Source organism: Nannobrachium achirus (genome assembly GCF_963921795.1).
Source record: "Nannobrachium achirus genome assembly, chromosome: 19".
Taxonomy (NCBI): Eukaryota; Metazoa; Chordata; class Actinopteri; order Myctophiformes; family Myctophidae; genus Nannobrachium; species Nannobrachium achirus.
The window spans coordinates 22,618,876-22,690,964 of record NC_137826.1 but is presented as its reverse complement, the minus strand read 5'-3'; the positions used below and the strand labels follow the sequence as shown (position 1 = coordinate 22,690,964).

Here is a 72,089-nt window from a genome sequence, read left to right as displayed (position 1 = left end):
TTTGACGCATTTGTAAAGCTTCTTGCTAAGTTTCTTTGACGCCAGCGGACTGGCTATGAGGTTGACGTTGGCTACGAGCTCACTGTAGGACTTCTCACTCTTCTCAGCGCCGCCTGGGGTGTTGGGAGCACTGGGGGCCTCCTCGCTCTCCACGTCGTTCTCCTTCTTAGTTTTAGTCATTTTCTAATCGGGCGGTCTGATCAACTTGATCGATTATAGGTTATTATGGTCGTTAGGTTTCTATGTCCAACTAGTCGCTATGCAGCAAACACACGTGCCCCAGTTCAGAATCTCCAGCTACCGCCTACCGGATGCTTCCTCTTCTACTAGGAAATGGCTGATCTCAATTCTCAAACAAACATTAGAAAGGACACAGCGCCCCTACTGCACTGAATGTGTAGCTGAAAAATAGGTTCTCAATTTTTTTCATGCCAGGGACCCCTAAATGAATGGGTGGTATTTGACCGCGGACCCCATCTGAAAAGATTGTGCCAGGGACCCCATACCAGATTTGTGGTGTTAAAAATGCCACAAATATTCAAACATTTCAAAGGAATAATTTGATTGATTGATTGATTGAATACTTTATTAGAAGTTTGCATAGGACAACTAAAAGGATACCTCGACACCTCAAGAAAGCTATTGGGCTTGTTTCAATTGGTGTCCTTTTTTTATAACTCATATAACATTGAATGATAGACACAAACACAGTGCTATGCAGAATATGTTAAAAAGAAGAAAAAATAAATGGTATTTACAATAGAAAAGGTCCGGGGGGGGGGGCTTTGTTTTCTTTTACCAGTTTCGAGTTGCAACCGCCTGTAAGTGGCTTTTCAGGGTGGTTTTAAAGGAAGGTAGGGAGTTGAAAATGGCTGATGTAGCCTATAAGGGTCCATATGGTCACTCTCAGAGTTACAGCAACATAAGGGTCCATTTGGTTCCTAACCCTAACCCTAACCCGGACCCATGGACACCCTGAGTTATACAGTATGGATCTATTTTGGAACCCTCTCAAGCAGGGATCATCACCTTGGTGGACATTTTTTCCTCATGTACAAAATGAGCGGACAACAATAACCAGAAACACATTAAGGCTGGCCCCTGAATGACCATGACAGGTCTGTAAATGAGTGTGCTGTGTTGTGTGTTTGGTTCCATTTATGGCCTATGCTCTCAGAGTTATGGGGGTCCTTTGCAAATGAAACGTGTAGACTCCTTTGTGCCATAATGGTGTCATAGTATTCTGAAGAAAGTAATTGGGTCTTATGATGAAAATAAGAACATTATAATGTAAAAAAAAAAAAAAAACTAACATTTGCCATGGACAAGGCCAAGTCTTTGCCACAGACACGTTTGCAAAAAAGGCACGGTGACTCTGATTTATAACATTATTATTTTAACATTTTCATATTTTTCATTTTTTTCTTGGGAAACATATGTTTTTCTCTAAAGAGAAACTTAGATGCAGCCAACGCTTTACAGCTCGGGAGTGTGTCGCTGTTACTAAACGTCATCTTTTTGACAGCCGACTCTAAAAGCCGACATCATAGTCACCTGGGCGGTGGAAGGCTTTACACCGCGGTGTAGTCTTTTCGAGTCTTTTTGAGTCATGAAACTACAACGTTACATCATTCCTCGCGGTGGAGAGCTTTACACCGCAAGTCCCAACACATCTCTCTGTTTTTACTATCAGTCTGATAGTATCAGACAGACAGGCTCTACACCCCGTTCACTGATTGGTCGATCTAGACCAGTCAGTCACGGTGTACAGGACTCCACCGTGAGTGACTATGATGTCCTACACTTATTTTCTGACTGGAAAGCTCTCCACCGGTGGATAGCTCTCCACCGTACACTCTGATACGGGCTTAACCCTCACCTCCGTGGAGTGAGTCGCTAACCCTCCGGTCGAAATGATGGTCGTTCGAAAGAGCGCGATTTCCCCTTACAGCTCTGCAAAACATATGATTACTGCCTTATGCTATTGTTATTGGATCTATTAATAACCATCAATTCGCTGAGTTGTAGATTGCAAATTGGAAATTGTATGAATATTTATTATTTCTATAATAAGTCTATCGCCTATCTACCATTTCATCCTTTAGGCAGATATTATGTACAAATATGTTTATGCATGTGTATTTTGTCAATAAAGATGTCAATATGGACATGATTCTGAGAATAGGGGAAACGTATAAAGTGTTGTAAGTGTGTCATCTAGTGGCTGAATGCAGCAGCAGCAGCAAAGGGCAAATCCCAATACCCTGCCTTTGCCCTATACCCCTGCTTTTGCAGTGGTGGCAACAAAGTGACCAATTACAGTAATGCACAATTTTGAGGGATCTTTTGAAAAACAAGATTACTTATAGACTACTTGGCACTCCTTTTGTACTTTTACTCAAGTAAAAATTGAATACAGGACTTTTACTTGTAACAGTACTTTTAGATTGTTGTATTTATACTTTTATTTAAGTAAAATATATATATATAAAAAAGGAAAAAATAAATAGTTCCAATACTGTACATTCATTGTAGTGCCCTCAAGGAGGTAATGGCTCTACGGAACAAAGAGATTCTGCTATTAAGGCTGACAAGACTTAATTCTATCAGAAATAGTTTTATTTTTATTATCTCAAAGCCTCACTTTCAAATTTGAAACAATTATACAAAACATGATAAATATTTACACTCACAATGCGTTACATCTGCCATTTTTGTCATAAACTACCCCCAAAACTTAGGGAAAGTAACTTCGGACCATTATATCTCCCCTTTAATGAAACCAATTAGTATTGTGTTTTATATAATTTATAACTGCTTATAAGCATCATGCATTAATGGAATGAGCAGCAGGTTAAACGTGTGGGTAATGCAACCCAAAAATGTGCCAAAATGGTCTGCAATACTGTTCTGCTGGCATTCACTTTTGTTTTGCGCTTCCCTGACACTCAGTGTCGACAATATGAGGTCATTCAGAGGTTCGGTGGATGGGTGGGGGCTGTTTGGTGCTAGCCTGGCTTGGCCAGACTATATACTAATGCAGCTAACTAACTGCAGTAGTATCCCCACCTTGTTTTAACATGGGTGGATTGTTTAGCTGTATAGGCTAGTTTGGTACCACCGCGATTTTGTGAATCCCCGAACGAACCGAAATAGATTTGCCTCGAAAAGTGGAGCATGAATCGGCCCTAATCAACGATAAAACAGATATAAAACACATTAACAATTGGTATTATTGAAAGGGGAGATATAATGGACCGAAGTTAAGTTTCCTAACTTTTTGTGGGTAGTTTAGAAAACAGAAAAATTAAATAGAAATGTGTCCTTTGTCCATATAAATGTATATGTCCCGTTTATCAGAGGGCATAGAAATGTAACCAAATGGACACTATAATACTAATAATAATAATCCATCCATAACGTAGTGATCATTCATTAATATCCATTCATAAAGAAGTGACCATTCATTATCTATAGACAATATCCCCAAGCGTAACTGGGATTGTCCTATGCTTCATTTCCCTGGACATTTGGCACCAGACACAGGGCATGCAGAACTTGGAAACCAAACAGTCATGACACATGGTACCCTGGAGAGAGACATACAGCATTGTTTAAGGGACGTTACACCAAATGCATGTTATATTATTAGGTCAAATGATAATTTTATATATTAAATCCATCAAATATTAATTTGGTATTCCTGCTATTTCGCTTCATTCCAGTAGGCTATTCCAGAGATGGAAACTAAGAATCATGCCTTAGTATAGTGGCTAAGAGTGTATCCCAACGATAATTTAAGGTTTCTTGTCATTGGGTTAAAGGGATATTCCACTTTCAAAAAAACTTTTGGTCACTTTATCATCTAATCAGGCTTTTATGAACACCCTGAACAGTTTTTAATTTACTTCATTCAATATTTAAATAGTTGATGTAAATGTTATCTGTCCCCCCAGGCTCAGGGCCTCTCCACATACACACCCATTGTAACTTTAAACTCCATTTTAACCATGATAGATTCATTAAAAACACCCATTATCTTTTCTGGTTAAAATGAAGTTTGAAGTTACAGTGGGTGTGTATGTGGAGAGGCCCTGAGCCTGGGGAGGCAGACTCATGCAAGGCAGAGTTTTTTTTAAAGTGGAATATCCCTTTAAACTACAAGCTCACGATGTGTTAACACGCGGTGAGCTTTTAGATAGAAAATGGAGCGGCCTGGGCCAAGGGCAGAACAAAGTCAAGTTTACTAAGTATAGAGATTTTAAGTGGTTGACTGTTAACAATTTTGAAGGAATAACAACACAAACAACAATTGAGTATCATGATAGTAACAGGAATTAGTTATGATTGTGAGACAGAGCCATCCAAAAAATGTATATAAATAACTGAATAGAATATTGTGTAAAAAAGCATGCAGATGCCATAGCACCCAAAATCATCACTGACTGTGGACACTTCACACTGGACTTCAAGCAACTATGACTTCAGAAGTTTGGTATTTCTGTAGGCCTATATTGTAAATCCTTGTTTTGAGTGGTCTTTTGTAATATTCTGACATATTTGTGAAATTTCACTGCATTCGCAATGTATCTAGAATATATTAAAGGACCAGGTCACCTCTGGGACAACCAGATCTTATTTTATTGTTGTTGATCAACACAATCCTGAATACAAGGCGGTGCTGTGTGTTGCTTCACTGAAACAGGTTATAGATAGAGCTCCTAGATGGCGGTTTAACACCACACTGCTGCGCGATGCGGCATTTGTAGCTCAGTTTCAAACTGGTTTGCGCGAATTTATAAATATCAATACAGGCTCAGTTGAGGATCCCAGAATTCTTTGGGATGCAATTAAAGGCTTTATCAGGAGTAATACAACCCTCTATGCGTCCACTCAGAGAAAATTAAGGTCAGCCAAACTGGTGGAATTGGAATCTCGGTTTTCTACTTTGGATAATTCTCTCCAAAATAACTTTGATGTTAGTACAGCAACCCAGAGAGAGCTAGTTAAGAAAGAAATTAACTCCATTCTCAAGCGCCGCTCAGAATTTCAAATGAAACGCACAAGGCAAAACTACTATTTTAATAGTGCAAGACCCAGTCACTTACTGGCTTTACGTCTTAGATCCAATGAGCATTTTGCTGATATTGTTAGTGTCAAATCAACAACGGGAGCCATGGTTACAGAACCCAAAGAGGTCAATGCCACGTTTCGTGCTTTTTATGATGAGCTCTACACCTCCGAGGTCATTCACGATGATGCAGTATGCAATGATTTTTTATCCAACATACAGTTACCAACCCTTAGCGAGGCGGATGCGGAAGCCTTAGATAGACCGCTCCATCTGGCGGAATTACAGGAAGCTGTGCTCGCAATGCGTAGGGGCAAGTCGCCTGGTTTGGATGGGATACCCCCTGAACTTTATGCCATCTTTTGGGAAGATCTAGGTCAGCTGATGCTAGACATGTTTCGATATGCAATTGAAAGTGGCTCTTTCTCCAGGGATGTGAATGTAGCTATTATATCATTATTGTTGAAGAAGAACAAGGATCCCACAGATTGCGCAAGCTATAGACCGCTTTCACTTTTGAATTCTGATCTAAAAGTTTTTGCTAAGGTGCTTGCGCGTCGCTTGCAGGGTTTTATGACCACCTTAGTACACTGTGATCAGACAGGTTTCATAGGAACTAGACTAGCCTCTGATAATGCTAGACGACTATTGCATATCATCGATAGGGCTAAGGAGCTGAGGACCCCCGCCGCAGTGTTGTCGCTCGATGCGTTGAAAGCATTTGATCGTCTGGAATGGTCTTACCTGTGGGCTGTACTAGATAAAATGGGATTTGGTGCTTCATTCATACATTTTGTTAAAGTACTTTATTCTAATCCGTCAGCGATGGTCCTAACCGGTAAGATCTGTTCGCCGCTATTCACGATTGGCAGATCTTCAAGGCAGGGTTGTCCCCTTAGTCCTCTCCTTTTCGCACTTTCACTCGAACCCTTGGCTCAGACAGTGCGTCAGTCTGCAGATATTACTCCTGTTTCGATTAACAACACACAGCATCGCATTTCCCTATATGCTGATGATATTCTACTGTTCATTGAGAATGCACCACAGTCAATTACTCACGTCCTTCAAATTTTTGATCAGTTCAGTTCCATTTCCGGCTACAAAATTAATTGGACGAAGTCAGCCCTTCTACCTCTAAATGATCAGATGAGATCTGCTATCCTGCCGCCCATAATCCCAGTAGTAAGCCAATTCAAATATCTTGGCATAGATATTTTCCCCTCTCTTCAGGCTATTGTTAAGAACAACTATGGTGACACTCTAAATAAGATTTGTCTTGATTTAGATAGATGGTCATCTTTGCCCAACTCTCTCCAAGCTCGAGTTTCAATCATAAAGATGAATGTTCTTCCTAGGGTTAACTTTGTAAGCTCTATGCTCCCTTTGCCACCACCGCCGCAATACTGGAATAAGCTTCACTCTTCGATATCTAAGTTTGTGTGGAAAGGGAAACGCCCTCGTCTTAAACTTTCTCTATTACAACGTGCTAGAGATGATGGCGGCCTTTCATTGCCCAACTTTAAATTTTATTATTGGGCCTTCACGCTCCGCCCCCTTTTAAATTGGTTTAACCCAGCAAATAAGGTTTCTTGGAGAGAGCTTGAGGAGAGTTTAGTGCAGCCTGTTGAATTGAGAGATCTTATCTATTCAAACATAACTACACATCAATGCAAAGTTCGCTTTGGACCTATCATTTCTCATTTAGTGGCAGTATGGAGGGCAGCTGAAAAGATGTGTAAGATTGATTGTAAATGGAACTTATTTTCCCCAGTGTTCAATAATCAAAGACTTTTAATCGAGGATCGCCCCATTCGCTTTCCAAGGTGGAGGGCTAAGGGGATTCGTACATTAGGGGACTTATTTGATAGAAATGGTTTACGACCTTTTCGAGATTTGTGTGACATCTTCAATCTGCCTGGAAATACCCTTTTTTTCTACTTCCAACTGAGAACGTCCATGAGGACCTACGGGGTCCCATGGCAAGCTCCCCTTAGATTGCACCCCTTCCATGAGTTTATCTGTGATGGTAACAGAACAAGAGGTTTGGTTTCCACCCTCTATGGTTTTTTATTAGACTGTAGTTATGGGCCCCTATCTGTTGATACTGTTTGGAGGAATGATGTACCAAATTTGGACCCTGACTTTTGTTGGGACACAGTATGGTCTAACATTAGGCTATCTTCTAGAAATCCAGACCATCAACAAATTCATTTAAATTTTGTTCATCGGACTTATTTAACTCCCCGCAGACTATGTGCTATGAGGATTTTGAATAATCCCAACTGCACTCTCTGCGCCTCAAATAGTATTGGTACCTTCCTTCACATGGTTTGGGAATGCCCAAATGTGTCGTCATTCTGGAATATGGTTGCCTCCAAACTTTCAACTATTTTTAGTATTAATATCATATCTTCTCCTTCTTTATTTTTATTAAATGACGTCTCACAGTTGCAACTAAACAATATACGCAAGCGCATCTTCTTTGCTGGTTTAACGGCGGCGAAGAAGATGGTAGCTACGCGGTGGAAACCTCCTCATACGTTAACGTTCCGCCAGTGGGCCTTGACCTTTCTAGATATAGTATATTTAGAGCAGTCGATAGCAAGGTTACACGGAGCAAAAGAAGAAAACATTAATATGTGGTCGGACATTGCAGATAAGCTTAAGGCTATGATTCAAGAAATCACTATATAGTGGTAACAGCCTAGCACAGGCATGCACTATTGTACATCCCGTGTTGGTCCGGGGAAAGGGGGTGGGTGGGTTTTCTTTTCCTTTTCTTGTTTTGCTATTGTTTGTGTTGTTTGTCTGTTAATTGCATTTTTCTTTTGATCAATGTTTTACTTTTTCTTGTTCTATTCATATGTATGTCTCTAATTTCATGTTTTGGAAAATAAAAATAATTGATAACAAAAAAAAAAAACACAATCCTGAATAATGTTTTGTGTTCAATCTGTGTTTTTAGATATGATAGTATTTCAGCATGCTACAACTGGTCATATGATGCATTTTGCATTATATGACCAGTTGTAGCATGCTGAAATCGGCTGAAATACTAAAATATCTAAAAACACAGATTGAACACAAAAAATAACTCAGGATTGTGTTGATCGTGTCCCACACAACAATAAAATAAGATCTGGTTGTCCCAGAGGTGACCTGGTCCTTTAAAGTTAAAAAATATATTACAGAAGAAAATGAACTTTTACACAATATATCTTTTTTTTTAGAAGGCTCTGTATACACATCCAAATGAAACTCGGAGTATGTACAAATTAAGGATTTTACTGTGTGAGTAGTTGAAAACCACTGTTGTGCAAAGTAGAAGTGTGTCAGGGCTTACTTTGATGCGGTAACGTTCACGCATGGAGGCCCTGATTGACATGGTGATGGGTGGGATACACCCGAACACCTCCAGCAGGGGGAGACAGAGACACTCTCCGTAGTTGAGTGTGGTTATACACATATAGCAGGGAAAGCACCAGAATGCCAAACAGCCTGGCAACAAGGAAAGAAACAAAACAATGATGTAAGAACAAAGAAATTAATTCCTCTGACTTCCTCTATGCTTACAGTTACTGGGTTGTTTTAATTAGCTAGATGTTCCGGGCTCTATGCAGTCCTCACACCTATGTCTCTGAGCTGCATATATGGAGCGGACCAATTTATTTGTGCCTGCGATTCCTCTGACTAACCAATATGCCCATATCTCCATATACAGTACATGGAACTCCATATATGGGTATTAGGGATCCTCATATCCCATATATATAACTGGTCCTATATATATATTAATAAAGGATAAAATAAAAGTCCATATATGGGTATTCCCAGATGATGCCCTGTTAGGGGAACGGGGAAATCTCGCTCTTTCGAACGACCGTCATTTTGACAAAGGAGCGTGGGGAGGGTTAGCGAATCACCCCACAGAGGTTAGGGTTAGGGTAAGGGTTGGGTGTCGAAAAGATGACACGTAGTAACAGCGAAACGCTCCCTAGGGGAACCACACTAACAGAATCCATATTTGGCCAAGACAGATGGTGCGACCAGGGCGAGGTCGCTTTTCGCCCTTAGGCGTCTTACTGGTATATATATGGATTATATTACCTTCAAATGCATTGTTAGTTTTCCCATTGTTTAAACTAATTTAACCAAAAAACTTAAACAGAGATGGGTGCCATTTGGCTCTAATAACTATTGCTTAAAACCTAATAGGACAGTATGATACAAATGCATAATCGGATTGATCTCTGCCATGTGAATATGGTCAATTTATCTTTATCTCTTTTAACTTACAGTCAGGCACATCATCACAGCAGTCACACATTGCTGATGACCATTCATCTGATGCCAGAGACGACACAGGCTGAGAGATCACCAAGGTCATTGTGAGGTGTTATTCTGCGGATGGAATGCACTGGACCAGTTAAAACATACATAGGAAATATAAAATGACAGGTTATTCCCTCTTTTAAATGCATCATTGTCTGCGAGTGCGACCCTGTCAGAGCGTCTCTCTAACCACTGACAGACATTGTAACACAGTAATGTATTGTGGATAAATGTGGATATTTATTGGGATAGACAGTAAGTACGCAGATCGCAAACCTGTTCATCGTACTGTACTATGGTTAGATAATACCCATGCCTTGAAAAAAAAGTGTAGGTATTCTGCCATTCCTCATTCTTACTCCATATTTCCCATAGCTTTTGAAACAGCATTTAGAACAAAATACACTAAACGCTCATGAAATCAATGCAGTTGTGATTCTGCAGAACAGCAATATGCCCAGACAGATCAAATCCAGTCTCTGCGAAGGCTACAAATCAGAATCAAGCTGTGAGCTTGACCCCCCATTTTAAAACCTAGCCTAGAAACAGACAGGCCACATACATGCCACTAAGCAAGACTACACATGACAAATACAAAAGTTTGCATCCATCATGGGACATTAATGGAATGTAAAATAAATACATTGCGCTTCATAAAATAACCCCATAACAGTCATGATGTTGTGCTCATCAGGTAGGCAAGGTACAGTACGTATAGAAATGAGGATGTTATTGCATAGGCAACAGATTAGTAATCCTACTAGCCTGTAACAGAGTACCAATTCATAATCCTAGTATAAAATCATAATCTTACCTGCGTGTGAGAGGGAGCTTTGCGTGTCTGCGACAGATGTCTGGTATACTCAGTAACTGAAAGAGGAAACTTGTAATTTTCTTATTGTGAAGTCATAGACCGAAAGCCTTGAACTAGCCAAACCTGTCAGTCGGGGACTATGACTGGTCACCTGTCGGACAAAAAAAAAGTACAGTAGCAAGAAAAAGATGTGAGTCAGTCACATTGGAAGCATTCTAAGAATTATAAGTGTCATTGTCATCATGTATGGATGTTTTAATTTAAATAGCCTAATTACTGTCCATTACCACAGCCTCAAATTAGGGAAGGTTTAGGGTAATTAGAGAAACCCTGTCACGGTTATTTTGGGGATACTTTCAACTTCAATGCAACAAAAATTAACAGGTAACATTGGGAAGTACTGTAAATTGTCATGCCCTGAAGCGTTTTTAGAGGCGACAGTGAATGGTTCAAAACAATACAATCATTTGTGTGAAAGAAAAAAATGTATGACGTGCCAAGTCAAACTAAGATGACTCACGTCCAAACAAAGGCTCATACAGTACGTTTAAAAATGCTTTACTCCAGTGTCATCAAATATTGCAATACAAGTCTAATAAATATTATGTAATAAATATGTTAAAAGAATAGGTTAAACAGTGAGTGAAATGCAAAATGCAGTCAACAAAATATACCTCTCCCCAGCTCACCCTACCCCCAACGATCAAACCAGCCTTAAACAGGTGAGGACCATTACTTGTAGCCGCAGGAGGCCACCCACAGAGACACTCCGACCAATGAACTGCCTACATCTATCACTAATCAATGATCCAATCCAGTGCACAAATAAAACCCTGTTAGGCTCCTACACCAAGTATTGAAGGTTTAAGTGGTTAAATACCTTGAGACCAGACTGAAAATGTGTTTAAAGTGAAAAGTAAAAACTCAAATTAATTTAAGAGACACTTTTGCTAATGTAAAGCGTCCCTGGGTTTTTGAAAGGTGCTATATAAATTCAAGTTATTAATCTTGAATAGTGAATAAACTCCAGAATTGGTTGCGATGTGTAAGCTGCTGCATTGAGTGAACTTTTTAGACTTTTGAACATCTAATGATGCAAATAAAATAAGTTCATCAAAATATTTGTTAGTGAAGATCTTCCTGGTTCTACCTTTGGGGCAGGGGAATCTGTTGACCAGAGGAAAACAAACCTTATACAGTAGGACAAGTTGTTGAAGAACTATTTAATAAACCAACTTCAAAATGTGTTCAGTACAAATGAACTGGACGTCAAGTCAATAAGACAGTAGAAATGTACCTAATGCTTCAATTAGGTACAAGTATTTTTCCACTGAACATACAGTATATGCCAGTTGCACATAAACCATTAGCAGGTTGTGACCAGACTAAAACATGAGTATCCACCACTAAAGCAATCTGTCATTTGAGAATAAATCCAATTAGTGAATAATCTAAGCTAAAAATCAATGTACACAGTGAAGCATGACTTTCTTTGCAGTAATATACTACTTCTATTAACAATAGTTTCCTTTGTGTTTTTCTTTTTTGCTGTGTACAGTACATGAAAAGGAAGAGTTTATGAATTTAGAGATTCAGTCTGGAGCATGTTCCTAGATATACAGGTAGTAGTCTTGAAAATAATGCACAAATCTGTACATTTGATGAGTATAGATATACAGTGAATAATGAGCATTTACAATGTTAAATGTCTGGACATGAATAAGTGGTTGCCAAAAAACAAATAAAATGTCTGGGGCCTCCGAGTAGGATGCATGCAATAGGGACAGAGTATGTGGAACTGATATGAGACCAGCTCTACCAATGGGCTTGAGCAACAACCAACTAAAAACAAGAGAGGTTATATACTAAGGTAAGTCAAAAGTGCATGACATGGACCTAAACATTCAACAGAATCACAACAGCTAAGGCAATTTGGCAGTCATAGTGCACAGCAAATACTAATGTATGTACGCAACAAAATCCTGAGTGTTCAATCTCTTTTACATTTTGGTATGTAGTCTAATATATGTTACAGGATTTTGCTGTGTAGTCTGTGTAGGGGTTTTCTGGTGGTAAACGTTGGTCTCCAATTCAACATCTATGGAATACCTCATCACAATTAATTGTAATGGTTCTCTAGGTGTTGGCTTTAGAGTAAAAAGCTGTTCATTTTCGAAATAATTAACAGATCATTGGACAGATGTAAGTGAACTCTGACTTCTCCTGTCAAAATAAAGTGCCAGCTCTATCAAATATTGTGAATCAAATGAGTGGGCTTTATAACATTTTTTAAAACTGGGGCTGAAAACCATTTCCCGAAATAAAGAAAATACAGTATACAGTATGTTTACTACATGTATGCTGTCTAGGAAAACTAAAGCACGTTTAATTTGAGGGAAAATGTTTTTAGCACCATTGCTAGCCAATACTGTACTTTTGCATTGTCTTGAACTGCAAACGGTATAGATCCCCAGTAACTGAAGCATACACCTGCAGGTGGAAGACTGGGGACATTGCATGGCATAAAAATATAACTGCAGAACCTATGCAAAGTTGTACAACACTCATGCAGAGGCAAGGAGAGAGAGCAACATTGAGAGAGAGAAAAAGCAGTTTCTGAACTTAATAATTTGGCATGTGAAAGCCTGTTTAAACTAGCATATTAGATTAGAAAAATATCCTGACATTTCCAAATCCAATTGTCTTTCACGTTGCAATAGTGAAGGACAGTTGCCTAGACTAGAGCACTACACCCTCCTCTCCTTTTGCTAACCTTTCTTTAAAAGGAGCCCTGGCTAGTAAAGCCTTATATGCCTTAATAATACATTATAATTGCCCTATATACGGTAACAAACAAAAAAACGTAAATATTTTATCTATTTTAGAAATAGTTTTTCTTTCACTCAATAAGGACCACTCCCATCGCAAGTTGATGATATCTTCCTAAGGTTAATATGAGCATCAAAGCAATATTTTAAATACCTTTTAGCACATGCTTTCCATAGGGCTGGACCACACATGGACAAATGACATCATCTACATGCGACGGGAGTTGTCTCTATCGAGTGAAAGATCAACTATTTCTAAAATAAATACGATATTTAAGGTGTTTTTAATTTAAAACATGGCGTTATCGAGGGCAATTATAATGTATTAAGGCATATAAGGCTTATGAGCCTGGATCCTTTTTACAATTAAAAAGGTTCTCATTTCACAGTACGGAACTTAGCTGCGTTGAAAGACTGCAGTAACATTTAAATCATTGCACTGAAACTTGTGTATGTCACGTTCTACATAAAAATAAACCAATCGTTATCAACTTTCCCCTCGAAGGAAATAATAAATAAGAATTAAATAAACTCTAATTTCACTCAAAGACAAACACACACAAAAGGTGAAAACAAGTTGAGGTAAACCACATAATCTGAAAACTTAAACTGTGTATCCGTGAACACATACAGCCACCATATCCTCTTGTCGTGCAAACCCCAAATCCTTAATATAAGAAAGTATTAAGGATCTCGTACCTCACAGAACACTGCCGCAACAGAGTCTACGCTCTATGTTTATATTTCAACATAATGGACATGGCAGCTTCACATACAATTCTTTTCACATATTTCCACAAGGAGAGAAGGCACATTGATTCCACCAGCTCTGTCTGCCATATACGACTTTTCTTTTATAAAGTGGCCAGATTGGATAAATTAAACAGCAGGATATACTGGAAGCATAGTTTCATGTCCAAAGATACTCCTGGAAGAAATGCATCCTTTCTCCTCTCCGCTTGCTCTTCATTCGCCTTTCGCTCGGCCAATGAAGCGCTGGAGCTTTTCACAGTTGTCCAACCTCATCGACTCTGCCTTCTGCTTCAACCTCTCGTCTCGGTAGAGCGTTCCTAGGTTTGCCAAGTCAGACTCTGATGACGTAGGATAGGAAGACAGGACAGAGGAGAAAGCTTAGAAGCTTGATAATGTACTAAAACCTATGTAAGTGATGGTGATCAAACGGACACTGCCAGCCAAGTGGTGTTTAGCACTTCCAATTTGTTAGGACTTGGTGAGGACAAGATGTGGTTTAGTAACTAAAATGTAAATCCAGGGGTGCACTGGAAGCTGAACCGACAGTGTGTCGACCACATAATCAATCGCTATGTTCCCGGATAGATTTCCGCTGTGTTGTGTCCTTCCCCATTTCAGTTTCTTGCCTCTTTATAATCAAAATAAAATAAACTCACTAAAAACATGAATATAAAAGTCAGGGTCTAACAATGGTGTGGCATCATATTGACTTCCAAATATAGAGTTATTTTACTAAACAAGATGTTCACTCACTCTGTTGTTTTTCTTTCCAGCAGCTGCTTTGCAGATGTTCTATGTAGTCACTTTCAACGGTCTTCTCCAGCTCATCCAGATCTTCTCCCCGATACTCCTTCTGGAAAGCTTTATCCACGTAGTACGGAACCCCCATGTTCTGTGTCTCCCTTGACACCACTAGCCCCATGGCCCTGAACATAGACCAGGTTAATGACAACAGACTGTAACGACTGCAGTGAAGAGCAACAAGGTCTCTACCGTAAGGTAGTCACATTGCAATTCAAGTCATTTTCCTTTTTGAAATCATCATTCATATTGTACATGTGAAGAAGTCTGATTGCAGTAAATAAAGACACTGTAAGGAGGTATAGAAAATCTGACATCATCAACACAGATTGATGATTTTCTAGTTTCAGGTTATCTAACATATCATTTTCGGAATGTCTGAGTGAGTGTCTGTCTGTCCGAGTGTCTGAGTGTCTGTCTGTCACAGCGTTTCTCCTCAATGGCTGGAGCAATTGATCTGAAATCGCATCACCATAAGCATATGAACACACCTGACATAACTGTGAAGCCCGTTTGTCACTTTCACAAATCATATGCTGTATATTAGCATTTTTATGGTGTATCTACTATCTATTCTGCATCTAGCATGAGCAGTGATGTTAATAGGTTTTTAATGTAATGAGTCCCGGGACCCCAGAAGAGTTTTTCGGATGAGTCCCAGGGATATTTTATGGGTCCCAAAAAAATTCAACGCCGCGGAGATGGGTATCGTTCACCTCTGAATCGATACGATACCTTTTTCGATACCTGGGAATCGATACGATACCTTTTTCGATACCGTTTTCGATACTTTTTTATGTATTATTATTATTATTACTACCCTTATTATTACCATTATTATTATTATTATTAACTTTTTTCTATAGGCTATTTTACACACCACAATAGGTTATTAAGGCCGTCTAAAGACTGAGCTTGTAGATCGGCTATTTTCAAAATGTTTGCCTATTTCTTATATTTATTTTACAATTTGGCTAATGTTTGAACTTAGAACTAGGATTTCTAAATACACTAGGCTACAGACACGCATTTAATTATATTTATATCACTGGGACCCCAATTTATATTACATTTTAAAAAAACTAGAGTAGGCCTACAAATGGAACAGGTCCATTTGGTTCCATTTGTTCACCGAGTAACAGACCCATTAAGTTTCCAAAAGATTCCCTTTTACTTTGCTATTAGCAATATAAAACGTTTTTATATTCAGCAAAATGTCAGTAATGGTATTGTCTGCCTCTCATTATTGTCAAGGAAGAAAGTACCGCATGTCGCTGCCTTGCTTAAGTTTCATCAAGGCAAAAAAAGCACCCTAAGACACACACCAAAAGTTGTGTGTGCGGGGGAAAGAGGAGGGGCAGCCACCGTTGCACAGAAATCACTTTCACTTTCAGCTTATGACAAACGGCAGCTTTTAATCAATGCACAAGGATTTAAGGACATTATATTTATAATGATTACAAGAACATTCACTACCTGTAGCTATGGAGTAGGCCTACTCCGTTGGAACCTACTCTGTTGGAACGGAAATAAACTTGTACGTGCTGTTAGACAGACAGTTGGCTCCTCTCCTCTCCGCAGGTTTAATAGGAAGCAAAGACAGACACCACGGTTTGATTTGATCATTGCGTAGTCAATTATGAAGGGATTTCAAAAATTTAAACGTCTCCATATTGCTTGGGAAGTCTACTTAGCAGAACATCGCGGCCTTTGCGATTCGCTAATCGCTAATGTTTTTCTTTTACCGCGATGCGGTAAATTATGGATTAATAATGGAGGCGCGTCCCCGGGACCCCAGAAACAAGACGTGAATGCGTCTCTGGGCGACATGAACGCGTATTTGACGCGGGACGCGCACGTAATGACATCACTGCATGAGGCATATCTATTCTGCATCTAGCATGGGGCAACATGTTTACACGTGTGTGTGCGTGCGTGTGTGTGTGTGTGTGTGTGTGTGTGTGTGTGTGTGTGTGTGTGTGTGTGTGTGTGTGTGTGTGTGTGTGTGTGTGTGTAGGCGGGTGGGGGGGGGGGGGGGGGGGGTACACAGTATCTCTGTAGCCTTTAAACGAAACGGGTATTTCTTACATTGATGCTCCTACATATTATCATGCAAGCACCAGAAAGTGACTTTCCATCCATCATATACTGTGTGCACAGTGCACACCCCATAACCCACACACTGCACATCATTTCGGAGCTCATATCTTTGAACGGGTAAGGACTAGTTTAATATAACCCAGCAGTTTTTTCAAAGTGTTGATGTCACAGTCACAGACTGAAGAAATAAACGTGCCAAAGAAGCCATGTTTAAGGACAGTTTATACCTCATTGCACGGTAACATCTTTTTTTTTTTACATTACTTTTTTTGAGCAACATGGCTACGTAACGAAGCACAAACCTGATGTGACTTAATAGAAACACTATTCATATTTCTGGAGCAAGTGGATGTAGAACAAGGCCTGTACGTAGTACCTGCTTGATGGGCAAGTGCTTCTGAGACCTTAGTGTCAACCCCTGAATAACACATTCTGTATCATCTGATGTCATGCATTATTTCATCTTACCCTTTTCAGCTTCTATAAAAGAACTGAAAAACTAAACAAAAACTGACAAAAATGTACGTTTAGCTTGCCCTTTATAGGGCATGTGCTAAATGCCTGAATTGTACAGGTCTGAAATGGAATTGTGTGAGGGACTCACGGTTTGTAGAAGAGACTGTAGGGAGGGTTGCTGGCCATCATCTGAGTGAATACTGATATAAAGATCAAAACGAGCACAGGCAGGAGCTGCAGGAGTGCAGTGAAGGTGTTCTGTAGGTAGATGAAAATGACAAGAGAATCATTTTAAGTAAAAGCCCTGGGTGTGTGGCTGATAGGTTAAGAGCCCCCTGGACATGATGCTAGCATGTCACATATTGTCTTACCCCTAATCCAACCCTTGATGCTGAGTGCCAAGCAGGGATGCATTGGGTAAATAAGTTAAGTCTTTGGGCAGGGATTGAACTCTGATCTCCCAGTTTCAGGGTGGACACTCTAACCACAAGGCCACTGAAGTTGATAGGCATCTAAAGTACATTACCTAAATAAAGAAATATATGGGCAGTTATTTTCTTTTTGAATAACTATATTGTTTGACAGAGACTAGATAAAAAAGTTAAAAAACCAAGAGCTAGACAGAGTAGAGGGCCTTCCACACCAAGCAATATAACTATAAAGATATAATTTAGTTTAAAAATGTGTTCTAAGTCAAGTGGGCAGCAGAGTCTACAGTACACCACAACTATACGACAACAGTGAACAGATACAGATGCAACCCAACATCATGAAGGCTCCATCAGAACTTGATGCTAGCAAGGTTATGTGAGGGTATTGATGGACAGAAACAGTACAAGTACATGACTATGTTCTTATAAAGCAAACAAGTCCAAATAGCTGCTCTGAATAAAGTGCTCCTGAATCCATTTTAAAATCTATTATTTAGCAGCAGGGGCCACTGACCTGACTCTGGTTTTCCTCTACCTCTTCCTCGCGCCTTTCGTAACCACGTCGACGGCGGGGCTGATAATACTGAGAGTAGGCGGCTCCTCTGTTGGTGTAGACGTGGATGTTACCTGAGGACAGACATCACATCTTCATGGCATGTGTGTTTGTGGCCGTTAAGACTGATACTTGCATCAAGAAATGTCTTCGTTCACCATTAAGCACACACACAAATCCACTTACCTGTGGGAAACCTTCCTCCAAAGAAGATGTTGAATAGCTCCTCAGGGGAAATGTCTGCCTCAAAGTCTCTCTGGAAGTTCCGGTAGTGGCGTGGATGGGCACCAGTTTGGTGGGATGGCGCGCTTGTCGAGGCTGTACTCTGCTCTCCGTACTGGTCATATTGCTGACGCTTCTCTGGGTTACTAAGCACTGCATACGCGTTGCCTATTGCTGGAAAAAGGAAAAAATAAGCATTTATGCCCTGGTATTCATCCGTTGGAATCTTGGCATGTTTAGAGTCCTTGTCGCTAGCGGGGCTAAAAATAAAACGCCACTTGATCTCTTGCCCGCAACATCACCACCAGGTGTTACCATTGAGTCTCAATGAAAATAAACATAATGTGGTTTATACCTTTGAATGCATCCGTCGCTCCCGGCGCACAGTTCTTGTCAGGGTGGAACTTCAGTGCCAACTTCCTGTATGCCTTCTTTAGATCTTCATCACAGGCATCCTTGTTAACTCCAAGGATCTCATAGAAGTTTCTGCAGTTCTTTATCCTGCAAGATCACAGCACAAATTACACACACAATACAAGTTCCAACTGCAACGTAATTTGCACAGCACATCGGTTGATTACAAATGACGCAACATATTACACCGCTCACCTCAAAACTCCCTGACGCTGATCTTCTGTGTAACTCTTCTTGTCTTCACTACTTCCTCTAGGCTTGTCATCATGATTTGCCATGTCTTCATCTCTCCAGCCAGATGGTGGAGGTACATGGTTTGCTTCTGGGGCAGCAGAGCTTCCATTCCTCAATATGGCATCAATAAGCACTTTTAGGAAAAACAGAGCGAGTTCACAAGTTCACAACACATAAGCTGTTAATACATTTGTGATTACATAGTTACCCTGCTTATTAGAACAACCAACTTAATAAGAGTATTTTTCTTATCAAAACAGGGTTACTAAAGATTAGTGGTTACTCCTAGTCCATCATCCTTTTCTATTGTGAAGAAGTGCACTAAAGATTATTATGACCTAGCAGAGCGGGGTAATTAAGTGCACTGATGGTGTGGGCCTTGGGTCCACATTGTAGCTGTCCCAGCAATGGGGGGCCTAGGTGAATATTTAATTTATTGTTGGATTTGTTGGTTTTGGGGGAAATGTGTAAATGGTCAATATATTTCTAGTTTGGTGACATATGGTGTCTCATATGGTGTCAACGAAAATAAAAGCTTTGTGAGCATCAGTTGGAGCGTAGTCCATTTGCTGAACCAGAAGAAGCCTTTGGGAGCGGTTACACACATAATAAATAAATGATAAGAAACAAAGTGTGCATTTGCTTTCAAGTTTGTTGTGAAACAAATGATAAAATAGTGACATCTACTGGAGATCTTTTTTAGGACTGGACTGAAACACTGCCCAGTCAGTGCCCACTACCCAACCATTGCCTATCCCAGTGCCATGTGTTTCTACATCAAATATTTGATTATTATTAAAGCATGCAGGCTTTGATGCTTAAAACGACTCCTTACAAAAACAAGCTACCAATTCATTCGACAAATAAAAACAATTCAACAATTGTGTTTAATTGAGTCTTACCAATGACATTGTATAAACGTTTTTAACCCATCCCCTTCCAAATTAGCCCTGGCCCAGTTGGTGATCCATGAAACACAGGACTAAAGGTTTCGGTTTTAAATGGCATGCAGTTAAATTGATCAGCCTAACAGCCGAAACAACAGGTGAGAAGATATATGAACGCTAATGTCATGGGTCAATGAGCATAATGGGCAATATAGAATTTCAATGAGTCAGTGCTATTCGGAGAGAGGGCAGTCGCACACGGTCACTCGGTCTGGTCTGGGAACCAAAACACACACTATTTAACTTCATTTGAGTGTAAAAACGTGCACAATAAACTAAACTACAGATTGTTATCTGACTAAAATGTCTTTTAGGTCAACAGTTCGTTCAATAAGCTAACCAATACGTTAGCCACCAGCACCACCACACTCGGTGACAATGCCATCTGCCATTGCCCAATGTTTTTGTATGTCAGCTGCTTTTCAATACCTCTGGCCCTGGTGCTGGGGAAGACGTTCTGGGCTTCATACAGCAGCTGCAGTGCCTTCTCTTTCCGTCCGGAACGCAAACACAGCTTTGCTTTCTCTATGAGCCGGTCGGACTCTTCTTTATCCATTCTATCCATTTGTTTTGATGGTCCAAAAAGGCCCGGCCGGGGGGTCCCTGACTGTCGGCTGGCTGCTCTGGTCCGCCCCTCTCTGCACCGTTCGCCGCCGACAAGACAAGACAAGACAGCCGTCTGCCCGTTCAGGCTGTCACTGTCAGTAACATGAATTAGTTCGAAACCGGTTATTTACACGGAACCGCCGGGAGCATTGCAACGAGACGGTGTAACGTTAGCATCAGAGAGCTAACAGCTAACGGGCTGCTTTCACGACAAGCAGCAACGTACAGTAGGTCAGCTAAAAAAAGCACTTCCGTTCGGTGGACTTCAAAATAAAACGTGGTTAGGTAATCATTGGGACCAGAGAGTGTATGACACTGGTTGGGACTGTGCAAAACTGGATCCTTTAAACCAGTGGTTCCCAAGCTTTTTAGCCTGAACCCCCTCAAGGACCCCTTCAGTTGCCCGGACCCCACTTTGAGAAACAGTGGTGGTTTGTGGTTGTAATAGCCTGATACTGTAGATTAGAGCCTGCTTTGTTTGCATCATCAAATCTCCCCAAAGAGCCCTTCTGGGCCCCCAGTCCTCACACTGAGAATAACAAACAGATGCATCATGTTGTAGAGGAATCCTGATTACCTTCATTCCTCTGGCTGTCAGTCTATTTCCAGGAAGATCATTCATGTGACACATGGGAGGCCAATGGGTGTGTCATGATTTTTGCTTTATTGCGAACATCAGGTCGCAGTTAGTTACTATCAAAACCTCCACTGTCTGTCAGTCAGTCGGTCTGTCCGTCACACACGTCATGTCACACTTTTGCCCCGAGTCCCCGACTCATATCTCCGCCACCGTTGCCCCTATCCATGCCAAACTTTGCAGTTTGCACACACCTTGGATGGCAAATCCACCAGCTTTGACTGCTCTCTTCGCATTCAATCGGACTTTTTCACCATTTATCAGACGTTTGAATCCACAGGGTATCCTGTTTCCGTGCACTTTGATGTACGCATGCGCCGATATCTGTCGCCTCGAATATTATATTCCCCTCACGGGAATCGAACCCAAGCCGTGGGTTTGTTGCATCTGTGCTCTACTGACTGAGCTAATGAACGGATGATGTGACACCTTTTTTGTGCATTTATCTTTGACGTGGATAGTGCTGGAGACGTGCAGTGGGGTAGACGTGGATAGTGAGGGACTGAATATTTACTATTCTGTCCATAACGGCACATATCTCGGTAACGCGGCTGAGTGGGATTGGGCGCCGTTCCCACCGCTCGTCGCGGCAACTCGGCTAGCGCTCGCCTCGGTGGCGACTCACGGGGGTCATCGGCGCCCAATACCGCGCCGCTCCGTCGGGGTCTGTGGCGTGGAGCGTTACACCGGGGAACAGAGAATCCATGGCATCTAGTTCGATGCTGGAATTCAGCTCAGTTTTTGTTATTGTGTACCTCTGAGGTTGACCACTAGATGTCGACATTTCACTACTAATCAAGCCACTGTTTCATTGTTTTGATCAACCGTCCACTGTGAGATACCGGGATACCCAGAATTGAGTATCCGAGATACCAGACCATTCAAACACTTGAAAACACTTGATAATTTCTCATTCAATGCACTGAAATCATTCGAAACAGGTGGGCAAATCACAACCTCCACCCCTGATTTCTCACATGGCCCTCTTCTAGCGCCACCATCAGGCCGATTTTTGCACAAAAAAAAATTGGACACTGCTCCTACAGATTTTGGCCGCCCTAAAATCAGGCAAAGCGGTACACAGTATCTCTAAAGTCATGTCATCAACATGGATCTGTCCCATTTCCCATATTCCCTCCTGATTGGCTACGATTGCCTTCTAAAGTTTGTGTATGCGACCTGACAGTCACTTATCTCCCGATTAGGGAGTATTACTGGTTAGAAAGTTGTGGTGTTGTCGTGCTCTCTGGCGATGATGAGACTGTACATGGAAGTCAAGGGAGGACCATCCAGGAACAGTTACGGTATGTCACCACTTACCACAATCCACTTCTCCCTGAATGTCATTGTGGAGTGGATTAAGAAGTACAGTAGCTACTTGGGGGTAAACATACAGGAAATAGAGTGGCCACACAACCGCAGCCATCACAAAAGCACAAGCGCTCCTGAGACAGCTAAAGAAATGTGGCCTTAAGGCCTCATATCATCAGGGACTTCTGCCGAGGGACAATAGGTTACTATAGGCCCTTAGTAACAAGCAGCTTCACCACTTGGTATGGAAGTTGCACCAACAGAGACAACAAGACACACATCGATCATCATCCTTCAAGTTCCCTTGAGATCTGGGACACAAGCTGCTTCCACTTGTCTCTGTTGCTCATTACCACACTGGATCTGATCAGAACATAAGGCTTAGACCCTGTGTGAATGTAGGCCCTAGATTCAGGACTGGAAAATTGCAAGCTCCCTGGGTTTACAGTGGCACTCAAAGCTGATACATCTTTCTTGATTGACATAATTTCGCACGCACACACACGCACATACGCACGCATACACACACGCACACGCACACACACACACACACACTCTCACTCACTCTCTGTTAATATATTCAATGAAAGAGTAAATGAAAAGCGTGACATTTCAAACACTGATTATCCTTAAACTAATATACCATACGTTTGAGTGAAGAGAATCCAGCTTCTATTTCTTTGTCAATCCAAAATGCCTTTAATAATCTGATAAAGATTAAACCAACATCCTTTAATGGTAAGAATAATGTGGGTCTACACATACAAATTATGACACTTACGTATACAAATAGTTTTAATGTTTCCAGTGAGTGAGTAACTTTGCAGCACCGTTTTTGTTCATGCATATTTTATTCAAGAGTAAAAAAACGTGATTTGTCCCATAGGGCATGCTTACAATGTGTATATCATCTTAGGAAGTGAAATGACAAAACATATTTTCAGGGATCAGGAAAAAATGTTGCAAGATAAAATCCATGGTGTGTGTGTGTGTGTGTGTGTGTGTGTGTGTGTGTGTGTGTGTGTGTGTGTGTTTTATATATGCAGACAATACAAGAACCAGAAAACAGTTGAATGAAAGGGGAAATCATAAGCAAAACTTCAGGAATAGTAAGAATATCAGCAATAAATAGAATCAGAATATAATATTTCATCCTAAAAGTAAGTGAGACACATGATTTTCACTGTGTCTGGTTTCTTCTTACATTTGAAAACCATGCGATCATGCTTTGGCAGCCTGAATGTTGCTTTTCATCACTGAGATTATGTTCATTCACACAACCAAACAACTTCTGTACATCAATAAAACAGAAGAAAAACACAAGGCTTCGGAACCCTAAATGGACATTTGTGCCATACAACGAAACAATATAAAAAATAAAGATGAGAGGGTGATAAATAAAATAAATATAATGAAATGGACAAAAACTATTAAATGAGGTCATAGAAATATGTATCAAAACCAAAACAAGTGTAACTTTACAAATATAATTTAGAGGAAAATAATTCAAGTTTACTATTTTGAAACACATCACAACTGTAATCTCACAGAACAATTAGGAACTTAATTGCATGCAACGATGCGTTCCATACCATAGATGCTGTGTTAAAAACTGTTCCTGTCATTGTCCATCCTTGTAATTAATATATCTCTGTGATTGAATATAAAGTAGAAAAAAAATATTCCCGTAGGAGAGGAAATTCTAGAAATTCACATGATAGTGTGTCATTTGAGCTAAAACGCATGAGTGGTACAGTATATTGCAAATTTGACCTCTGGACAATTTTGACGAGAATTTTGAAATATTTCTCCTGGCTCTGAACAAGTGTATTTCTGGTTCCAACTTTATATCTTTGACATGTTCTTCTAATCCCTTACATCATGCTCTGTTTACCTTCATTATATCTTTTAAGATTTGGGTTAGACTCTCCATCAGAAAATAACATTTTAGAATAGATGGGTCAGTTAGGTGATGACATTCACTTATGGAAGTGTGGGAGCTGACGTATAATTTGAATCTGGGGCGAGTCGCAAAAAAACAACCTTGTGGATACAAGTGGCAGAAATGGGTTTTCTCAGGATGGTGGCTGGCATGGAGAAAATCTTTCATGATAGACTCAGAGTAGAGCTCCTTTAATAGGCCTAGAATTATTGAATGCTTTAACCAGTGAAAAATAGCAGATATACAAGCTCACAGCGCGGCATCGAGTACCGCGCTGCAAGCTTGTAGATCTGCTATTTTTGAAAAAGTCGTGAAAATGTGTGCAAATCTTTCGATATGTGTATTTTCAAAGCGAACGTTTGTTACTCAAATTCTGCTTCTGGGGGGTCCCTGGAACTAAATATTTTGAGATGGGGGTCCGTGGCCAAATAAATATAATTTTGGGGGTCCTTCACATGAAAAGGTTTGAGAACCACTGACATAGTAGTCTCTCAAGAACAGTGAAAAGGGACCTTTTCTTTGACGATGGCTAGCCAGATACATAGGTTTTTCTAAAAATCTTAGAAGGATTCAAAAGACACTTATAGAATCGGGTCAAAATTCAAATTTTCACGATTTTTCAAAAAAAGCAGATCTACAAGATCGCAGCGCGGCACCGAGTGCCGTGCTGTGAGCTTGTATATCTGCTATTTTTCACTGGTTAAAGCATTCAATAATTCTAGGCCTAAATGGGGTTTTAAGGTGGTTCAGGCATCTAGGATGCCTCCTGCATGGGTGCCTCCCTATAAGGATGTTTTCCAGGGACAGCTGGGAAGAGATGGGAGGATTAGCCTATAGTTCCATGCTGGCCTGGAAACACCTCAGGATCCCCCAGAAAGAGCTTGCTAATGTGACCAAGGAATGACCTCTGCGACCTGACTCTGAATAAGCAGACAAATATGGATGGAACATTTTGAAGCCTTCAGGGCACGGTCACACTGAAGTTTAATTTTACACATGAGGGCGGAATCTGCCAATGTTTTTCAATGAGAACAGAGCGGTTTGTTTCCATTTAGGAATTTCTAAAAAAAAAAAGAAGAAAAAAAGCGTTGGTTCTGTTCATAGGTAGAATTAAACTTCAGTGTGGCCGTGCCCTTAGAACAGACATGTTGGCCAAAGGTGGGTGCTAGAAGAAAGGCCACAGGGTCACCAAAACAGTAGGGTTTAGCCTGCAATCTGCCAAATATATAATGAGAAATATTTTGTGCCAAGTTGACATTTTGACTAGAGGGTGGCGCTACATACAGTAGAAAGGTCATGGGGATCTGAGGATCATGAATGCACTCAGAAGTTTTTAGGGCTTTAGATTTTAGTGGGGCTAAAGACAACAAAAACATGAATACATGAAATCACCCTCCTGATACTTGATATGAAAATAGTAACGGTACAGAACTTTCCAGTCTGTACTATTTTGACTTCCAAAGTAAAACAGGATTAGAAAAGTTATCACATTCAACAAAAGCCGGATTTGAATAGTTTGGAGTGGAATACTTCATTAAAAAGCCAGAAGAGCCAAGAGCTAAAGATAGAATCTGATTATAACATGATATAAATTGAGATGGAGAGTTTTTTGTTTTTTTTCCCCGCTTGTTTTACACCATTGATGCAATTTATCTCAAATGACCTAATGGGGTGGGGTATTTTAAATCAGATTTGATACCTTCGTGAACTTGTAGAATTTCCTCCTTACTTTGATAAGAGTACTTAGCATAAATCTTAGGCATACAATCCCACTCAATGCATCTCGACATATTTCCATAGCACAACAAAATGTGCAAAAAGTCAACAGGGATGTATGCGTTTTTTGAACTACTGAACATATATTCATATATATATATTAATATTTACCTGCAACAGCAGTTTTTGAGCTATGCGCATTCTTCATCTACAAACAGGTGAGAAACAATCAGGTGGGGTGTGAAGTGGGGCGTGCATCCAAAAAAATCACTGGTTTCCTTTGCTACCTTTTAACCTCATAACATGGAAACTGATGTCTATGGGCACATGTTGATGACACAGATGCTTTCCTGTGGAACCACGTGCACCCCCTGCTGGTCAAGAATTGAATCAAGGCACAGCCTTCCTTCAGTGAGTCCCCCACACTCGTTCCCTCTCAGCTTTCCTGCAGTCTATCTCAAAGACGAAAAAAATGCAAAGGTGAGTGGATTACACACCACTTTCCTCCTTGGTAGCAGACCTAGGAAGTGACGGAGGGGAGGAGAGGAGGGGAAAGTTTTGAGATGCAACCAAGGTGGATTTTGATCTCACACTGCGGTGGTGTTGGCTGAGCATGCGTGAGCAGCACCCACTCCAGTTTTGCCCAGCAGACTAACGGCATCTTACCACAAGAGAAATCAATAAATTAGTCCTCTGGTAAAACAGAATAGCAAGTTGTAAAAGGTATATATTTTGCTTTTCCAAATGCCATTTTCTTACAAATGAAGTGTTCTTTTTTTTATTTGCATTCGATAATACTGTACCAGCAAAAACATGTTCTTTTCCCTGTATAATGTGAATTAATGATAAACTCAATAAAATAGTCAAATGATTTGTGTGGCGTGGATACTGCAATTAGTATGTCTTCTGTCAGGTCTTGTAATGAAAAGAGCGGATGTTCAATAGTGCTCAAACTATGCAGCCTTCACTGCCGGTTCAGTCTTGAAGTTGAATTGACAAAGGGAATGACAGGCGGACACATCTTTACACCACGCACCATGAAGCCAAACAGGTTTACCTGCAGCCCGCTTGGCCCTTAACCCAAGCCACCAACCCCCTCCCCATTTCCGCGTGTGTGCACCGATGTATCGTCAAATTTTCATACTTTCATCCGTTTGAGATTAGATGTCATGTTCTGTCTGCGTGGGGCCTGTTTTGGTTTCTTCTATATGTTCTGAGGCCTGATATCGCGATTTGGCTATGTCGTGCTGAAAGCAAATTGACAGCAGCACGTTATTCGGGGGGCTGCGACGACGCATCACTGGGCGTTGCTGTTGTCGTCCGTGCCGTTAGCTTCTGCCATATTCATCTTTCCCATGGAGAGACCCACGTGATTCACCCCTTCCCTGCGCGGCGGCATGCGCTCGTTGATACGATCCAAGCCCTTAGCCTCCGCAAAGCTGTTGATCTTGTGCTGAGGAGAGAACCCTCGAATGGCTGTAGAAAAGCACAGGAGGGAAGAGAAACAATAGACAGGATCAGTCTCTTGCAATGTATTGACACAATTCTCCACATAACTCACCCTGTTAACAGCCTGTGCACCACTGGCTCTCTCATCTGTAAGGGTATACATTTAATTTATTCAATTCCATGTAGCATCTCAATGCAACTAGTGGCAATCAGTGGAGCAATCAACATATTTTCTTAATGCACTTGACACTGACTTAGCCAAATTACTTGCTTGCACTTATATTTTTAGTTCTATATATTCTGTTTAGGAATAACCCATACACCAAGTCGAGTTCCTTCTACTGTACATGCGAGTGTACATGGCAGAAACTCTCCTCTACATTACTGCATTCCTATTAAGATTTCATGTCCTATGGGAATCTGCCTTTACAAGGATGGATTCATTTTCATATTATTTTCAGTGGTAACTAAGGACCCACTGTTGAGACATTTGAATTTTGTTGGCTTGCAAAGCAGAGGTGAGAGGTAAACAATTATTTGAGGTTAGGGTAAACATTAATGCTACTGGCTAAACATAGAACACAGTTTAGAGTATTCAACTCCATTAAACAGAGGTTAAAAGAAGGAGAAAAAAGAAACACTTCGTCATTTTGTATCCAACTGAAACATTTTCAACCATGTAATCAGCACTCACAACACCCAGCTATTCAAGGAAGAAGTGTCCAATTTACTGCACCATCTTTTGAAGTGTACCTCTTGTTTATGGTGCTTTATCTACTGCTGCAATATCTGATAAGAATGGGCAATAATTATTTGAGACCTATCGTGATATGAACTCATGAAACAGCCTTCAAGATGCATTCATTTGAACTGCCTGTCTTGCAATGCAATGCAATTGTGATCCAGATGAAGCTTACCAGCCGAGCCCAACCAACATGCATCTCGAAGAACCACTTGACTTTGCGAGGTTTACGTTAAAGTTTTACTATTTACATTGCTGTATGCAAGATTTGTTCTCCGCATTTGACCCATCTCTTGAAGCGGTGAGCCGCAGCTTTGCCACACTCGGGAATCAGTAGTGTTGATCTACTGAGGTTGGTGAATATTATTATTATGTCCAGATGCTTAGAGCCAGTGTGGTGGTCATGGTCTTGGAACAAAGGAGCTTTGTATTAACTATTATATATATTGGGGTTTGACAGGTTTGGGATATTGGAAATGGAAAAGCAAAGCTGTTGACAGCTACTGCTGTAGAGTTTATTTCAAAGGGCCTGATGTACACAATGTAGCCCCCATTAAGAATACATTTTATGTTCATAAAATAAAGGCTTAAAACATACATTACTTCATTGTTAGCACCAGGAGGAATTGCTCTGTTGAATCAAACATTCCAGGTATCTCATTTGTATTTCCTTTATCATGACATAACTATTCGATGGTGTTAACCCATTAAGACTTTGGTTATTCAAAAATAGCAGATATACAAGCTCATAGCGCAGCACAGAGTGCAGCGCTATGCGCTTGTAGATCTGCCATTTTTGAAAAAACTTGAAAATCTATAGGCAATCTGAATATATATTCTTTTACAGCAAACATTTTTAACTGAAATCTTTGCTTCTGGGGGTCCCTGCCTGGAACTAAATATTTTGAGATGAGTCACTCTGCGGTCAAATACATATAAGTCCTTGATATTAAAAACGTTGAGCACTACAGATAAAGAAAAATATGTTTTTCAGAAGAAAAAAAAAACATTTTTAGGTATTTTTCAAGTCTTGGTGGTGTTAATAGCAGGCGAACAATTTTGTACTGCACAGGCAGGTGGATTCAATGCTTCGCTTGCAGGAAAACCTCGTTGGGGTATTTTGTATTTAGACAGGCCAATGTAGAGAGTGCAGAGTGGAGAGGGAGCAAGTCATGCAACACATTCCGGACGGAATGGGCAGCGATTATGTGATGGACGCGCTACCAGGCCCGTCCTGGACACGATGACATGGATTTACCTTCTCCGTCCTCAGCTTCTCTGTCGTCGATCGCTTCAATGGCTTCAACCGTGGCTGGAAGGGGAGGAGGGGAGAGGAGGGGAGCAGGTTACTCGTGACAAAGCCATGCAGAATGTAGCATTTCAGCAGCCCCGGGGCGGAAGGCAGGTCTATATAGCATCAAGCTAATGAGAGATGTATGCATGTATGCACCGGCATGACAGCCAGGAGGATTCAGTGGAGCATGCGTTGGACAATTCACTCAGGTCTCAGGATGGCTGCTAGGGTGGATGACGGAGAGAGAGAGGGCAGGGCAGGAGAGCCTAGATAAAGCCCACCAAAAATATCTACTAAATGTCTACAATGACAGCTGCTGGGGTGGTATCATAACGGAGACTTGTCCTCTCTTCTGCTCTTCTTTTGATGTGAGCACATTTATAAATGTAAATGTACTTGTTGTTTGTGTATTTGTTTGTATGTCTTGCAATTCAGTGAGTGGATGTGGACATCTTAAAACAGACTTGGGATATAAGGAAAAACAAGAAACGTGAAAAAACAGACATTGAGACAGCAACAGATAGACTTTCTAAGACCTGGTCTCTTTTAAGTAAAAGCTTTGGGTAAGGTATCGCACCTGAAAATCAGAGCCCAGGGTTAACATCTTTAGAACACTTAGACCATGCACAGTTTTACATCATAGCCAACTCGAGCAGAGACTTTGACTGGACAATGAACAGTCCACTGCTTTTGTTCTAACCTTGTTTTACACTATAGTAATCTTAAGACATTGACAGGGGTAGGCAACATTTATTATCCAAAGAGACAATTTTGGCTCAAGAATTAATACAAAATCTGTCTGGAGCCGCAAAATTATGTTTGCTTCTTTGTGCTTATTCTGGAAAGCACAATATTTTTTTTTTTTATTATTGTTTGCTAATTTCTCAAAGCAGATAAGTATACCAGTAAATTCAGCAGAGTTGGTGGTGAAAGCAAACAGATATATCCAAGCATTAATACAATCTTTATTTTCCTTCAATAATGTATTCTTATTATCTGGTGTGTGTAGGCAACACCTTTTTCCTCCTAAACCTAAAAATAAAATAAAAAAATAAAATAAGTATTCCTTTACTTCTTTGCCCAAGCAACAGGGAGTCATAGGAGAGGGCCTAAGAGCCACATGCGGCTCTATATCAGCAGGTTGCCTACCCCTGCACCAAGCCAATGTTGGCACAAAAATCACTCGTCTAATGTGATGCCATCAGTGGTAGCCAGGCATCTACGTGGGTAGAATGGTCAATTCAAAAGGTGAATCTGCGGCAGGAGTAGGACTAGTTGACAATAGAGAGGGGGAGCTCTCTGGTTGGCTTGTTCAGCCCATAGGACCTAGGACAGTGAGCGTGTGAGAGAGAGGGAGAAAGAGAGAGACGGAGAGACTTGCAGGCTTCACAGATGCATTCACTGCCCGCGTGCGCTTGTTGTCGATGGGCGACACTGATTGATATGGAGGGTCAGTTTAGGGACACCTCACTACCACGATGGCTGTGCACATAACAAAAGATAGCCTACTACAAGCTATTTTGGGTGACAGAAGCGTATCGATGGCCCAACGACCCGACGGCCCGAAGTCGGCCTGGTGTGTAGCAGCCTTATAAATCTGTATCTGACAACCTAATTTACATGGAAAAGGAACAAAAGGGGGGAAATAAAAACAGCTGTTTGCTGTGGTGCTTTGTGTTTTTCTGTGTTTAAGAAAGAGACAGACAGAAAGACAGACAGACAGACAGACAGACAGACAGACAGACAGACAGAAAAATTGGATCAACGATGAAAAGAGAAAAGACATAAAAAGGAAAGCGTAAGAAGGGGGAGACAAAGTGCCCGTGCTGGGCTTTGTTCTCACCACTCTGCAGTGTCTGTTTGCCTCCAGAGAGCACCCCGCTGGGCAGCATGCCAGTGGGCGTCAGGCCCTTCAGCGTCAACACGTTCTCACTCTCCTCCCTGCAGGAGACACCGGGAGGGAGGGAGGGGTAGGACACACAGGTCACTAAAGTCCTCTGAACCCAGCCTCGCCGTGCCCTGACCTCTGCCCACAACACACACACACACACACATACACACACACTGGGGTCCCCACCCTGACAAGCACTTGGAATTGTAGGTATTACATTCAATGTGACATTTATTTTTATTTATTGTGAAAATAGCAGATCTACATGCTCACAACGCCTCGCGTTGCGAGGCGTTGTGAGCATGTAGATCGGCTATTTTCACAATGTTTGCCTCTTGCTTACTTAATATTTGACAGTTAGGCCAGTCCTGTCGAATATTCGACTATTCGAATACTTTGAGGTCGAATCATTCGAATACTAAAAATCACTATTCGTGAATGCCCTAACACACACACACACACACACACACACACACACACACACACACACACACACACACACGTGCACGCTCGCAGACACACTCATACATCACTCACACATGATTAGTCTCGGTCAGACCACCCTGCAACGACACAGTGTCTTTCTATGATCTGTTTCGGCCTGCACAACAGCTGAACAGAAACACACACGCACGTACGCACACACACATGTAAGCACGCACACACAGATTGCTACATCTTTCAATTAATATGGTTATGTAAACACAATGTCTATGCAGATATACTGTACAGCATGAACACTATTTGCTGGGGAGGGAATCTAAAGCTACGATTAAGTTGTGCTGAACAATGTCCCAGAGCATGCACGCGCGCGCACACACGTGCACGCGCGCGCACACACACACACACACAAACACACACACACACACACACACACACACACACACACACACACACACACACACACACACACACACACACACACACACACACACACACACACACACACACACACACCTGAGAACTTGGAACATCTTGGCCATCTTCCCAATGGCACGGATCTTGTTCCTAATCACCTCCTTGCGTGCTGCAGCTGCATTGGCTGAAATGACATTAATTGATCACAATCTCAATTTGAAAATGAAGCATGCGCTGCCATAAAATTAAGATATGATTTGTTGCTAAGTCACATGATGTAATGATCAAAACTATTTGCTCCAGCACTGCACCAAACCAAAATAGTTATTAATATTATAGTAATGATGATTACACTTACGATCAAAAATCTCTTCTTCTTCTTCATTCATGAGTTCGTCGTCTGAGCAAATACTGAGCACATTCACCAACATCTCTGTGACTGGATAATGGAGAATGCATGAAAAGATAATTGAAGGATAACTATTGTAATTGCATACTAGTTAAATTTGTTCAAAAACCAAACCATACTATAAAGGTTAAATATGAGAAAACATGATTGTCAACCATAGACATGTTGGGCTATGCACTCCCTGTTTATTCCAAAATAGAGATAGCCAGTAGGAAAAGCTGAGAGGGAGACACAGATCCAACACTATGGTACTGTAGGACCTCCTCAAACAACTGTTGATGTTAAGGGAAGTATTGCAGTTTACAGTTTAGGCATTTAGCAGACACTTTTAATCCAAAGCGACTTACAATGAGCAGGTAATACATCAATATAATATGTCAGTACATCAACAACAATACAACAAATGCATAGGAATATCAATCTAGCACCTAATCAGTAAAAAAAAAACTCTAAAACCTAAAAAAATAAAATGCTATCTAGCTTCATGTGTGGTCATCGAGGGAAGGGGAGTGTTACAGTGCTATGGGTTTAGGTGGAGTCTGAAGAGGTGAGTCTTCAGTCCACAGCGGAAGCTAGGGAGTGAGGCAGTAGTTCTAAGTGTGACAGGGAGTTTATTCCACAGTTTGGGGGTCCAGGAGGGCAAATTGTCTAGGACGAGTGGATCTTTGTCCTGGGGTTTTCAGCGAGGGTTCTGTCAGCATCCCTGTGTTGGCTGATCTGAGTGAACGGGTGGGGTTGTAGGGGTTCAGGTTTTGTAGGTATGGAGGAGCTGTACCTCCGTATTGGAACCAATAAACCTAAAACAAAAACCTGGGGGGGGGGGGGGGGGGGTTCCAAATGCAACCATAGATGTCTGTAACTCTGAGAGTGTATATCGAACCAAATGGACCCTTGCGGGTCCTTGGATTTAAAAACATTTTGAGAACCACTGCATTACACCTTCATATGTTATCTCATGGATGTACCTTTCTCTCCAACGAAGGGCAGAGACCAGGTGAAGACATCCATGAAGTTAGGCAGCCAGTAGGGATGTGGTGAGCAGTTGAACTGTCGGATGTTCATCACATTGTTCTCGTACTTCAGCACTGCAGCTGTAGGGCGAGTAAACAGGCGTGTAGTCAAAAGGTTCATCTTTAATTAATAGTTAATTCTAGGCATGTAATGGGCACACTGACTGTACACTGATGGGTTCAACCCTGCATTTTGTATTACATTTTTGTTGTGACTTGCATAGAAATGTGCTATTGCTGCATGAATATATCGTCACTGTCAGGCAGAAACGTTGTATCTCCCAAGTTTGAAATGTGCATGTTGTTTTTGTAAATGAAAACCCTGCCTCATCATATGAGACTGTTGCACAAAACTAGTGAAAATAGCAGATTTACAAGCACACAACGCCTCGCACCGGGCATTGTGTGTAGATCGGCTATTTTCACTAGTTTAAATATTTTTTTTAAATGATAAATACAAAACAAACGTGTATTTTGGACACCCAAAGTTTCCACGCGACAACAAACGATACACCAGTAAAACCCATTATGATGCCCTCAGTGTGAATATGGTCATATAGGAGTTGTTTGCAGTTATGTGTGCAATGCAAGACACAGTAGCAGGGACTATGACACAGTGAACCACTAGAGGGCCCCGCTGAGACCCAGCTGAGGCCAAGCATTGCTGACACTGTTACATCAAGGCAGATAAAGCACATGGAGATAGTCAGTAGGACCGACAGTGCCTCCCACGCTCCCCGTCTCTCTCCCACAGCCCATGGCAACCCAGACACACATTTCACAACGCTAGCAAACGGGAGCTCACTGGTGCGTTTTGCATTCCCCTGCACAAGATAGGTTATACGTTCAATACGAACCGAATGACCCTGTACCGAACAATACAATACAATACCACTCCACATCCACATTCCCCTGGAGCCCCCTCAAGGACCCCTAGGGGTCCACAGAGCCCACTTAGAGAACCACTACCCTAGAGGTTGGGTAACGTATTGATCAAAGTTAAAACAAAAAAAATAAGTAGTTATAAAAATACATTTATAAATCAAGGACATTTGTCTGTCTTATTTTTATTTTTTTCATTTTACTGTTTAAAGTAATGTCTGTATTTTTCGGTACTTGCTATTGTCTTTGTGTTTTGTAAGTGCCATTTCTCAGTGCTATTTGTATTTGTTTGATGTTCATGTCCAGGTGCAGTCTTGTTGTCTTGGTCAGGTCCTTTGGCGTCCAGATAGTTATTTTAGACAGACATATTGTTTTCTTGACCTCAAAGGCTAATATTTATTATTTAGGTAGCATGTTGCTTAGAGAAATGCTAGGTTTGATGTTCACCTGGCTGGTACCCTGGTTAGTTACTATCTAGCACAGCAACCTTTTTGACATGAAGTGCCATGTTTTTTGCTTTGTTTTTGCTTGATAGTCAGTGTGCCACATCAACATTATGTTGAAGTATTTCCAACAACAGATTTTGATTGTCCAAACATGAAATATTCTCTTTCACATCAGGATTAGAATATTCCCATCTATTTCTGAGACTCCCTCCCCAGTCAGAGTTTGAATGTATGTAGAATTATATGCTGGATGTAATTTGCATACAAATGTGAGGGAACTTCATTTATATATATTTTTATTTTAAAACATAGTCCTCTCTCTTACACTTATGCCACTGTGCCAGTGATCACCCTCCCCTGTGCCAATGTTGGCACCTGTGCCTAAGGTTGCCTACCCCTGAAGCACTCCTGCTTAACAGTAAATTGTAATAGAGGGATGACGAGGTTGCCTCACCTTTATTGTTGTAAACATCCAGATAGTTTGGCGCTGAGAAGATGGTAATGAGGGAGGGGAACCCGGTGGTCTGACTCTTGCGGTACATCCGATATCTACAACGTGATCAGGAAGAGATAGAAGCAGAAGAGAGGAACAGTAGAGTAGCATTTTTGTATTTGTTAATGTAGTTTTTCATTCGCATTTGTATGTGTAGTATGTGTGTTCTTGTGTGATTGATTGATTGATTGATTGATTGATTGATTATTTTATTAGACAAAAATGGAGAACAGTACAAGTATAGTCAATACAATTGAAATGTAGTACAATACAAGTACAGTTAAACACCCTGCCTAAAAGGTACATCCCAAATAAGACCTTTTACGGTCTTTTCTTTTACGTTGGATGTCCTTGGTATTTAATTCATGGCCATAACAAATAGCAAGCAAAGAAAACATTCAATAATATCGCAGTTATAAAAATACTATATGTACTATACAGGAATGGGTTAAACAAGGGGGTGGGGCTAAGGTAGGGGGGGTGCTCACTTCTCGCATGTCTATGGGAGAAGTGATAACTACCTCCTTCTCTGGCCTCCTGAAAGGTGAGTTTTCGGGGCAGTTTTGAAGGATGCCAGCGAGCTACATGTTTTAAGGGAGGTAGTCAAGGTGTGTGTGTATGTGTGTGTGTGTGTGTGTGTGTGTGTGTGTGTGTGTGTGTGTGTGTGTGTGTGCGTGTGCGTGTGCGTGTGCATGTGTGTGTAAATGGGTGCGCGTGTGCGTGCGTGTGTCTAGTATTGTATATTGTCGTTGTCAGGTGAAAACCTTGTATGTCCAAAACCGTTGGTTTTGCATTTATCATTTGAAAAATGATTCAAACTAGTGAAAACAGCCGATCTACAAGCACACAACGCCTCGCACCGCGAGGCGTTGTGTGCTTGTAGATCTGCTTTTTTCACTACTTTTGTGCGACGGCCTTGTATGATGAAGCAGGGCTTTAATTTGCGAAAGAACGTACAAATTTGAAACTTGGAGATACGAGATTTCCACCCGACAACGACGATATGCATTGTGTTACATACCCAGCATCTTGTGCTTCATGTGCTCTGATGACTGATAGCAGGTTGTTGCTCTGTAGGAACTCACATACAGCTGGATAACTGCAAGGCAGAACATTTAAGGGTTTAGGAAGATGTCACCATTACAGTGAATATTTATTGAATTACCGTTACACTATATCATATAAACTGACAAGTGTACTTGAGTACAAACTGATGTAACCAATATTTTACATGGACCATTTATTTTATTTTAAAACAATTCCATGCAGTCCAGTCTAGGTGGATTAAGTTATATTTTTAAATAAGTGTTCGCTATTTTCTGATATGCTAAATACATTTTCAGGTCGGGATACCAATGTTATCCAATCAGGAGAGAGAAGTCATACAGCATACAGGACACACAGCTGAAATTGGAAGTGATGACATAAAGAAGTGATCAGACAAACACACTCTAAATCTGATAAATGGGCATTGTCTCCTGATTGGCTGAAATTGTCAAGTGTATTTTCTCTTTAATTAAGAGCCGGAGAGACAGGGAGACCCCTGTTACTGAATATACACTGTATAGCAGTGACTACTATCAGAATATTAAGCGTTAACCTTTTAACAATGACAATAGCATAGCTAACACAGAGATAATACAGGTTACTGTAAGAAGCATCTTCAATTATTAATATACAGTGAAATCAGGTCTGTGCTGAAGATGACATGATGAGATAGATGTAATTATGGTTCTCAACCTTTTCTGGATCAGGACCCACTTGAAACCCCACCCATCTGAAGAGGTCAGATGCGTGGGCCACGTGCATTTTCAGAGCAATGTTTATTTTAATGATCATCAATCAGACAATCAATCGATTGTGTTCCTGGCTTAGATTATTTATCAGTATCATTTCAGGGTTTTAAAGAAAAATGTGTTTGTTTTCCACACATGCTCACGATCTACATGCTCACATGTAGATCGGGCCTCTAATATTTGCCAATTTGGCCAAAATGTGCAGATACTGTACCCTCTATACACTTAAACTTTATGTTGGTTCGCTTACTGTTGAGTGAGGACCCCTGGGGGTCCCGACCCACAGGTTGAGAACCACTGCCCTCGAGGCCACCAGCAGTCCCCGGCCCACAGGTTGAGAACCACTGCCTTCGAGGCCACCAGCGGTCCCCGGCCCAGAGGTTGAGAACCGCTGCCTTCGAGGCCACCAGCGGTCCCCGGCCCACAGGTTGAGAACCGCTGCCTTCGAGGCCACCATTGGTCCCCGGCCCACAGGTTGAGAACCACTGCCCTCGAGGCCACCAGCGGTCCCCGGCCCACAGGTTGAGAACCACTGGCCTCGAGGCCACCAGCGGTCCCCGGCCCACAGGTTGAGAACCACTGGCCTCCAGGCCACCAGCGGTCCCCGGCCCACAGGTTGAGAACCACTGGCCTCCAGGCCACCAGCGGTCCCCGGCCCACAGGTTGAGAACCACTGGCCTCCAGGCCACCAGCGGTCCCCGGCCCACAGGTTGAGAATGGCCGGCTTAAGAGCGGCTCTCCACCCACACAGTGCCCTCAGAGCTACCTTCTCCCAACGCCAAGAGAGACAATAAGCCCTGTCAGCCTGGAACTGGCGTGCAGCAGGGGTGTCGCACTAAATTCTGGGCCCCGGGTACAAGGATTCACTGCGGGCCCCTCCATGAATGTTCTTCATGGGGGGGGGTTAACACCATTTAGACTGGGAACGCATTATTACGCATTATTTTGCGCTTTAACTATTGAAAAATAGCAGATCTAAAAAGCTCACAGGTGCTGCGCTGTGAGCTTGTAGATCTGCTATTTTAGAAGAATTGTGAAAATGTGTGCAAGTCTTTGAATATTTCAAATCCTTTTTGAAAAACCTTTGTTTCCCATAAGCAAAATTTGAGTTCCGAATGTTCGCTTAAAAAACATAATATTCAAAGATTTGCACACATATTCACTACTTTTCAAAAATAGCAGATATACAAGCTCACAACGTGGCACTCGGTGCCGCGCTGTGAGCTTGTATATCTGCTATTTTTCAATCGCTAAAGTATAAAATAACTAAGGCCCCTCCACCTTGGGCCCTAGTAACTCAGTCCCACTCCCCCCCCCCCCCTGGTGACGCCCCTGCATGCAGGAAGCGGTGAAATGAGAATCAACGATTCTCGTATCACTGCTTCCTGTGCCAGTTTCTGACAGGAGCTGTGCCTGGGCTGGTAAATGTCCAAATCCGGTAGTCCACATAATTAATCAGGAGCGCTGCTTGACAACCATGCTTTGCCATCTATTTTGTTTTCCATCTTGAAGCATCTTGCAATGGGCCTGGTGTACAAGATACACTACACCTCCAAGATACCCATGAAATACTTTAAAAACGTCAAGGATGTTCACAATTAGAACACCAGAGGCAGCGCCACAGATCACGTTCAACCCAGAGTCAGCTCAAACAAAGGGTCAAACTTGTTCTCCTGCCAAATCACCAAAACGTGGAACGCCTTACCGAAGGCCTTAAAGGAGTGTAAATCCCTAACATCCTTTAGAAATCTCCCTGAAAAACCACTTACAGGCTGCAGCCGCTCGTAACTGGTAAAAACAAACCTAGCCTAGCCTTACCCTCCCCCCTGACCCCTATTTCTTTTTTTTTTTTATCTACTGCATAGTACTGTGTTCTGTCTGTCTGTCATTCAATGATATATGAGATACATAAAGGTTTCCTGTGTAAATAAGCCGAAAAGCTTACTAGGATCTCCTTTTATTTGACCATGTACCAGTGAACTGTACTGTCATGAAACCGTACCTTTTCCTATGCAAACTTTTAGTCTTCAATCAATCAATCAAGTCTGCAATGACCTGCTGCTGCCACAAGTTTTGCTGTCGTTTTTCTCCTCTCTTTTTTTTTGCCACCTGAACCCTGACATGCATATTCTGGGGGGAGTCGGGACATTAAACAACAATAGACAATCCACTAGTTTTAGATCGGCTATTTTCTGGAAAAAAGCTGTCCAAATACAGAGCCAACTCGGGGTTTAAGTGGTTAAAGGCCTTTGTGCTGGATAGTACAGCATGGAGCAGACAGAAGATGCAGGGCAGAGAGTGGTGTTGACAGCTCACAAGCCAGAAGCAAACCCCAGGCTCTCTTTAAAGATTTTACGGCATTTCATTGATTTATTCAGAGATTTATTCAGGAAGGACAGTGCAGAGAGGATGGAGGCGATGGCATGTACTATACCTGTTCAGGCATCAAACCAAAGGCTATGTGCATATGTTTGGTATTCATACAGCCTGAGCCACCAAACTCCAACCCCTGCACAGATGCCCTACCAGAATTTGCAGATTTCCTTTTTGTTTTCTTCACTTGAATCACTTAAAAATACAAAAACTAATCTTTGATTGTTGTCTCCGTCATGCCGAAGGTGTGGCCGAGATTATGTTTTCACCGCTGCCAGTCCGAGCGTGTGGGTGTGTCCATCCGTCCGTGTACAGCTTATCTGCCGGCTTTAACGATTAACACGAAACTTTGCACACACACTCCCTGGAGGCCAGAATAGAACCTCTGGCCCAAAATGTTTCACATCGGCCTGTTATAGCACCACCAGGAGGCTGATTTGTTTTATATTTACTGAAGATCGGTACACATTATCTCTATAGTCATGTGATCAAGACAGATCTGTTGGATTTTTCATACTTCATCCTGATCAAAAACAAGGAAGACAGAATATCTACATAATTACATATGGTACCTTAGTAGTCCAGTAAAAATAAGGCTGAGGTTGGACAACATTTTATTATTTCGTTTTTCAACTGATTCTGAAATTAGGTCTACTAGCCAGGATAAAAAATCTACCGGGATCTGCTCACTGCAAATACCCACAGTGGCCAAATCAAGTTGGGCTCCCATCGACTTTCTATACAGGAGGAAAATACCCAGAAAAGAAATCTGCTTTAAATAGGATGTGAGGGGTCTAACTAGGGGTTTGTCATGATGCTGAATCCATTGCAAGCATTTGTTTTGCACAAAAACATTCATTGGCCCCATAAAACGCCCACAAAACTGTGGAAAAGTGATGACTCATCACTTTTCATCACTAAACCATCATTTTCTGGGGCCATTGTTAGCCCAAGGAATGTTTTTTGTGCAAAACAAATGCTTGCAATGGATTCAGCATCATGTCAAACCCCTAGTTAGACCCCTCACATCCTACTTAAAGCAGATTTTTTTTCTAGGTATTTTCCTCCTGTATAGAAAGTCGATGGGAGCCCAACTTGATTTGGCCACTGTGGGTATTTGCAGTGAGCAGATCATGGTAGATTTTTTTATCCTGGCTAGTAGACCTAATTTCCTGTCAGAATCAGTTGAAAAACTAAATAATAAAATTTTGTCCAACCTGATTTTTTCCCTAGATTTACTAGACTATAGATGAGATACAAATGTGTGTGAGCATAGCAGCAGATGTATACTGTGCATGATATGGATGTTAGTTAAGGTGCTAGAAAAAAACACAAAAAAGGACAAAAAGTCAGTGCATTGTACATAGGTTTAATGTGCAAAATGTCTCCATAATCCACATAAGGTAGACTGACACTGGTATAATCTGCACAGTGGGTCCACGAGGAAGAGCAAAGAAAATAATATATTGCATCCTGATTGGCTAAGAATGACTATCAAATTACAATTTACAATTTAGGCATTTAACAGACGCTCTTAATCCATCATGAATGCAGAGTCCGATTGCTGTGAAACACCAGGAGGCCACCAGGAGGCAGATTTTTGCAAAACACACTATTTGATATTACAAATGTGCTGCTACTACTCTTACAGATGTTCAACACTCCCACAAATCAACATAGTGTCTGTGCAATAAATGAATACAATGCTGGCCCACCATAACCTACCTGGCCTTTAGCAGGTATTTTTCTAGTTGCTTGCTGTATGTGGATATTGTTGCGTGAATAAATCAAATCTCCCCTCAGGGAATGCTGATACTGATACCATGCTATACTATCGTATGCTATATTATGCATTGATGTTATGTTAAATTATGCTATGCTGTTATCTGTAAACACATACAGTACATGTTATGTTACTTGAAGTGCAGACCACTGCATCCTCCCCAGCAACAATCCTTCTGTTTCTCCACTACCTCACTGCTACCCACAAACCCATCAAACTTTCAAAAGTGTTTTAATTATTTATTAATGCTCAAAGGTCCACGCCGGAAGAAAAACAAGGACCCTGCCATACCCTGAGCACCTGGATAAACTGATGTCTGAATGAATGAATGAATGAATGAATGAATGAATGAATGAATGAATGAATAGCGGACACACTGATCAGCATGTTCAGGTTCTAGAGTCGTGAAAATATAACCATGGCAGAGCCGTATTTTGTGACCAATGTTGCTGGTCTTCCCTTGCCGACCAGACTATGGGCTCTATTTTGATTGTCTTAAGCCCCTGATACACGTAACAATTCTTTCATCAATATCAACCAGCAACGATCAGAGGCGTCAATTGGGTATGTTTAGGTATGGCAGTTTCCATACCTTGGCTAAAGGGAGAAAAATAAAATGTACTTCCTAAAATAAATTCATGCCTGTTGGTGTCTTGCACGCTTGAACTTCCGTGAAGGTAAAAAGATTAATCCAATGACGCTGCCAGTAGCCATACCCAATTGACGCCTCTGGTCGTTGCTGGTTGATATTGATGAAAAAATTGCTATGTGTATCAGGGGCTTAAAGTACCAGCTCTTATGCCTTAACTTTAAGGCCTGTCCATACTGTCTCCGACCACCAAGCTTTTCGTCGGAAAGGTCCGGTTCAACTACAAAATGACGCCACTCACATCTTCTGAAAAGCGTTACCCCGAATTAGAGTTCGGAAAGCTGCACGTCGGAAAGTAGGAACTGTCCGATGAAAGGTTCGGTGGTCGGAGACAGTATGGACAGGCCTTTAAGTTAAGGCATAAGAGCTGGTACTTAAGACAATCAAAATAGAGCCCTATATATAAGTTGACTGCGGACCGGGCCTCCATGGATTGCCACTATATTATTGCGACCGCAGGTCGCAGTTTACTGTCAGAACCGGCCGGCACAGCTTGTCCGTATACGTGTAACGCCTGACACTGTGGTTCCCCTGACACATCACTGTGACATCACAGTGATGTCAGACACTCCGAGCAGGGATCTCCATATATGGTCATAAACAGGTGACATCACAGTGGTGTGGCTGGGTCAGACAGGGATCTCCATGATTGGGCATAATAGGGATTGTATGTTGTGATGTCATGGGAACCACTCTATGCCCATATATGGAGATCGCTGATGTCATCAATATTAAGCCTATATCTTACAAGACTTCATATCCATATATGGGGAACTGGTCCGATATACATCACTGGCCAGACTGCCAAGACATGGCGCAACCTCACTTGTCGCCCTGAGGCGTCTTACTAGTATTATACCACTCACTATATTGTATATTATTATATTGTATATTATCTTAACATTGTATACTGTTATATACTGTTTAACATTATTGTTAAACCATATTATATTACAAACTGTCTAATGCCTCATTCACATACAGAGAAGCCAAGCTAATGGTTTGCTTGGTAATTCAATGTATTCTCTATGCAAACCAGCTTTTAAAATTTCCAAGCTGGAAAAAAAAGCTTGGAATATTTTAAAGCTGGTTTGCATAGAGAATACATTGAATTACCAAGCAAACCATTAGCTTGGCTTCTCTCAGTGTGAATGCAGCATTACACTATTATTAGCGTGGTTGCCCAAAAGGGCAGTCCTAGGGAAACTTTATATACTTCTAGGGTAACCTTTTATATACTTCTAGGGTAACTTTTCCGCTGCCATTGGAAATGTCAGGGATAGGGAATCAATAGGGAATCAATAGGGAATCAATAGGGAATCAACAGGGAATCAACGGGAGTGGGAATCAGTAGGGAATCAATGGGAGTGGGAATCAATAGGGAATCAAGTGGTCGAGTTTCACATGACAGTTAGCTTACTGTAGAATATAGTCAGCAACCGTCAGCAACCACACTCGCAATTCAAATTGCATCTTTCTAGTATTAGTATACCTTTACTACTTGTATTTGCCTGTATTTCTCTCTCTGTCTCTGCTTTGCTCTCGCTCTCTTTCTGTCCCCCCGACACGGTCGAGGCAGCCCACCCAAGAGCCTGGGTCTGCCTGACGTTTATTCCAGTTAAGAGGGATTTTTTTTTGTTGCCACTGTTGCAAAATTGCTTGCTCAGGTTGGGGTCTCTGCTCGGGTCTCCACTCTTGATGTAAAGTGTCTTGAGATAACTTGTTATGATTTGATACTTTAATAAAATTGAATTGAATTGAATTGAATTGAGAATTGAATTGCAGCTAACTTGTGGTGCATGGTATTACATGGCAACACGATTATCTGACCCTGTGTGCATTGTGGTTGACTTTGTCAGAATGTCTGCGCTTCCAAATGAAACATTGTGATCAGCCAGCGATGAGGAAATGAACGGCCATCTCACCTGTAGAAGTAGGAACAGCCCCGGACTGAGTTGTGACTGAAGTACTCCTGGGTTTTCTCGTTGCCGTAGTCCTCCAGAGGGTCAGACCATAGCAAGTCACACATGGGCCCAAACGCTGGGGGCTCCTTGAACCGGTCCAACTACATACACGCACACGCGCACGCACGCACGCGCACACACACACACACACACACACACACACACACACACACACACACACACACACACACACACACACACACACACACACAAATGCTCAGAGTTACAGACACACACACACACACACACACACACACACACACACACACACACACACACACACACACACACACACACACACACACACACACACACACACACACAATGCTCAGAGTTACAGAACTGTAAGGGTCCATTTGGGCCACCTCAGGAACCTCACCACTGCTTTATTGTTGCGTCCGTCACCCCTGATTTCTCACATGCCCCTCTTCTAGCGCCACCATGAGGTTGCTTTTTGCAGACATTATTGTGTATACATGGGACCTGACGGTCGCTTATCTCCCAATTAGGGAGTCTTACTGGTAATCCACAAGTAAGACTACAATGAGAAGAGATTCTCAGAGGTGCACATGCACATGCACGCTCGCTCGCACGCACACACTTCACTCTAGGTCGTCTCACATGCATGTACAGTACACAAATACCGACATGCACACAAAGTTAGTTATACAGCTAATAGTTGTGTTAATTCTAGGTGTTGCTTACCTTCTTAATGTCATCTAAGGTGTGTATTTCAGGCGACAGCCCGCCATGGACACACAGAAACTGTTGGTTCATGAGAGCGGCCAAGGGAAGGCAGTCGAACGCATCCATACATGAGTCATACACCTGCTCTGAGTACTTGATTTTACCTGGAAGGGAATCAGTGGTTGAAAAAGTACTTAAGTAGAAGTATCAATACTGCAACGTAGAAATACTCTGTAAGGGTGCCCACACACCAAAATATGGTCGGCAGCGGATAAACTCTTTTGGTGCACGGCTGACTAAAAACGCAGAGAGCGTATTCCGTCCCAAAGCCAGTGACACGCCTGTCACTCACTTCCCGCATCGCCTTGTCTTGACGTTACCAGGCTGTCACTCGCTTTCAAGTCCCTCCCTCCCTGTAGCCTGTAGACTAGCGTAGCGATCCTTTGTCTGCAGAGGTAGCCTACAATAGCCAGGTTATGTTGCGACTTGCAAGGTTATCAATTTAACCCATTTATATGTATTTTCAAAGCGAACGTTTGTAACTCAAATTTTGCTTCTGGGGGGTCCCTGGAACCAGATATTTTGAGATGGGGGTCCGTGGACAAATAAATATCATTTTGGGGGTCCTTCACATGAAAAGGTTTGAGAACCACTGACATAGTAGTCTCTCAAGAACAGACTAACTGAGCTCCAGTTAAGTGAAAAGGACCTTTTCTTTGACGATGGCTGGCCAGATTGCTGACATAGAAACATAGGTTTTTCAAAAAATCTTAGAAGGATTCAAATGACACTTATAGAATCGGGTCAAAATTCAAATTTTCACGATTTTTCAAAAATAGCAGATCCACAAGCTCGCAGCGCGGCACTCGGTCTGCTATTTTTCAATAGTTAAAGCATAAAATAATGATACACAAAATGTGTACCCGTTCTAAATGGGTTAATATAGGCTTTATTATCATCGTCTTTACGTGTCAACTCTATAATGGACAGGCGAAGGGTACTCGCCCTTGCTTTATTTGAAGGGAGATGCAACAACAAGCTAAAAAGAGAAGAGTTTGGGTGCATGAGACTCTTCAAAACAAAACATCTCCCAGTCCCTTCCTGAGTCTCGGAACGTTATGCCTTCTACTCACCCAATCGGACAGAGGGGGGAACCAGAAGCTGCGTGGAGAATCTATTTGCTCTAGCATAAACGCAAGGTCTATGCGGCACGCTGACGCAGATATTGTCTACTGACACTCATTGAAATTCATTGGCGGAACGCGGATTCCACTCTCATAGGTATTTTGGTGTGTGGGCACCCTTAAAAGTAAAATTGTAAGTTGAAATTTGCTTGAGTAAAAGTACAAAAGTATTGCCATCAAAATGTACTTAAAAGTAGAAAGTAATCATTACGCAGAATGCTCCATTTTGTAAGCTCACTTGTAGATCGTCTATTTTCGAATGGCCGAAATGTATATGTAGGGCTGAAGTGGGTAATGTATGTTTTCTTTTGTAATAATAATCAAAATCTACAAAGTACCTGGTAACTAAAGATTTCAAATAATTGTAGTGGAGTAAAAGTACAATATTTGCCTCTGAGATGTACAAGTAAAATACACAGAAAATTGGAAATACTCAAAAAATACCTCAAAATTGTACAGTACTTGAGTAGTTGTATTTAGTTATGTTACACAACTGAAGGGAATATGCATGTTTTGTCAGCCTACCATCCTTCTTTATTGAATGGCACGGGAAGCATGACCAGTATATTCCTTTAAATATTTAAACTCATCCGAGTCTCACTCACTCGTCTTGGTTTCTTGTTATACGCAGATATCTGTGTGTGTGTGTGTGTGTGTGTGTGTGTGTGTGTGTGCGTGCGTGCGTGCGTGCGTGCGTGCGTGCGTGCGTGCGTGCGTGCGTGCGTGCGCGCGCGCGTGCGTGCGCGCGCGGGCGTTCGTGCATGTGTGTTTCCAGGTGTAGTGTGTGTGCATGCATTTGTGTGTGCATTATGTGTGAGGGTTTGTATTATCAACGCCCCAGTTCCCATGAACAACAATATTTTGTCCCCCTTTTGTTTTTTGCCATATTCATTCCTTGTTCCTTCTATTAATGATAATGAATTATGAATAGGGATGGAGCCCTAAACAAGGGTAGCTCGATAACTCGATAACAGATTTTTTGTGTACCCGGTATCAATAAGCTTTGGGCTTATCAAGCTTGTTATCAAGCATAGCATGTTTAAACATTCAAGACAAGAGGCGATCAATAAAGTATTACAGTACTAGTCATAATATGAAGCCATTTAACACCTATTGCACACTAATGAATGATTGTTTTAATGATATTTAATATTGTTACTTTTGGTTACTTTTGTCTTCTTCATGGTAGTCAGTCACAAACTGAAGTCGCAAAAAATGGCCAATAAAAAATATACCAGTTATGTTCTGAATTTGTCGTCTCATATCTTTCCACCAAATATTAGAAAACGCTCAATAGTGGGCTCGATAAAAGCCTGGCTCAATAAGAAGGATCGATAAGGTGCTCATTATCAATACAAATTAACGAGCTCCATCCCTAATTATGAATACCAAATAAAGCGTGACAATTAAACATTAGTAACAGGAATTAATAAGGCAGAAAAGACAAAATAATAAAAAAGAGAGAGATACTCACATTCTTGTTTGAAGGTGAAATATTCTGTCAAATGTCTACATTCGTGATTTCCTCGAAGTAAAAATAGTGTCTTTGGATAGAGGATTTTCAGCGACCAGAGGTATAAAACACACTGTCAAGAAAGCAGAGAGGGAAAATATTTAGTTTCACAAACAGAGAGAAAATGGTCTAATCATGTGGATCTCTGGGTCCACATGATGGGAGCGCTACTGGGCATGCACGTGGGGCATGCGAGTTCAAACGAACACGCTCGCTCAGGCATGTGCGTCATTCGTGCACAACTGTTTACAAGGGAAATGATAAAAGCTTCCGTGAAAATTAGATGTTTTAGTAGTACAGAGGATACAGATTAGATACAAGACACTCGGATTATACTCTGAGAGCTGTATTGGAGTTTATAAATTGATTTTCGATATAGTTTAATCCTGGACAGCTATTTTCTTCAATGCAAGTTCATTTTTGGATTCTTCATTAACCGTGAAGGAATGTGACACAAATAAAAGGTACTCCATCAATTCAAGGCTTCACAGGGTGAGTAGTTGATAGAATAAATAAATAAATGTCATTCTTTATTGTAAACGTCATGATGCAATGGTGTTGTTCAGGGAAAATAGTCAATATAAAACTCACAACATGTCATGATGGCACACATTGTGAGCATGTAGATCTGCTGTATTTTTTAGAAAACTTTGTATTTTTGGTGTGTCCAAAATAGGGATGTCAGGTTGAAAGTGGCTGGTTTCAGTGGTTAACTTCAATGTACCAAACTGAACTTAAAAGTAGTGTAAGTGATTTCATTTAATCCAAATAATAACAAAATGGGTCTATGTTCTATAGAGTGTTTGGTCCATATTTGGACTTAACACTTATCTCCTGTGTGGAGAGAAAAAGCAGTTTCAAAAACTGTTGGGTGACATGTTTTCCTCCAATCAGGAGAGAGTGGGGCCATTCCTCCAATCACGGCCTGCCCCCACTTGATCATGATTGGAGGAAGGCCCCCGCCTGTCACCTACATGAAAACTGGAGTGAAATGACTAAACTAAACCTACCTTTAATTTAACTGAAATGAACAGTGACTGCCCAAACTCTTGTGTTTGGGCATGTGTTATAAATATATATAACACATATATTATAAATATAGTGAGGAGCGTAATTACCGTACCTCAATACTGAAGTAGCCGCGGTCCACGTAGTCCCCAAGGAACAGGTACCGTGTGGTGGCTGGTGATCCCCCCACTTCAAACAGCTTCATGAGGTCAAAGAACTGCCCATGGATGTCTCCACACACTGAAACACATGCATCCATGTCTCTTTTTAGGTTGGTTGGTTAAGAATGATACAGTAGAACAGGGGTTCTCAAACCTTTTTTGGCTGTGATCCCTAAAATAAGCATATTTGAACTGGGGACCCCCACCCTGACAAGCACTTGGAATTGTAGGTATTACATTTAATGTGACTCGGTTCCACAGATAAATATTGAGAAAATAGCCGATCTACATGCTCGAGGCGTTGTGCGCATGTAGATCGGCTATTTTCACAATGTTCGCCTCTTGCTTACTTAATATTTGACAGTTTGGCCAGTTTGGTATTAAAACGATATTCAAAGTCCTTAAATTTACACTTTATAAATGTGCAGATACCCTGTAGTGTATACACTTATATTGTGTGTTGGTTTGTTTACCGTTGAGTGAGAAAAAAATAAATACATTAAGTTAATCATCTTGGGACCCCAAAAAATAATTTGGGGACCCCACTTGGGGTCCCGACCCCAAGTTTGAGAACCACTGCTGTAGAATATATCAGTACATGCACATATGGATGGATACGAAATACACTGTATAAGAAATGTATATCTAGGACATCTAGTGCCCTTGTGCATGCATGTGTGCGTGCGTGCATGCATGCAAGCACACACACACACACACACACACACACACACACACACACACACACACACACACACACACACACACACACACACACACACACACACACACACACACACACAGTCACACAGTCAAACACAGACGAAGGACACACACACTGAGATGTGATGCTATAAAATCAGCTAGACAAAATAGCGAGATAGACAGACAGGCGCAGATTGATCTGCAGATTGAAACAAATAGATCAATTGGTCAATAGACACCGTAGTTCGACCAATCAATAAACACGCAGATACACATAGACAGGATGAGAAACGTGAGAGGGAAATGAGAGAAGATGAGGGCGTTGCAAACTCTTGTTGCCATGGTGATCTGTGTTTTAGGGATAAAATAAATAAATAACCCAAAAGATGTCTCCTCTCCTGGGCTCATGCGTTATCGTTACACGCTGGCAGGCACGTGCACACATAGACATCAAAGAAGGGGGCTTGAGCCCCTGCCCTTTTATCCGTCTGTAAAAAAAGTGCCCTCTCCAGACCATGAATGCAGTTTTTACTATGGTGAAAGAAATTGATTATGCTCAGTGTGTTATCACGCACCGAAAATAGCCGACCTCCAAGCCGACGCGTTGTGAGCTTGGAGGTTGGCTATTTTCGATATTTCATCAAAAGGCCCTTTTTGAAATTGCAGCCCCTGCCTCTCTAAAATTCTCTGCACGTCCCTGCACGCTGGCATCCTTGCCCAAGAGGTGTTTTCTGGATCTCCCGCTGTGGGAGGCAGTGGGGCGTCGCTCTGGATTCCCGGGCTCCGCTAAGCCTCGTTCCAAGTCTTTTCTCATCATCTCTGAGGAGAAGAGCCTGCTAACGAGCCAACGCAGAGCCGTGCCTATAGGACAGGACGTCCGTTGTATGTACTAGGGCATTCACCAAATATTCGAATATTCGAATATCAAAGTCACTATTGGACGTTGTTCACCGAAGTCGAATATTCTTTTTTTTTCTTTAGAAAATATATGATATATAAAGCTTGGCTAGATAGGAAGTCATAAGAATGAGTTGTCAATGGTTCTCAAACCTTTTTAGGCCGTGACCCCCAAAATAAACATATTTGAACTGGGGACCACCACCCTGACAAGCACTTGGAATTGTAGGTATTACATTTAATGTGACTCGGTTCCACAGATAAATATTGTGAAAATAGCAGATCTACATGCTCACAACGCCTCGCAACGCGAGGCGTTGTGAGCATGTAGATCGGCTATTTTCACAATGTTCGCCTCTTGCTTACTTAATATTTGACAGTTTGGCCAGTCCTGTCGAATATTCGACTATTCGAATACTTTGAGGTCGAATAATTCGAATACTAAAAATCACTATTAGTGAATGCCCTAGTATGTACTTTCTTTTTCGACCAGTCACAACATGGGTTTCATGCACAGAGAATGTAAACAGATCTGGAAAGTCATTTTCTTGGGTGGTACTTCCACCTTTGTGTACAGGCTGTTGAATACTCGTCAAGACAAGTGTTGATAGATATCGTACGGGAAGTTGCGTGACACTCATGCCTTAAAAGTAAATCAGCGGTTCTCGAGTGCGGCGAGATAAGTCCAGATGTGCCTTGGGATTTCTAATACAGAGGCAGAATTCTATACCATAAAAAAACATATTTTATATTTAACAACTTTCAACCTTGCATGCCTGTTTAGGGTATGGCATGTGTTTTGAGCTTGTAGATGTGCCATTTTTGCTATAAATAGAGGTGTGCCTTGAGATTTTGACTTTTGACATCCACCGCTCTAACGATGTGTCAGGACTCTCGGGAGAGGCCTATAGAACGAGCAGTCATCTGAAATGTGATATGAAAGGCTACAGCATAACTATAACTTACTACAGGATAACACTTATGTACTGTACCTTGATGAAAACAATAAGAGCCAAGAGTTCCCATCTCCATGTCAATGACAGACCTTTGGTCCAGCAAACTAGGGATGACAACCAACCAGGGACATAGTGGGCCCCTGATTCAGCACGGGAAAAAGAGTTGGAGAGGCCCTCATTGCGCGCTATAGAGAGAGATCTCTCTCTATAGTGCTGCTGCTACTCAAAGATTTGCCATTTCAGATCATGACAAGTGACAAGCCAGTGGGCCAATTATTGTACATGAGTTATATTTCGTCATTGTCGGGTGGAAACCTTGTATGTCCAAAATCGTTTGTTTTGTATTTATCATTTAAAAAATTATTTAAACTAGTGAAAACAGCCGATCTACAAGCACACAACGCCTCGCACCGCGAGGCGCTGTGTGCTTGTAGATCTGCTGTTTTCACCACTTTTGTGCAACAGCCTTGTATGATGAAGCAGGGCTTTGCTTTGCGAAAAAAAAAATGTATACATTTGAAACTTGGAGATACGAGGTTTCTGCCCGACAGTGATGATGTACTTTGTTGGCCGCCCAGCCCCCAAAATGGAACGAAGGCCGGCATTTTATTTGTATTTCTTTCCTAATGGCCGGCCTGGACAGGCCCGGGAATGAACCAGCCGTTCGGGAGTTGTCCCGCTTTTCCCAATGGCCAGCACGTCCCTGATCTGCAACCTTGCAACCTCTTGATACGTAGACGCTGTCTTATGAGTGCAAAACAACAAGAATCTGGGAGCTCGCGTCGCCTGCAGATGTTGAAGAAGACACAACACAGCGGCCCTGGAGTGCAGGGCTCCATCTCCTTGCATGCCTTCAATTTTTCATTATCTTCTCTCTCCTTCTTCCACTTCTCATTTCTACTCTCCCCATCGCCTCTCTTTTTCTGACTCCCCTATCAGCTGCGCTGTGGCCTTCGCCCACTCAAAGCTTAGAGCAATGTGAGTGGGAGACTCTGCTTGTGTGACTAAAGCAATCGAACACATGCGCGCGCACACACACAACATACCTATATGCCAGTAAAGATTCATAACTAAACGGCGCATGAATTTGTGCGCACGGCACGCACGCACGCACACACACACTGCTGCAGATTCAAACCTCATTTTAGAGCTAGAAAGGATGAAACCCACCTCCACACTCAGTCCCCACGCTCACCAAAGCCCATACGCGATACCGAGCTTGTCATCCATATTTCATACTTAATACATAAAGCCTCCATTTTCCTAACGCCAGTCGACAAGAGGATCCTGGGTCATCTCCTGTGGTGAATGACAATGTTGTCTGAATCACTCTAGACCAGATCACAATGTTCCACTGTTTGTAAGCAAACGGATATTTTCTGATAGAATGTCTATGGACGTTTTCACAATGTGAAATTAACTATCCAGAACATCATTTATATTTCTAAAAGTCAATAACAATATCATAAATGACATGTCCTGTTCTTCCAGAAGTAATGTTAATGAATAATACTGCTCCGATGCCACGCTGCCAGAGTTATCTACCCGGAAATCCCTTTCAGCCAGGCAACTCTTGGATTGAATAAATATATTTACTAAGCATAAATATATTGAACATGAATATTTATAAGCATATTCATGACTCATTCATTCATTCATTTCCTGTGATCATGAATTATACTAAACTAGAAGCAGTGCTCTTTCGAGCATAGGTCTCCACCAGGTCAGGTAGGTTATTGCCGCCTCCTGGTGGCGCTATAACAGGCCAATGTGAAAAAGGTGCTATGTCTTCTTCGGCCTTTCACGGCAATCGGACGCTGCATTCATGATTTCAGACTTTTTGTTCCAAAAATGTGTTTTGCAAAAGTCGACCTGCTGAAACAGGCCAATGTGAAAAGCTCGACCTAGTGGGAATGTGCGTGCAAAATTTCACAAAAAAACGCTGTTCCCGCAAATCCTGCAAACTTTGGAAGCCAATGTCAGCCAATCATGATGGACTATGAAAAATCGGACACATCCGTCTTGATCACATGACTATAGAGATACTGTGTACCGATTGTCATGATTTATGGACAGAATCGGAAGGAGTAATGTGTTCTACAAAAGTCGGCCACCTGGTGGTGCTATAAAAGGCAAGGTGCCGGAGATTAGCTGGTAACAGACTGACGGACACACAGACAGATGGATACACAAAGGGACAGGGTGCAAAACATAGTCTCGACCATGCCTTTCGGCCTGGCAGAGAAAATGATTTCCCAACTAGATTTTACAGAGAATGGAATGAAATGGGCCCAGAGCTGGGGTGCTGGTGGGAGCACAAAGCAGCAGTCATAGCAGAGCAGCAAGATGGCAGAGCAGCAGAAAGAATAGTGAGCTGTGAGCTGCCGGGAAGTTTAAATAGCCCGCCCAGATCAGATGGAGAACATGTGACTGATCAGCTGATCAGGAATTGGCTCCAATGAAGTAATTCTCTATGGAGAATAACATTGAGTCATCTTCAATCACCACTCATTGTTACAGCCAATCATTGTGGAAGCTAGTCTTTATAAGGACACACACCCATTTCCCTGTATTATTCCTGAAGAAGATCCAAACGGATCGAAACGTTGAAGCAATAAAGCAGAGCTGAGTATTACCAGTGTTGCGGACTCTATCTTTTTCTTCTCTCTCATCTTAAAATCATCTCATATAAGCATTGCGGTCCAAAAATAAACAAACTGTCTTTGTGATATTGTCGGCGAAGTGGCTCTGTGTGGCTTATGATAGTCAGTCACTCATATTTGATAAAGCCTGTTTCTAGCGAAAATGCAACTAATTCGGCGACAGTAACATTAGCGTTTTCTCACCATCAGTTGATTCTTCATATCCATAGGAGTCAAACCGCTGAGGTAATTTGTTTATAATTGGAACACAGTTCTTATATGACGCGATATGAAAAATGTCTATGGGAATTCAGAATGGGGGAAGAAAACCGCGAACCATAGGATGTGTAAATTACATCACACTTCACTACTCTATTGTCTGCCTGAACTATAGCTTTGGTTGAGGTGATGCCCTGATGATTCGATCGGTTTGTAGTGGCTCAACTTGTTAGTAAACCGGTGACACCATAAACAAGATGCCCTGTGTTTAAATTCATCTGAAGACCTGCTGTTTTAGCATTGAGTAGCCTAGTATCTAAAATAGCACCCCATGAACACACCACTGCTTTCATAAGCTCATCGTGAAAAGGGATATGAATTTCTGCAGTCCTGCTATAGTAGGCCTTCTCCTGTTTCATGATGTCATAACAAAGGCACAACTCTGAAAGTGATGGCTCCCTGCTGTAAGAACACACACACAAACACAAACGCACGCACGCATGCACTGTTTCCTTGTCTCCCTGAAAGAATCACTATCACCTCCAGTAGGACACATTTTCTCTACAGAAATACAGCACGGAATGTAGCACACAAGCTAAACGGCTCAGCTCCCAACGGTGGAAATGGAGACATGTCACTCATTATTTTACCACGTCTAAATGGAACATACTTCTAGGCCAGTGTTCCCAATGTGGGGTCTGGGTGTCTCTTGAGGGGAGGCTAAACATCACTCTGACAGTGTAAGGTCCTGTCGGTTTCATTTGTATTATTTATTTTAAATATGTTGCACGAAATCGACAGTATCTGTTGCCTTGTAACTATAACACAGTTAACACCCACATGATGTAATGTTATTGTAAAGTACAGCAATAACATTGTTAAATTTAAACATGCCTGAGATACACATGTCAAGCTTTTGCAAGAGGGCGCCAGGGATAAAAGCTTGGGACCCACTGTTCTAGGTCATGTTCATACTGTCAGACAGTGGTGGAAAAGGTACTCATTAAGGATATAAGCATATATCGATATCCGATATATAATTAATTGCTGTTCTGGCTGATAACCGATATAAACAGCTGTCGATATGATCTCATGTATTAAAAAATGAATAATAATTTTGGCCGTTCTGGAAAAGGCATATAAACACTGAATTTTAAAAAGCAATGTCTCTTTATTCCAAAGCTAGGGATGCACTGTTACTGAAATATTGGCCCATATCCCAACATAAAAAGCTTGAATTTTTATTTAAAAATGTTCCAACTTGTTGACCCTTTTAAAAGCTTCCCCAGATAACACTGATATAATCTGCAGCCTTCATCATCACAAAAGGCTTTTTCAGGCTTTTTATTATATTTTTCCACATAACATATTAGACATATTATTGCAGTGTAGAAATACACTGTTATTAAAAGCAAGCAAAAGCAAAATGTACTTGAGTAAAAGTACAAAAGCATTGGTATCAAAATAATGATATCAAAAAGTACCAAAAGTAAAAATACTATTATACACTAAAATGTGTAAAAGTCTTTTGAAAATAGCGGATCTACAAGGTCACAAGGCTTCACATTGCAAATGTTGAGAGCTTGTAGATCAGCTATTTTCAAATAACCAACGTTTAAATAGGGCTGAAGTGATTCATGTATGTTTTGTAATAATAATCTATATCTAAAACGATTGGGAAAGCCGCAATATTGTTGGAGACAGTGTGGACGTCTGAATGCCGAACACGCACATATAATTTGATCATGTGAGAAAATACAGACATTCTGACTCAGTGTTCTCAAGATTTTTCAGGACATTATAGGCTATAAGTTCATTTGTGACCCCCGGATTTTATATCTTGGTTTGACACCAGAGGACATACTAGGAACAAGAGGACATACCGGTATACCGGTACCTGTTCAAAATCTTGACATTGGCGGCTAAAAAAGCCAAGAAGATGGCTGAAAATAGAACCTCCTAGGGAGGAACACTGGTTGTTGGACATTGTTGAAGAAATTTGTCTCATGGAAAAGATGACCTATAATCTGAGGCCTAAAACAGAGTTATATGAAAAACGTTGGGAAACATGGTATCTGTATAAAAGTAAATGTTTAATGTCTTTCCCCACTCCCCACATGATTTTGAGGGGTCCCCAGATGATTTTGAGGGGTCCTCAGATGAAAGTAAATAAGGACTTTTAAGACCTTTTAATACATTAAAACAAATGAAAATGAAATGAAAAAACACCCTCAATGTTTCAAAAGTCATCAAAAAACTTGTACATATTGGCCAAATTGACAAGTAATAAAAGAAAGAGACAAAGATTGTGAAAATAGTAAGACCAGCACGACTCAAATGGAAATGACCGTTCCATTGCATTGTAAAAAAAAAAGTCCAACTTTCCAACATGTGTGGAAAACAGGGTATAACCCCACAAACAAGAGCCACCTACCTGTGACCGGTGCCTCAATGTCCAGCATGGTCTTCTCCTGGCGGAGGATGGCTGCTCCCTCATTGATGATGCGAAGCGCTACGGTCTCGTCCACGCGGCCCTCCTTGGTGAGGTGGGCCTTGAGCATGTCCACACGGGGCTTCCCTTCACTGTCAAACACCTCCTTCAATGTGAGGCGATGGCTTAAGGGGAAGGGAACGGCTGAAGAAAAAGCAAAGACAAAAGAGTACATTTAAATGGGAAAAGTAACTATAATAGTTGTGGATTGCGTCGTGGTCCAATTGAAGCATTGCAGCATTAGCCCATATTCACCCATTTGTGCAGGACGGGGGGGGGATTTAAGAAGTAGTGAAAATATCCGATCTACAAGATCAAGATGACAAGATTAGTTGTTTATTACTTTTTTATTATTTTGTTTTGTAAAGCGACTTTGGGTACCTTGAAAAGCGCTATATACCATAAGTCTGATGTACCGTATTATTGTTATTATTACAAGCTCACTAGACTAGACGTGAGCTTGTAGATCTGCTGTTTTCACTAGTGTGGGTCCCGGGCAAACGTCTAATTTCTCTTTTGGGTCTCGAGCTAAACATTTGGGAACCACTGCTTTAGACTACAGAACATAGCATCTTCCGATTTATGCTATTTGCTAATAGGACCATGCTCCCCACGTCAAAACTTTCAAACAATTGCACGTCTCTGATGCTGTCATCTTGCCAAAGGCAGCTGGGTTGGGTTTGGGTTGACAGCAGCAGAAAAGATGCTACCGCTGCACTCCAGACACCTTTGTACCTACTCAGCAGAGTCACTTATTCCTGGGTGTAAAACACCATATGGTGGTGACCTAGGCCTATAGCTTGATTAGATGCGGAGAATCCCCAGACTCATTCAAGAGTGGTCCTGCTGTAAATGTTAAGAGATTTGGTACGATGATGTCATGACATATGTACACATTATTGTGTGTCATTATTTTATGCTTTAACTATTGAAAAATAGCAGATATACAAGCTCACAGCGCGGCCGCACTGCGAGCTTGTAGATCTGCTATTTTTGAAAAATCGTGAAAATTAGAATTTTGACCCGATTCTATGTGTCTTTTGAATCCTTCTAAGATTTTTTGAAAAACCTATATTTCTATGTCAGCAATCTGGCTAGCCATCGTCAAAGAAAAGGTCCTTTTCACTTAAATGGAGCTCAGTTAAGCCCTTTGCACACAGGCGCGTTTAACCGCACGGATAAAACGGACAATATCATTTTTTGAAAAGAAAACAATGATTCTCTATGACCTCATGCACACCGGCTCCGAATTAGCCGTGCGACGAGTGGCTGCCGCCGTGAGTTTTTTCTCGATCGAACCCAGTTCTTGTCCTAGTCTTGTCGCATGCGGTAAAAAACTTTAACGCATGCGGTAAAGTTGACTCCTTTTTGGATCCGCAGCGCCGATTCCGCACAGCCTTGCACACCAAATCCAATGCGTTTTATTCATGCCGCAAACGAAAAAAACGCAACTGTCCTGTGTGCAAAGGGCTTTAGTCTGTTCTTGAGAGACTATGTCAGTGGGTGAAGGACCCCGAAATGATACCGGTATGTATTTGGCCACGGACCCCCATCTCAAAATATTTAGTTCCAGGGACCACCCAGAAGCAAAATTTGAGTTACAAAGATTCGCTTTGAAAATACATATATTCAACGATTTGCACACATTTTCACGACTTTTTTCAAAAATAGCAGATCTACAAGCTCGCAGCGCGGCACTTGGTGCCGCGCTGTGAGCTTGTATATCTGCTATTTTTCAATAGTTAAAGCATTCAATAATTCTAGGCCTAAATGGGTTAATAATATATCATGCCTCACTTAAAGTTATCTCACAGACCATTGTTTGGTCTAGATCCACTGGTAGAGAAACATTGATGCACATTCAAAGTGAGGATGTGACCCTTATTCAAATGTATACATAATGTATTAGGGATGTGTTTCATGTCACTGTTTATACTATTGTTATTCCCTCAATAAGGCATCAAGTCAGTTACAGTATTATAGACAAGGCCTTGGTATTTCTCACTACCGTTTATGTGACTCTCATCAGTCTGAAGCATAAACTGAAACATGTGACCTACTTTAATTATGGATAATTCCAGAGTATATCATCATTTATTAATTTCTGGAAATCAACAATATACGTAAGCGTGGGATATAACAGCCTCCCAAGTTTTTCGATAAAAGTGGCATACAGTTTGTGTAATCAAAATAAGATCAGTATAGGGGGTTTATTTTTGCACAAATATGAACAAGTTGATATTTTTTCTAAATTATATATATATATAAAAAAGGCCCAAGCACAGAGACAACTCAGGTCCTGTTTACTATGTCTGGAGGGTTTATGTGGTTAACAATTATGGTGCTGAGCTCTGTGTCTAAAAATAAATGTTTTTAAGATTCAGTTTTAATTTTCACCTACCTTGATACTGGCAACGCAACTTTTGCATTGATTACGATATCAGGACCCGTTATATTAAATAACACACAGTGCCTCTGCAGTAACTTTGTTCTTTGTCAAGCGAGCTTGTAAGAATATCTTATGACCTACTTTTGGACAGTGCCCACACTGATTGGGAAACACTGTTGTAGGAGTTTTGTTACAACGTACAACAAAGGGTCTTCAACAGGGGGTTCGGGACCCCTACGGGGTCCTCAGAGTTACTACAGGGGGTCCTCCAAATCTTTGTGTGATAGAAAAGTTTTTTTCCTGAGAACTTTAGCCAAAAATAGCAGATCTGCAAGCTCACTCGAGGCGTTGTGAGCTTGTAGATCAACTATTTTAGGCAAAGGGGTTTAGTGTAGAGGGGAAAAAGAGCAGACTAAGTACAGAGTGAAAGGTCAAGTTTATTAAGTATTGACGGTTCAAGTGGTTAAATATCTGAAAACACAAATTGACATGAATCCAAAATACACTGATGATTGTGCTGTCAAACGATGAAACGATATGGAATCTATGAAAAGGTTGTGGGGGGTCCCTGCTTCATCTCTCTCTCAACTAAGGGGTCCTTGGCCTGAAAACATTTAAGACCCCGGACGTACAACATCAACATTTCAGGTTTCTGATGGGGTCTAACTCAAGATTGCCTGTATTGTCAAATGAACCATGGCTATACATGGATCAGAGAAACAGAAACACGTCCACATTGTAAACCACTTCCATGTGTGGTTGTATTATTTATTAAGCTGCATTATGAATACGTTTATCTGAACTTGCCCCTGCTCAATGTGCCTCTCTTTTTTTCCCCATGATATGCAATAATACTAAGTTTATTGGTGTGTGGCAAATACTGCAGCCTTTATTCAAAATCATAACCATGCAAGCTACATGGCTCACACTTTTTTTTCACATTTGAGTGTGCCAGCTGGGAACTTCAGCTGGGAAGTTCATTGCTTATTGATGCGTACAACAAGATCACATTTAATTTTCAGACTATTCTGCAAGCATGCAGCCAGCCATAAGGAGAAGAACTTGACAAAATGTTTTCTGATGTTAATGCCATGAACAGAAACATAATAAGGTGTATGTATTTGTGTTTGTGTGCGTGCGTGCGTGTGTGTCTTTTTGTGGATTATAAATCATTCTGTGATCATTGCGTTGTAAAATGGATGTAGCACGCCTACTGCTTTAGATACATATCCTCCTAGCTACACAGTGGGAGCCTACACATGACCCTTTTATTAGGGGAGAGCTTTTACAATAGATTTAACTAGAATTACAAATAGCACAATATTGTACAAATACTTTAATATCTCTGCTTGCCATACAAAGACTTATATTCATATAAACATTTAGTTTCACACACACACGCACGCACACACACTTGCATGTGTCTGTGTGTGTGTGTGTGTGTGTGTGTGTGTGTGTGTGTGTGTGTGTGTGTGTGTGTGTGTGTGTGTGTGTGTGTGTGTGTGTGTGTGTGTGTGTGTGTGTGTGCGTGCGTGTGCGCGTACGTGTGCGTGTGCGTGTGAGAGAGAGAGAGAGAGAGAGAGAGAGAGAGAGAGAGAGAGAGAGAGAGAGAGAGAGGGAGAGAGAGAGAGAGAGAGGGAGAGAGAGAGAGAGTACAAATTGACAGCTCACTTCCACTGGGCACCCAAGCAAAGTGGAACTACTGTACTGTATGCTGTATGTTGCCGGGCAACAGCAGTGGCAGCAGAATACTGTAGTGCAGCCAGCATGGAATGCTGCAATTTACATGGAAGGCTCACGCAGATGCAGATGCAGAATAGAAGGATGCAAATGCAAGTGTAAGATGCAGATGCAGATGCAAGTGCAGGTGCAGGTGTAAGTGCAGGTGCAGATCTAAGTGCAGGTGCAGATCTAAGTGCAGGTGCAGATCTAGGTGCAGGTGCACGACACGTGCAAAATCTGCAGATGTACGGTAGGTGTAGCTGTAGGTAGGTGCAGCTGCAAATGCACATGCAGATTCTGATGCAGATGTGTGCACAGAGGCAGATACATTAGCCACGTATCTACCACTTCCATCACCTTTCTTTAGCATTAATGGTGCATACGTAATAATATTCATTACACAAGGCAGACATTTTCCCTTTTGCTGGCAGTGAGAGACATTGTGGTCCATAAAAGGCCCTTAGAAACAAAGAAAATATTTTGGGTTTATTTATGTCATGATTCATCTATGGTGGCACAAACACACAGCCCTCAAAAAAAGAATCCTATTTCTAAACATTTTAATTGGTTAAAAAGACAATTCGCTATGACTTATAAAGTCTGTCATATTGTTAGAACATGTTTTAGCACCGTTGTCCTCAAAACATAATTGAGGACCCAGGATATTAGCAGTTAATTGCATTCATCTACAGTAGATAGGAGATATTCATAAATATATTTAATATAAATTACTGTTTTATTTGTTTTATTCTTCTTAATTCTTTTTTACCCAGTGTCAATTCTCTAATGTAATCCTGGGCGTTACACTCCCTCGGCCAACCTGGGGAGAGCAACGGACTGACATCATGCTTGCTTTTTGCATGAGGAGTCCAAGCTGCTTCTTTTTCACCTGCCAGAAGGAGATACCCTGGTTGGACATAGTGCATGGAAGGAACGCGTTATTCCAACCAGTTCCTTTCCCCTCCATCAGGTGCCCCGGCTGGCCAGGGGGAGACAGTATAGAGACCAGGATTACTGCATTACTTTTGTGAGGTTACCTACCCTAGGAGACACGGGGAGAACATGCAAACTCCACACAGAAAGGCCCTTTTGCCAAACACGCCCAGAGAACACGCCCCCAGCGTGAATCGAACCCAGGACCTTCTATCTGTGAGGCGGCTGCGCTACCGGCTGCGCCTCCATTTGGTTCCATTTGTACACTATCAGAGTTACAGACCTGTTACGGTCATTCAGGGCTAGCTCTTAATGTGTTTCTGGTATTATTATTATTGTCCACTCATTTTTTATGTCTGTGGCCACCACAAGCCAGCCAGATGACCCCAAGTTAGGGCCCTATTATGATCCAGGTCTTATGCCTTAACTTCTTTACCTTTTTTTCACTATTTTGAAAAACATTTTTAAATACTTCAAATGCTGATCTACATCTGCACGTTGTGAACTTGCAGATCAGCTATTTGAAATATTTAAAAAACAAAAACAAAATAGTAAAAAAAGGCAAAGAAGTTAAGGCATAAGGCATAAGACCTGGATCATAATAGGGCCCAAGTTATGGGAGTCCAGGCCAGGCCCCAGGGCCTAATGCATACCAAACTAGGGGGTTTGAGAACCACTACTCTATACAAGTCACTGGGTAGATGGCTAAGTGGGCTGAGAGTTTTGATAAACCGGTGTATTTGTGGTGTATTCATGGACTATTCAACCTAACCGTATCTGAAGCAAGCCACAATGCGTAGGTGCATTTTTTTGTTCTTGCCATGCATTAGCAAAACTATTAAAGGCTTTTTAACTTTTCCACAAGAGTGCTTTGGTCTCATTCTGTTTCAAAGAGCATCTTGTTGGAGATTTTTACTCTAGTCTAGCCAAACAGAACCGAGGGCTGGCTATCGTGTTGTTGTGGTTTCAATATTGTTGTTTTATTAGCACCTAGTAGATAAATACTAGTTAATAAAGACCTGATCACACCCATCTCCCAAATGCAGAAAGAAAAGAAGAAAGAAAAAACACTTACATTTAGCAATATCTCTGTTGCTAATTATAATAAAAAACAATGCATGTATTAGAAACTGCTAAGAAATGTTACATTTGAAAAGAACCAGCCAGGCATTTTAAAGTATTTCCAGAGTCTTACATTTTCACTTTTTCTTTGAAGCAAGATTTCCAAAAGGACAGTGTCAGTGCAACATGCAAACATCACAGCTGCTACAGAGATTAAAGATATCTTTGACCAGGAGATCAGAGATGAATCACAGTTTCAGTCTTTGCACAGTCAACAGCCAATCAGGTTGAAGTGCCCTTGAGCAAGAACAACCTACTCACCCAAGTTCCTCTGGAAAAACTGCATCAGCAAAATATTCTAAGTGCAAGGTGGAATAACTACTATACCCTAACAGGTGAGGAGGTGTTTGGCAATTCAAGGGGAAAGGAGTGAGAAAATGAACTACTGGTAAAAAGAAATTGCTAGGGCTGTCACAATTATTACATAATCGTCTAATCGTGATTATTTGACATTATCGCAATTATTTTGTCATAATCTTCATAATCGTGAATGTTGAAACATTTCCGAAATAGTGGAAATAGCAGATCTACAAGCTCACAACGCGTCGCATCGCGACGCGTTGTGAGCTTGTAGATCGGCTATTTCCACTATCAAAGTTATTTTTTAAGTAGTAAGTTGTCAAATATGTCAGTAATTTCTTTGTATATTTAGGTTACCGGTATGTGTCATATCTACCATGTACAACTTCAAAACCTAAAAGCCAAACAGAGATGTAATTATCAACGACAAAAACACAATTAAATCGTTAATCGCCAATTATTTGAGTGACAATTAATCGTCATGTAAAATGTCATATCGTGACAGCCCTAGAAATTGCAGACAATTAAGCCTAAAAAGCCCCCAATCTCACAGACAAGCCTCTTGCACATGTGTCCAAGAAGGCAATGACAACAGATCAACAGAAGAAGACTATACTCACACAATCGAGTCAGTCAATGAAAATATGTGATTTTCAACTGAAAATTGGTCTTATGATGACACAGTTGCTTTACAGTTGGAAAGCTGTTTTCCTCAAGTGCCATGTGTATTAATTAGACTCAAAGCCCACACCCCTGTGAGGTTAACGTGTTGACAGTTATACCACAACCACAACCAGTGGCACTTAAGGAAGCAGTTTACCTCTAATATTACCAAGACGTGTTGATGTGTGCGATGGGTTGAGCTTGTCTCTTACAATGTGACGATACAATTAAAAAAGTGATTCTGATCCTTATAATATTGCTTGTGAATTCAATTGATATATCTCTCAATGTAAATATTGACTATACGAATTGTTCCCACAGCAAATAAGACGTGTGTGTTCTTTGGATCTCCTTTTATCAGGAGAAAGTAGACAAAGACGTTCTCAATAAAATAATATAAAATACTAAATCAGTAGTTGGACAAGGATAGACAGTGGCCATGATATGGCGCTCCACAGACCTCCATTATTGGCCCCTGCAGTGATCAGCATCAATGGCTGTCTCGCTCTTTTATTATTATCATTATTATTACCCTTATCATCATTATCATTATTATTATTGTTGTGAAGCAATCTCTGCTGCAGGCTACCTGTAGGCTATGGGATGAAATGTCTAAACCTGAGCTCATTAAAATGTAGGCTAAAAGCTCATGCAAGCATTTCATCACTTAGGTAGGCTATCAGGATCCAGGGGTGCCAAAATGGGAATGAAAAGCGGGGAAATTCCAAGGGCCCTTGGCTGACAGGGGCCCTCGATGATGACAGATTGTATAGTTTAATGAATATCGGGGTTCCACTGTGATGTTGTCATGGTGCCCAGAAATCCAAGGAGCTTAGCCTACTCTGTAAGCATTAATGTCCTGGCTTAAAGACCACATTGTTCATGCTTATTCTCTTGAACTGTCCTTGATCCCACAACTAAGAAAATGGTGTTGCAGGCCGAGCCTACAGTGCATGGGAAAACTCAGCAGGGCTACAGTAGGCTAGGTTATGCATGATTGTGGAGCATCCTGCATTGATGCAAGTTACACCATCTCCTCCCTTTCTGTGGCAGCGTCAACTGCTCTACTTTTCAATATGCAGCTTTATAAATTGTGCATCATGGGCCCCTTATTTAGAACTCGAAAGATGGCTCACTCAAAAAAACAGTGGACTACTAAAATGCACCTCATCAAATGTCAATTTCATGCCCCCTTCCTCTCCCCACTGGCCCTGCTGTCAAAGCCTGTGAAATCCTGCTGCATCACTGCCTCAACATCAGTAGCCTATATGCCGTTATACCCGCCGCCTGACACCAAATCGTGATGGCAAACGCCAAATAATGGTCCTATTCCTCCGAAAATACACGGAACACAATATGAAGCCTCCTTGCTTGCTATCGTCCACGCAGACTGCGCAGCAGAGGAAAACACTGCCTTCACTGTTTGTCAACATCAAAGCGCCAGTAGCCCCAGTAACAGAAAAGATGACCACAACTTGATGATGATGGCCCACATCTTAATCCGCGGTGTGCAAAAATAAAGGCCAGATTAAGCCAAAAACAACCAAGCGGACACAGTCAACGCCGATCGTGTCATTATAATGCACCCCAAAAAACATTACGAAGCCTTAAAACGCAACTCACATTTCACCATCCGATCGGTGGCGTTTAAATCGATGTCAGCGTTAGACATCTTCATGGGCTGTTGCCGCGCGTCGAGGGAAACGCGTTTCTTTCTTTCAGAAACGCTGTTTTATCGTCGATGCTGAAGTCTTCGCGGTAACGACGAGAGGACGACCAGGTTGGTGATGTGGCATCACTCGGATGATGCGTCCTTAAAGTGTATCTGTGCTGCTGAGGAGGATGATTTGTGGTTCTGCTACCCACAAGTCATCAGAGTGGATGCTGCTGCTGCTACCGTGATGATGCTCTGAACCGCTATGTGGGGGAGGAGATCTGCACGAACCGGGAGAGAGAGGGAGGGAGGGGGAGAGAGAGGAGAGAGAGAGAGAGAGAGAGAGAGAGAGAGAGAGAGAGAGAGAGAGAGAGACTGTACCATTCCGACATGGCGATGAGGGGAACTCCCACGCAAATGTTCCACGGGACTGCCTGATGCTACCACCATCAGATGGAGGGAGGCTGGCTGAGACGGGGTTGCCCCACGCATGCACGCCGCGCATGCACGCACGCACTCCCGCCATGTTTTGGTATTGGTATTTTTTGCTATGCCAGCTAGGCCTCTATAGAAGAGATGAATGTAGAATAGATGATCGTTTAACATTTGTCCTATTAGGCCTCGCCTATTCTGGCAAACCATGAATTATGCAGCATAGCTTGTTGTGTGCCCACAGAGACGCATCATGCAAATGTGATTTCATCCATTTCAGTTTCCTCATCAGACGCACGCGCGTGCATATCTGCTGCACGTGTGCGTGAGAGCAAGTGAGTGCAATGAGTTTGAGCAGAGAGAAGGAGAGTAGCCTACTTGCATATCAAGGTGTGCTCATGCTCTCTCTCTCTCTCTCTCTCTCTCTCTCTCTCTCTCTCACACACACACACACACACGCACGCACGCACGCACATGCGCGCGCACACACACACACACACACACACACACACACACACACACACACACACACACACACACACACACACACACACACACTCCCACACATGATCTGGTATTGCACACACAACACAAGTCTCTTGTAGCCTATTGTGATGGTAGCTATATATTTTATTTTACATTGACCACTTGAACCCTAGGCTATAGCATCCTTATTCTAAGGAGAACTTTAGCCAAATATAGCCGATCTACATCGGTTATTTTTGGCAAAGAGGTTTGGTGTGCTGGTCAAGTTTAATAAATGAGTGTTTAAGTGTCTGAAATAAACAAAACAAAACACTAGTTTACACAACACTGATGATAGTCAATGAAGCTCTCAACATATCATTTTTTAATCTGCAACACTCACTCTCAGCTAAGCGGTCCTCATTGATGTTGAAGACCCCCTGGTCCATGAGGTTGGTTCCAAGCTCTTTGATTTAACACCTTCCAGAGATTAAGCAGTCAGCATTTGCATTGTGTCCACACTGTAGGTTTCCCACCACATAGGACTACCTGTTTGACAAGGCACAAACAACCGCAGGGAGTTATCTAGCCCATTCAAATAGACAGTTATCGAATAGTGTACTGAATATTCATACACACTTTGATCTGCATACATTTTACATTAAGCTTACATTTATGGTCTATATACCTATACGTCTTAACATTTGACCAAGTGTATGCTTTTATATTTATTTTGCAAACACTGGAAATACTGTGTGTGTGTGTGTGTGTGTGTGTGTGTGTGTGTGTGTGTGTGTGTGTGTGTGTGTGTGTGTGTGTGTGTGTCCTTGCAACAGTTCAGTGGTGTCATACAGTAGCTCTACCCCTGATGATATCCTGCATACAGGTTATTCTGCCTCTCCTCACTGGCGACACACTCGCAACTTATTACTTTACATGTGTGGAATTACTAAGATTTAGGTTTTGTCAAAAGTTGCATAAATAAAAACCTGTGTGTGTGTGTGTGCGTGCGTGCGTGCGTGCTTGCGTGCGCACGTGTGTCCTTGCAACAGTTCAGTGGTGTCATACATTAGCTCCACCCCTTGCCAGATAGAAACCATGATATCCTGCATACAGGTCCTCACTGGCGACACACACAGAGACAGACAATAAGATTCACCTTCAGATCAAACACAACTTTTAGTGAGGGAGGACACTATCTTTCTACAGATAGGCCTACAGGAGGGAATACTGACCCAGACCACTGGAACCTGCTGCTGACTGTCAACTGAATGGACATTAACAAGAACAAGGATTCAAAGTGAAAGTAAACTTCATGGAACATTTCTAGTGGAGGAAGTATTGCCACTGACTGGCTGATTTCCTGTATTGAGCAAAGTGTTTGTAGAGACCAAATGGCTTCCAAGGCGTCTCGCCCTGAAGAGGATTATTCTTGTCCTGTTTGTTGTGACATCTTTAAAAATCCTGTTCTCCTGTCGTGTAGCCACAGCTTCTGTAAAGCCTGTCTGCAGGAATGGTGGAGAGAGAAGATAATAAAGGAATGTCCAGTTTGTAAAGAGAGACATTCAGTGGATCCACCCAGAAACCTGGCTCTGAAGAACCTGTGTGAGGCCTTCATACAGGAGAGACATCAGAGAGCTTCAACAGGGTCTGAGGTTCTCTGCAGTCTGCATGCTGAGAAACTCAAACTGTTCTGTCTGAAATGTCAACAGCCAGTGTGTGTTGTGTGTCGAGATTCTAAAAAACACACCAAACACAGTTTCAGACCCATCGATGAAGCTGCTCTGGATCACAAGGAGGACGTCCAGAAATCACTGAAGCCTTTACAGGAGAAACTGGAGGTGTTTAATAAAGTTAAAACAAACTATGATCAAACAGCAGAATACATTCAGTTCCAGACTCGGCACACAGGGATTCAGATTAAGGAACAGTTTAAGAAGATGCGTCAGTTTCTACAAGAGGAAGAGGATGCTAGGATCGCTGCACTGAGGGAGGAAGAGCAGCAGAAGAGTCAGATGATGAAGGAGAAGATTGAGGGTCTGAACAGAGACATATTAACCCTTTCAAACAACATCAGAGCCATAGAGGAGGAGCTGAGAGCTGAAAACATCTCATTCCTGCAGTACTACAAGACCACAATGCAAAGAGTCCAGCTCAAACTGCAGGACCCACATCCGGTCTCAGGAGCACTGATAGACGAGACCAAACACCTGAGCAACCTGACCTTTAGAGTCTGGGACAAGATGAAGGACATTGTCTCCTTCACTCCTGTCATTCTGGACCCCAACACTGCCCATCCAGAATACACCCTGTCTGGTGATCTGACCAGTGTGAGACGTGGTGAGAAACAGCAGCTTCCTGACAACCCAGAGAGGTTTGACTGTTTAACCTATGTCCTGGGTTCTGAGGGCTTTAACTCGGGGACGCACAGCTGGGATATTGAGGTTGGAGACAATACAGGCTGGGTTGTAGGTGTGTTAACAGAGTCCTTTCAGAGGAAGGGAAAAAGAGCAGGTCAGTTCTGGAGAATAGTGTTTAATAAAGGTAAATACACAGTAGGCTTCTTAGTCTCACCACCAGGGTCAGAAAATGTCCTCTCAGTGAAGCATAAACCTCAGAGGATCAGAGTCCAGCTGGACTGGAATGAAGGAAAGCTGTCCTTCTCTGATCCTGATACTAACACACACCTACACACCTTTACACACACATTCACTGACACACTCTTTCCATACATTAGAACTGGTCAGATTGGTGGTTCTCTGAGGATGTTACCAGGGAAGGTCAGTGTAACTCTGGGACGTTAGACATGATGATGATGATGATGATGATGATGATGATGATGATATGTTCTGTCCTGCAGACAGAACATTACTGGTAGTATTGTACCGTTATCTGTTTTGTCGCTGTTGGACAGAAGAAGGTTTTTCGTAAATTAACGTCCTACTTGATCATTACAGTGTTACACAAAATAATCAAAACATTATGCATTCGAATTTGAATCCTGAAAAGTAACTGTTGTAGAAAATAATGAGGTTTCACCCGACAGAGATGATATGATGTGTTGTGGTTGTGGTCTATGGATGACAGTCAACACTAGTGTCTAAAGTAACAACACTAGTCTCTGATCTATGTTCATATGATGGGATGATTAACTGATGAATTAAATATTAATAGTAATGTTAAACATTATGTAATGTTTATAATTATAAAAATGTTAATAATGATTGTTTGAAATTGTTAATGGTTATTATTATATTTTAGGTTCAGAGTTAAATTATCCAAATAATAAATATAACTGCAAAGCTGCAATTTGTGGTTTCAAGCCCACATGGACTGCAATGGTCCTTTGACAGTGTCTGACAACAACTGTAAAGATAATTAACAGGTTTTATGACAGCCTTTCAATCATTTATGGTCAAATCTGTGCCAGGGCATGGCCTTCTTCAGCAATGCCATCACCCTTAGTGTTCAATGACTTAAAGGGAAAGACCACCCATTTTCAATATTGAACTATGTCATAAATATACCTTAGAGGAGTTGTGTGGAAATAAAAAAAAAGTTCCCCCTCTTCTGTGTTGCCTAGAACTGGAGGATTGATTTTGGGGTTTGTATTGCAAATTACAACTTGATGACATCACACATTGTACTTTACAATACAAACCCCAAAATCAATCTTCCAGTTCTAGGCAACACAGAAGAGGGGGAACCTTTTTTTTATTTCCACACAACTCCTCTAAGGTATATTTATGACATAGTTCAATATTGAAAATGGGTGGTCTTCCCCTTTAAGTACTGTTACACTCTAGTACACTTTTTACTTGACTGTATTTCAAAATGTCAGAACTTCCTCTACATATCTCAGAGGCAAGTACTGTACTCCACTACAACTATTGGGAAACTTTAGTTACTACTTACTTTGTAGATTTGTATTATTATTACAAAACATTCATTAACCACTTCAGCCCTATATACTGTAGATTTCGGACATTTGAAAATAGCCCATCTACAAGCTCACAGCTTCATTAAACATACCCATCTATCTAGTTTATTGATGTTTGGATAAACTGTCATTCACTTATGGACACATTTGCACCAGACCCATGAATGTGTTTTCGAACACCTATTTGGAGATTTAAAATACATTTTATACACCGGCTTCAACAGTGTTATGAAACACTGATTTGTTTTAAATAATTAAATGTATATTCTGATATTCTGTGTTGCATCTGTAGTTTTACTGTATAATGTATCAGACTAATGTACCAATACTGTATTTAGTTTTTCATTCTTTTCATGTATTATACCCAGATCAATAAAACAAAACTTGTGGTTAAAAAGGTTTGATCCTACTTATGAAGATTACTGATTATACTGATGCTCCTGTCCTGCAGTAGAAATAATCTAAAGAAATAAACAAATGACTGGAGTGAATTATGAATACATACATACATGTATAGGAAAGGAGAATGATGGAAATGAACAGGAAAACAAGACACTCAACTAAAATGACAGAGAGCCATCATGTAGAGTTGTTTTAACTGTACTATGGTCTACATGCTCAATGAGATGACAACTGTTTATTGTACAGTCGCTCAATGAGATGGGGAGACAGTGATGTGTAATTACTGCATGCACTGCATTCATAATTAAAGCCTAAACTGATCTGAAGTCATGGTTGTTGTTTTTATAGTGTACCAATAGTGGATTTTCATGATTGATTCAACGTTATATGAGATACTTCAATGGTTTCCTGTGTAAATAAGCCAAGTGCTTTCCTAGGATTTCCTTTTAGTTGACCTTGTACCAGTGAACTGTACCGTCATGAAACTGTACTTTTTTCTATGCAAACTTCTAATAAAGTTTTCAATCAATCAATCAATGACTGCATGAAACATAAATATTTGAGTAACACTGGTGAGTAATCACTTAGTATTTGAAAAAACAGTTTCATAAATGGTGAAAACTTCTCCCGATGAGCAGGTTGTTATCTTGCACGGTTGCCTCCGCTTGTCAGTGTGTGAATGTAATAAAAGAACATTGTAAAGTGTAAAAGACACTAATACTAAGATTTAGGCTTTGTCAAAAGTTGCATAAATAAAAACCTACCATTGGATGAAGACATCAAGACATCACACCATATGGTAGACCCAAGTCAAGCAAAGGTTTTCATTACAGCATCAGCATACACATTCAATGTAATTCAAATGAGCATTATTGGCACAAGAAAACATATGTTTACTTTGCCAAAGCCAGTGTCAAAAAATAAACAATTTAAGAAAAATTGGGAAAGTATATACAGACGGACGGGGTATAGCCTTGTGTTAAACAGAGCTATTGTGTCATGTTGTGTTATACAGGGTATAAAGCTTTTTGAAACAAATAGCAGCAATCTTTTGCAGTTGTGTCTGTCTGGGTAGGTCAGTCAGTAGAGCTTTGGACCACAAGGTCATCATGGGTACAATCCTAGGCACCGCCAACTCGGCGTATGAGTAGCATGGCTTTGGTGCGACAAGTAATGGGAGCTGATGGTAGGTGTGGCGCTCCATCTCCCAATCCATCTCCAAGGGGTCAAGAGCATTGTAACGGGACAGGCACCTGCCTGTTACCGGCTGATACCGACAATAAGCCACTCCCGACCTACTTTTGCAGTCACTTTTGGGACCAAACTTCCCCAAAACTATTTAAATAGTATACAAAAACCCTCAGATTTAAAATGTGTTATCGTAGCAGCTCCGTTTATAT

General features: G+C 41.4%; 5 protein-coding genes across 5 annotated transcripts in view; 1 reads left to right on the top strand and 4 right to left on the bottom strand.

The window, feature by feature from the left end:
• nhp2 (NHP2 ribonucleoprotein homolog (yeast)) overlaps positions 1-292 on the bottom strand; it is a 4,035-nt gene extending 3,743 nt beyond the window's left edge. The window contains exon 1 of the mRNA XM_080748957.1: positions 1-292. This exon is cut by the window's left edge and continues 4 nt beyond it. Within this exon, the coding sequence (XP_080605083.1) occupies positions 1-180 (180 nt within the window). The 5' untranslated portion in view covers positions 181-292.
• A 3,175-nt stretch (positions 293-3,467) lies between these two features.
• LOC308304699 (cornifelin homolog B-like) lies at positions 3,468-9,458 on the bottom strand (the record flags this gene model as incomplete). The annotated part of the gene is made up of 3 exons (XM_080749325.1): positions 3,468-3,590; positions 8,415-8,569; positions 9,368-9,458. The coding sequence occupies 3 exons, from the start codon at positions 9,456-9,458 to the stop codon at positions 3,468-3,470; spliced, it is 369 nt and encodes a 122-aa protein (XP_080605451.1).
• A 2,360-nt stretch (positions 9,459-11,818) lies between these two features.
• Positions 11,819-20,589, bottom strand: dnajc18 (DnaJ (Hsp40) homolog, subfamily C, member 18). Its single transcript, XM_080748519.1, has 8 exons — positions 20,386-20,589; positions 18,971-19,142; positions 18,717-18,862; positions 18,326-18,535; positions 18,101-18,213; positions 17,304-17,413; positions 14,552-14,724; positions 11,819-14,136 (listed from the first exon to the last, which is right to left on the bottom strand). Exons 1-8 carry the CDS (start codon positions 20,519-20,521, stop codon positions 14,012-14,014), a joined length of 1,185 nt encoding a protein of 394 aa, XP_080604645.1. The 5' UTR covers positions 20,522-20,589; the 3' UTR covers positions 11,819-14,011.
• A 6,876-nt stretch (positions 20,590-27,465) lies between these two features.
• Positions 27,466-65,546, bottom strand: ppp3ca (protein phosphatase 3, catalytic subunit, alpha isozyme; the record flags this gene model as incomplete). The annotated part of the gene is made up of 14 exons (XM_080748502.1): positions 65,420-65,546; positions 56,611-56,811; positions 48,715-48,839; positions 47,553-47,664; positions 44,913-45,058; positions 44,169-44,308; positions 36,664-36,741; positions 35,604-35,698; positions 33,777-33,902; positions 32,761-32,841; positions 32,502-32,586; positions 31,497-31,594; positions 29,618-29,671; positions 27,466-27,644 (listed from the first exon to the last, which is right to left on the bottom strand). Exons 1-14 carry the CDS (start codon positions 65,472-65,474, stop codon positions 27,466-27,468), a joined length of 1,575 nt encoding a protein of 524 aa, XP_080604628.1. The 5' UTR covers positions 65,475-65,546.
• A 2,195-nt stretch (positions 65,547-67,741) lies between these two features.
• LOC308304698 (E3 ubiquitin-protein ligase TRIM35-like) lies at positions 67,742-69,151 on the top strand (the record flags this gene model as incomplete). Its single annotated transcript, XM_080749324.1, has 1 exon — positions 67,742-69,151. One exon carries the CDS (start codon positions 67,742-67,744, stop codon positions 69,149-69,151), a length of 1,410 nt encoding a protein of 469 aa, XP_080605450.1.
• Between the last annotated feature and the right edge of the window lie 2,938 nt (positions 69,152-72,089).

Bases quoted from the DNA above. Each gene is read 5' to 3' on its own strand.
- dnajc18 (XM_080748519.1), bottom strand. From the start codon at position 20,521: ATGGATAGAATGGATAAAGAAGAGTCCGACCGGCTCATAGAGAAAGCA. The intron at 18,214-18,325 runs GTAAGTGGATTT...GTCTGTCCTCAG, and splicing joins TGGAGGAAGGTTTCCCACAG to GTAACATCCACGTCTACACC. The intron at 17,414-18,100 runs GTCAGTGGCCCC...ATCTACCTACAG, and splicing joins TAGAGGAAAACCAGAGTCAG to AACACCTTCACTGCACTCCT.